A 61165-nucleotide genomic window follows, 5' to 3' on the forward strand; every position below is an offset into this window, starting at 1 on the left:
TGTAGACCTAACAGTGAAATGCTTACTTACAAGCCCTTAACCAACAATGCAGATTTAAGAAAAATAAGTTAAGTAAAAAATAGATAAGTAAAAAATTACAAAAATAACAAAAAAATATTTGAAAAATAACAAATAATTGAAGAGCAGCAGTAAAATAACAGTAGCGAGGCTATATACAGGGGGTACCGGTACAGATTCAATGTGCGGGGGCCCAGGTTAGTTGAGGTAATTGAGGTAATATGTACAAGTGGGAAGAGGTAAAGTGACTATGCATAGATAATAAACAGAGAGTAGCAGCAGCGTAAAAAGGGGGGGGGGGGGGACAATGCAAATAGTCCGGGTAGCCATTTGATTAGCTGTTCAAGAAGCTTATGGCTTGGGGTAGAAGCTGTTAAGAACCCTTTTGGACCTAGACTTGGCACTCCGGTACCGCTTGCCGTGCGGTAGCAGAGAGAACAGTCTATGACTAGGGTGGCTGGAGTCTTTGGCAATTTTCAGGGCCTTCCTCTGACACTGCCTGGTATAGAGGTCCTGGATGCCAGGAAGCTTGGCCTCAGTGATGTACTGGGCCGTACGCACTACCCTCTGTAGTGCCTTACGGTCGGAGGCCGAGCAGTTGCCATACCAGGCGGTGATGCAACCAGTCAGGATGCTCTCGTTGGTGCAGCTGTAGACATTTTTGAGGATCTGAGGACCCATGCCAAATCTTTTCAGTCTCCTGAGGGGGAATAGGCTTTGTAGTGCCCTCATCACGACTGTCTTGGTGTGTTTGGACCATGATAGTTTGTTGGTGATGTGGACACCAATGAACTTGAAGCTCTCAACCTGCTCCACTACAGCCCCGTCAATGAGAATGGGGGCGTGCTCGTTCCTCCTTTTCCTGTAGTTCACAATCATCTCCTTTGTCTTGATCACGTTGAAGGAGAGGTTGTTATCCTGGCACCACACGGCCAGGTCTCTGACCTCCTCCCTATAGGCTGTCTCATCGTTGTCGGTGATCAGGCCTACCACTGTTGTGTCGTCGGCAAACTTAATGATGGTGTTGAAGTCGTGCTTGGCCATATAGTCATGGGTGAACAGGGAGTACAGGAGGGGACTGAGCACGCACCCCTGAGGGGCCCCCGTATTGAGGATCAGCGTGGCAGATGTGTTGTTACCTACCCTTACCACCTGGGGGCGGCCCGTCATGAAGTCCAGTATCCAGTTGCAGAGAGAGGTGTTTAGTCCAAGGGTCCTTAGCTTAGTGATGAGCTTTGTGTGCACTATGGTGTTGAACGCTGAGCTGTAGTCAATGAATAGCATTCTCACGCAGGTGTTCCTTTTGTCCAGGTGGGAAAGGGCAGTGTGGAGTGCAATAGAGATTGCATCATCTCTGGATCTGTTGGTGCGGTATGCAAATTGAGTGGGTCTAGGGTTTCTGGGATAATGGTGTTGATGTGAGCCATGACCAGCCTTTCAAAGCACTTCATGGCTACAGACGTGAGTGCTACGTGTCAGTAGTCATTTAGGCAGTTTACCTTAGTGTTCTTGGGCACAGGGACTATGGTGGTCTGCTTGAAACATGTTGGTATTACAGACTCAGTCAGGGACAGGTTGAAAATGTCAGTGAAGATACTTTCCAGTTGTGGGTTCGATTCCCACGGGGGGTCAGTATGAAAAAATATAATGTATGCACTCTGGATAAGAGCGTCTGCTAAATGACTAAAATGTAAATGTGTTCAGCGCATGCTCGGAGTACATGTCCTGGTAATCCGTCTGGCCCTGCGGCCTTGTGAATGTTCACCTGTTTAAAGGTCTTCCTCACATCGGCTACGGAGAGCGTGATACCAGGGGCGTTGGCAGACACAATGTAAGTAACTTAATTTATGTCCCCCTAACTGCCCTGACTACCTCTATTGATCCTACAGCTATTGTATGCAGTAATCATGTGCCTATGAACCAGAGTTACACTGTAAAGCTTAGAGAGGATCTCATGTTAAATACTGTTGAAGTAATATGGCTACAGGTTCATCTGCCTCACCTAAAGCCCATTCTTGTGGGAAGTTGCTATAGACCACCAAGTGCTAACAGTCAGTATCTGGATAATATGTGTGAAATGCTTGTTAATTTTTCAACAGAGAAGTATAATTTCTGGGTGATTTAAATATTGACTGGCTTTCATCAAGCTGCCCTGTTACGGATACAGGTATCCTGTGTTTTTGTGTGTTTCTACTCCTTCTGCCCTAATCACAGGTGTCCTGTATGTTCCTGATTGGTGGTCGTTGAGGTGTCTGCTGATTGGACCAATCAGTGAACATTCCTGTGCATTGCACCACCTGTTACTCGTTTTTTCAATCACACATCCCATTATATAAAAACCAGTCACTTGTGTTTGTAGAGAGAGAGAGAATATTTCTGTATGTGAGTATGGACACTGTGGTGTCCTGTTTTTGGTTACGCACTAAGTTGCTGGTTACTATGATTGGTAATTTTGTTAGACCACTGTTTGGTATGTGAGTAATGGATACTGTGATGTCCTGTGTTTAGAGAGCTCATTAATTTGCTGGTTACTCTGTTTGGTAACTATTGTGTGTTTCTGGGAAAAGGGGAGTTTGAGCTAGCTGCCCTTGGGCATACATTTCCCGTAGAAAGAACTGTCTATAAACACTAGTTAGACCTGAGCGGACCACCCACTGTATTTTTGTATGGTAGCAGTAGCCTAGCGGTTCTTGAGGCAGGCAAGATCAGTTTAGGGGTGTTTTACACTATTGTTTCATTTCTTGGGTCCTGCTCAGCCCTTTTTCCCAAACCTTTACCGTGTGTTCAGAAATAAACCATTTGTGTTTGACGGTAGTTCATGGTTGTTGTGTCATATTTGTTCTCACTGTTCCATGCCACACTTATAATTTACATGAATTATGTTACGGGTCTCATGTCCATCACCCTAGACGTTCAAAGCCACGGGGTTCGTAACATAAAGTGGGGGCTCGTCCGGGATATATCCCATGCTACTCATGCAAATGTCTGGTCAAATGTCAATGCAAGTGTCTGGTTCAGTGTTGAGCTTGGCAGCTGTAACTACCTGTTTTTTTTTTGTGTTCAGTAGTCGACGGCTCGTGTTGCTAGTAGGATGGCTACTTTTGAGTTGGATGCATTTTTGGAAAACCCTACGTGGGAGGTTTTTGAGAATTGCCGTAGAGTGGATCTACAGGCTTTGGCTGACCACTTTTCTGTACCCATACCGAGGGGTTTAGTGAAAGCAGAAGTTAGGGAAGTAGTGCTAGCGATATTGTTGAGCGAACGAGTGCTTGAGTTACCGCCGCCTGAGTCTGCTGCTCCTGTAGGGGAGGTGGTGGCTGTTCCTGTAAGCCCATCAGTGTCTGAGGACGAGGCTAAGGCTCCGGCCACACTGCCCCGTTATGACCCACTCTCCCCACTGACTGACAGTGATGCCAGGATGGATGTCCGCTTGACACGGCTCCAAATGGAGGCGGAAGAGCGGGCACAAATCAGGCTAGACAAACTGGAGACGCGTAGGCTTGATCAAGAACTGGAGACGCGTAGGCTTGATCAAGAACTGGAGATGCGTAAGATGGAACTGGAGACGCGTAAGATGGAACTGGAGATGCGTAAAATGGAACTAGAGGCAGAAACAGCGAGGTTAGTCTCTGCTAATACTATGCCTGCTAGTGAGCCATCCTCACCAGCTGTGTCATCTGCTACGTTTGATATTAGTAGGCAGATCACCTTGGTACCTGTGTTCAGGGAGTCAGAGGTTGATTCCTATTTCAGTGTGTTTGAACGGATAGCGGTAGCATTGAAATGGCCCGAAGAGGTATGGTGCCTATTACTTCAGTGTAAACTAACAGGTAAAGCCCAAGAGGTTCTGGCAGCGCTACCTCTTGAAGACAGTTTGAATTATGAAGTGGTCAAAGCTACTGTTCTTCGTGCCTATGAGCTTGTTCCTGAGGCATATCGACAGAGATTTAGGTCTCATAAAAAGTCTCCTACTCAGACTTATGTGGAGTTTGCTAGAGACAAAGGAAATCTGTTTGACAAATGGCACAGTGCTAGTAAGGTAACTGATTTTAACTCTCTACGGGAGTTAATCTTGTTAGAAGAGTTTAAAAATTGCTTACCGGAAAGCATTGTAGTTTATCTGAACGAACAGAAAGTATCCTCACTGTCGGAAGCGTCTGTATTGGCCGACGAGTTTGTGTTGACGCATAAGAGCGTGTTTTCGGCTCGTACGGAGAGCAGGGCTGCGGAGTTGCTAACTTTTAGTCCTAGTCGACCAGCAGTACATCCAGCACGCCCAAAAGATGTGCGTCACTGTTTCTATTGTCATAAGGTGGGACATATGGTTAATGATTGCTTTCTGCTAAAACGCAAACCGGGGATGCCTCAGCACGCCAGGCCGCCAACGGGTGTTGGGCTGATTCGTAAGGCCGGAATCAAGACAGAGGCCTCATAGTGAATGTGGTTTGAAAGTCCCTGTCCCAGATCACAGTTATGAACCGTTCATTTTTGAGGGGTTTGTTTCTATATCCGATGACGAAGCGTCTCAGCGTCCAGTTAGAATCCTCAGAGATACTGGTGCGGCGCAGTCGTTCATACTAGCTGATGTGTTGCCCTTGTCTAATAATACATATTGTGGTTCCAGTGTGTTAGTACAAGGAATTGAAATGGGATTTGTCCCAGTGCCATTGCACTTTGTGAACGTACACTCTGAGTTAGTCAGTGGATTGTTCAGAGTTGGCGTACGTCCTATGTTGCCAGTAAAAGGTGTGACATTTATAATGGGCAACGATATTGCCGGAGGAAAGGTGATACCCGTATTGGAGGTATTGGATAAAAGTGACCAGTCTCTCTCCGAGGAGCTGGCACAGGGTTATCCAGATGTGTTCCCCGCTTGTGCTGTCACACGTGCTCAAGCACGACAAGTGGGTGAAGTGATAGATTTGTCGAACACGATTCTATTCAGAGAGTGTGACCCAGAGGATAGTTCGGGTGCTACCTCTGGTAAGCTGGTGCAGTCTGACCAACAGCCCAGAGAAAGGAAGAAGGATGTGGAACTTGTTGCTGAGGCAATACAGTTACCCGTTACTCGTGAGCAGCTGATCGCTAACCAACAGGTTGACATTAGCCTGGCTAAATGTTTTTTTAGTGTTGTCTCAGAGGAGGAGCTAAAGAAGAAAAACATGGCATACTTCATTGATGGTAATCTCCTTATGCGTAAATGGACATCCCATGTTGACGCGGGCGGAGATTGGAATGCTGTTTACCAAATAGTGATTCCTACAGCCTTTCGACAAAATGTTTTATCCCTCGCTCATGATCACCAGTGGTCCGGACATCTGGGAGTCACCAAGACTTATGATCGAGTTTTGCGACATTTCTTTTGGCCTGGTTTAAAACAAGATGTGGCTCAGTTCTGTCGGACTTGCCACACCTGTCAAGTAGTTGGGAAACCGAACCAGGTTATTTCCCCCGCGCCTCTTTGTCCCATACCGGCCATAGGTGAACCCTTCGAACATGTGATGGTTGATTGTGTTGGACCATTACCAAAAACAAAATCTGGTAACCAGTTTATGTTGACAATTATGTGTGTGGCCACCAGGTACCCAGAGGCCATTCCTCTGCGAAGGATTACTGCTCCAGTGGTGAGTAAAGCGTTGATTAAATTCTTCTCAACTTTTGGATTACCTAAGGTGATACAAACTGATCAGGGTACGAATTTCCTTTCTAAACTTTTCAAACAAGTGTTAAAATCCTTGTCAGTTACACACCGTGTGTCAAGCGCATATCACCCAGAGTCTCAGGGTGCGCTTGAACGTTGGCATCAGACCCTGAAGTCTATGCTCCGTAAATATTGCTTGGAATCTGAGAAAGATTGGGATGAGGGAGTTCCTCTAGTGTTGTTTGCTGTCCGTGAGACAGTACAGGAATCCCTAGGGTTCAGCCCAGCTGAACTGGTGTTTGGACACACCATGAGAGGACCTATGAAAGTCCTTAAGGATCAGTTTTTGTCACAAGAGTTGTGTGTGAAAGAAAATGTGTTGGACTACGTTAGTCGCTTTCGTGAGCGCCTACATGCTGCCTGTGCTCTAGCAAAGGAAGCGCTGTCTTCCTCACAGAAACGGATGAAACGACACTATGACACACAGGCTGTTTCTCGTTCACTGCAGCCAGGTGACCAAGTTCTTGTATTGTTGCCTGTGCCAGGAGCGTCATTGTCAGCACGTTTCTCTGGTCCTTATGTCATTGAAAAGAAACTAAGTGAAACTGACTACGTGATACAGACTCCTGATAGAAAACGCCAATCTCGTGTGTGCCACGTTAACATGTTGAAGACATACCACACCAGACCCGTCACTCAGGTAGACAGTCCAGAGAAACTGGCCGAGTCGGCTGTCTCTATTGCTGCTACGGCTGTAGTGGGAGGTCGTGTTAATGATGTGGACGGAGATGGTTTGGAGTTGCGCAATACTCAGCAGCAGTGTGCTAGATTGCCCAATTCGGAGATGCTGCTGTCTCTCCCGTCAAGCCTGATTCATTTAACGGACAGACAGTCAGATGATATTGTGAGACTATTACACAGCTAACCATGTCTTTTTAATGATGTTCCTACATATACAAATGTGTTAGAACATGACATTAATGTTGGAAACGCTGCACCTATCAAGCAACATGCTTATCGTGTTAACGTCGCTAAGAGAAAGATAATGAGGGGTGAGGTCGGTTATTTGCTGGAGAATAACCTGGCTATGCCAAGTTCAAGTCCTTGGAGTTCTCCGTGCATTCTGGTTCCTAAACCTGATGGGACATCCAGATTATGTACGGACTATCGGAAAGTCAATGCTGTCACAGTGCCCGACTCGTTCCCGTTACCCAGACTGGATGACTGTATTGATACTGTTGGTGCTGCTACTTATGTAACCAAACTAGATCTTCTAAAAGGTTACTGGCAGGTGCCATTAACCCCACGTGCCTCCGACATCTCTGCCTTTGTGACCCCAGATCACTTCCTACAATATGCTGTCATGGCATTTGGGATGCGGAACGCACCAGCCACTTTCCAACGCCTGGTTAACACAGTATTGGCTGGAGTTCCTAATTGTAGTGCTTACCTTGATGATCTGGTAATTTATTCAACTGAGTGGTCTGATCATGTTAAAACTCTAAGGGTAGTGTGTGAACGTCTAGCAACCGCTTCTCTAACCCTGAACTTAGCAAAGTGCGAGTTTGGGAAGGCCACTGTTACTTATCTTGGTAAACAGGTCGGCCATGGTCAGGTGCGCCCTGTAGATGCCAAGGTCTCAGCTATAAATGCATTTCCCGCACCTACCACCAGAAGAGAGCTCCGCCGTTTTTTAGGGATGGTTGGCTACTACCGTAGTTTCTGTAAAAATTTCTCTGCGGTAGTTGCTCCATTAACGGATTTGCTCAGTCCGGCGAGAAAATTTGTATGGTCTGAAGATTGTTGTACTGCTTTCAACACTGCTAAAGCACTCTTGTGTAGTACTCCTGTTCTTGCTGCGCCAGATTTTGAACGACCGTTTAAACTGGAGGTAGATGCAAGTGCCAGAGGTGCTGGTGCTGTTCTACTGCAGCAGGGCCAGAGTGGAGTGGACCATCCTGTCTGTTATTTTTCACGGAAATTTAACAAATGTCAGACAAACTATTCCACCATTGAACAAGAAGCTCTAGCTTTGTTGTTAGCTCTGCAGTACTTTGAAGTTTATGTTGGTTCCAGTGCATTACCAGTGATAGTGTATACTGACCATAACCCCTTAGTTTTTCTCCACCGGATGTACAACCAGAACCAACGCCTTATGCGTTGGGCACTTGTCGTGCAAAATTATAATTTGGAGATCCGCCACAAAAAGGGGTTGGATAATGTGTTGGCAGATGCTTTGTCTCGTGTGTAATGATCTAGGTTTTTTTTGTTATCCCGGCAGGATGATTATTGAATTTTGGGTGTTGTGATGGTACGTGTGTCGCAAACCATTGTGGTTTGCTCTTTTAAGGGTGGGAGTGTTACGGATACAGGTATCCTGTGTTTTTGTGTGTTTCTACTCCTTCTGCCCTAATCACAGGTGTCCTGTATGTTCCTGATTGGTGGTCGTTGAGGTGTCTGCTGATTGGACCAATCAGTGAACATTCCTGTGCATTGCACCACCTGTTACTCGTTTTTTCAATCACACATCCCATTATATAAAAACCAGTCACTTGTGTTTGTAGAGAGAGAGAGAATATTTCTGTATGTGAGTATGGACACTGTGGTGTCCTGTTTTTGGTTACTCACTAAGTTGCTGGTTACTATGATTGGTAATTTTGTTAGACCACTGTTTGGTATGTGAGTAATGGATACTGTGATGTCCTGTGTTTAGAGAGCTCATTAATTTGCTGGTTACTCTGTTTGGTAACTATTGTGTGTTTCTGGGAAAAGGGGAGTTTGAGCTAGCTGCCCTTGGGCATACATTTCCGGTAGAAAGAACTGTCTATAAACACTAGTTAGACCTGAGCGGACCACCCACTGTATTTTTGTATGGTAGCAGTAGCCTAGCGGTTCTTGAGGCAGGCAAGATCAGTTTAGGGGTGTTTTACACTATTGTTTCATTTCTTGGGTCCTGCTCAGCCCTTTTTCCCAAACCTTTACCGTGTGTTCAGAAATAAACCATTTGTGTTTGACGGTAGTTCATGGTTGTTGTGTCATATTTGTTCTCACTGTTCCATGCCACACTTATAATTTACATGAATTATGTTACGGGTCTCATGTCCATCACCCTAGACGTTCAAAGCCACGGGGTTCGTAACACTCTGGATAAGAGCGTCTGCTAAATGACTAAAATGTAAATGTGTTCAGCGCATGCTCGGAGTACATGTCCTGGTAATCCGTCTGGCCCTGCGGCCTTGTGAATGTTCACCTGTTTAAAGGTCTTCCTCACATCGGCTACGGAGAGCGTGATACCAGGGGCGTTGGCAGACACAATGTAAGTAACTTAATTTATGTCCCCCTAACTGCCCTGACTACCTCTATTGATCCTACAGCTATTGTATGCAGTAATCATGTGCCTATGAACCAGAGTTACACTGTAAAGCTTAGAGAGGATCTCATGTTAAATACTGTTGAAGTAATATGGCTACAGGTTCATCTGCCTCACCTAAAGCCCATTCTTGTGGGAAGTTGCTATAGACCACCAAGTGCTAACAGTCAGTATCTGGATAATATGTGTGAAATGCTTGTTAATTTTTCAACAGAGAAGTATAATTTCTGGGTGATTTAAATATTGACTGGCTTTCATCAAGCTGCCCACTGAAGAGAAAACTTCAAACTGTAACCAGTGCCTCCAACCTGGTTCAGGTTGTCAGTCAACCTACCAGGGTAGTTACAAATAGCACAGGAATGAAATCATCAACATGTATTGATCACATCTTTACTAATGCTGCCGAAATTTGCTTTAAAGCAGCATCCAAATCCAAAGGATGTAGTGATCACATTATAGTAGCCATATCTAGGAAAACAAAGTTCCAAAGGCTGGGCCTAATATAGTGTATAAGAGGTCATACAATACGTTTTGTAGTGATTCTTATGTTGATGATGTAAAGAATATTTGCTGGTCTATGGTGTGTAATGAGGACAACCACACGCTGCACTTGACACATTTATGAAATTGCTTATTCCAGTTACTACAAAGCATACACCCAATAAGAAAATGACTGTAGAAACTGTTAAATCCCATTGGATTGATGAGGAATTGAAAAATGGTATGGTTGAGAGGGATGAGGCAAAAGGTATGGCAAATAAGTCTGGCAGCCCAATTGATTGGCAAATGTACTGCAAATTAAGAAATCATGTGACTACACTAAATACAAATAAACTATACTATGAAACAAAAATAAATGAAATAAAGAATGATAGTAAAAAGCTTTGGAGCACCTTAAATGAAATGGCAGCAGCTAATTGGGATCCCTAATAAATACAAAATACAAATACTAAGGCTGTTACGGTGACCGTATTACCGGCAGTCACGAGTCATGACGGCAGTCAAATTCCTTGTGACCGTTTAGTCACAGTAATTAGGCTTCTCCAAACTCTGATGCTGCTGATGGTTATTAGTAGCTTACCAAACTTGCTAACTGCCTGGTCCTTAGCTCTCTATTGTCCCTCTAATCACTCTGACATCAATGCAAATGTCATCGAAAATCTAAATCAAACACTTCATGAGAGCCCAGGAGCTCATGTTGCACAACATTTCTATAGGCTATGCAACTGCGTGAGAAAACAGAGTGATGGCCTCTATTAAAAAGAGGAGGATCCCATCAGTTTTCTATAGGCTAGGCCTACTATATTTATTTCTCAACTTTCCTTATATGAAGCATATTGCTTCTCTTTACAACAGGAGTATAGCCTACCTGGCTGGCATGAAAATGAACCACGGGAAAAGAGTCCTCCGTTCGCTATTTATACTGAACAAAAATATAAACGCAACATGCAACAATTTCAAAGATTTGACTGAGTTACAGTTCATAGATGGAAATGCTGTGTGCACATTGGTGCGCTTATAATGTGAAGAAATAGCCTAGTAGTTTATCAACATTTTAAGCTACATGTTCTGATCTTTTGCGTCAACCTCATTGCTTAAAAAAATTTGTTTGATGCCAGTGGTTGCATTAATTTGGGATCTATTGCATCCCACAACTGTCCCAGACTATGTTTGGAATATTTATTTCTAGCACAGAATAGAATAGTTAAACGTTTGTACTATGGGGGATAGTAGATTGACATAGGCAGCCTATGTCAATCTACTATCCCCCATAGTATAAAAGTTGATAGGCTAGTGCTGTTGCTGTTAGTTAGGCCTTCTCATCTTGTTGTGTCTTCACTTGTAGCCTTTGAGAAAGATCATGTGACGGGCATTGGCTAATACGAATTGAGCTATCTGAGAGAGGCATGTGAGTGAGAGGTGCTTCGGCGCCCACAACCGGGAAAAGGGAATTATAATTTTTATATTCAGCTCAAGGGCACAACATCCACTTTGGCCGCAAAAGTTATGGCTTTTTTTAGGGGGCATTATGGCCACACAAAGGGGATGCCGCCGGGAAATTCGAGGCTTTATCAAGTGCTTGTCAAATTGTGAATGAGAGACTGATCAATCAATCAATCAAATCAAAAAAAAATTATAAAGCCCTTTTTACATCAGCAGATATCACAAAGTGCTATACAGAAACCCAGCCTAAAACCCCAAACAGCAAGCAATGCAGATGTAGAAGCACAGTGGCTAGGAAAAACTCCCTAGAAAGGCAGACACCTAGGAAGAACTAGAGAACTGGCTGTACCGGGTGGAGATTATAACAGTACATGGCCATTAAGGCCAGATTTTTCTCCAAGATGTTCAAACGTTCATAGATGACCAGCAGGGTCAAATAATAATCACAGTGGTTGTAGAGGTTGCAACAGGTCAGAACATCAGGAGTAAATGTCACTTCGCTTTTCATAGCCGGGCATTTAGAGGTTGAAATAGCAGGTGCTATTTGAAGTGTGTGCAGCCTATGCAAATTACAAAGTAGAGCTCATGCCATTCATGCGACTTTTTTTAAATCATCATTAGTCGCATCATGCAGCCTTAGAATGTATTAAAAATCAAAACATATAGCCCAAGGTTTGTATCACAACTAAAGTTGCATAAATAACTCTAAATTAAGCATAGCAGGAACTGTTTCTTTGTCAAACGCTGAACACAGAATAGCCGCATGTGCGCAGTCCCTGGAGGTGATTAGGGTGCGTTGGGTTTCCATTCCGGTGTTGCCGAGGTGGTGCGCTCAGACCGGTGACTCAGTAGACCGGCGAATCAGAGCGCCCGAGGGGAGTAACGGGAGGAGACATGACAGACATGGGCGGACAGCAGTGGATGCATAAATTCTGGCCAAATGACAATCACCAAAATGTCATTACACTTTGTGGTGTTTCGTGTAACAGATGTCTCTTTCCATTCACCACTGTTTGGAGGCTGGATATTTTTTGTGAGAGGATGAAAGTGCGTGGGTAGCCTAGTAAAGGAGCCCTTTGAAGTGATCGTTTGACAATCAGACGAAAACATCATGACTGGTTGTGTTTGTGCCACAATATAAGGTAATATATTTTAAAAGTTAAATACGACTAGGCCCACAGAGATCCTATTGAATTCCAACGTTTTGGTATTTATTTTCGATACAATTACTCCACCACATTCTTTAAAAAAGTATACTCGGTCATAACATAACATGGGCAAATAAAATTCACAGAATAAAAAGCTATGTTTTACATCTTCCTAAGTCTGAGGGTGGTTTTAACCTTCCAGACTTGGAATTGTATCAACTCGCTACCCAAGGCATTTACTAAAGAGGAACAATGGGTACATATCGAAGATGCGCATCATCATCCCCAAAATCTTTTTCAAAGGATAAAGCTAAGAACATTAACAACTTCATAATTAAGAACACTATAACAACATAAATGTATTCTACAAAAACCAATCCCTAAAAAAGGCATAGAAACTGTAAAGGACTTGGTAAAAGGAAATACATGTATTTCCATGACAGAATTAAAAAGTAATTTCTATTTTAACTCTTTTGGACATCAAAGCAACCTTGAGGGAATCTTATTTGAGTCAGAAAAAGATGTTCATATGATAGCTAAGATATACAAAACCTTGCAGAGAGCATATCCAACTGACAATCTCTTATAAAAAAATATACATATAAACTATTGGAACCAAGACTTAAAAATAACTGATGTTGGCACAAGATGTAGGGAAAGTTGGATCATAACTAACGAAATTACAGTTTACGAAAATGTCTGTTTAATCCAGTATAAACTAATGCATAGAATGTATTATCCAAGAGACAAAATTCACAAATTCTACAGCACAATGGCAGAGTCATGTCTTAAGTGTAAAACTAATAATGACTCAATAATCCATGCTTTCTGGGAATGCTGTAAAGTCCAAAAGTTACGGACAGAGCAAGAAAGTTGGCTGTCAGATGTATTACGGGATAGCCGCATGAAAACTTTCAATCCGTCTGTCTGCTTATTCAAGACATGGCATATGGGGGTGTAGTGAGATACCAAATGGGATGGATGATTCTCTTCTCACTCCTCTTGAAAGAATTTGTACTAAAAACTTGGAAATCAATGAATCCACCATTAATTAACACAATTGAAAAATCTAATAATTTATTATTGAAAATATTGAAATAGCATTGGCAACCGAAAAAAACGAATTGGTAAAATGTAAGGCCAAGTGGCAAACAAGAATGCAGGCACTAGGGATGGGGGTGTGAGCATTTGGGTCTGGGCAGATGAGATGTAGTGTGATAGAAGGAGTCAGGCGCAGGAGAGCAATACGCATCCAAAAAGTTTATTCCGTCGATAAACAGTTGCGCAAGCATGCAACAACAAAACTCAGGCACAGGGGAAATATCTACCCTGGCAGCAACAAGTTATGGGTAGCTCAACCGAGCTACACACAGTTCACAACAAACAATCACCCACACAGACAAGGAAGCAGAGGGAACACTTATACAATGACTAATTGGGGATAAGGACCAGGTGTGTGTGATTAATTAGACAAGACTAGTGGAGTGATGATAAATGGATCGGCAGCAGCTAGTAAGCCGGTGACGACAAACGCCGAAACCTGCCCGAACAAGGAGGGGTGGCAGCCTCGGTGGAAGTCGTGACATGTAGTAATTGTTTGTGTGTATACGTTTGTATTTGGAGTGAGAGAAAAAAATATTATAAAAAAATATATATATCAAATAAAAAATGAATTAATAGAGATTCTATATGTAAATATATGATTAAGCGCATGCACACATACAGTATGTGTGGAGTACAGAGATGAGGTAGTCATTCAAAAAACACTATTATTGCACACAGAGTAAGTTCATGTGTAGTGGGCGCAGGAGGTGTAAATCACAGAATAATGGTTTATTCGGCCAATACAGCGGTTCGCAGCAATGCGTAAAAAAACTACAGTGCGACTTAACGGCGCACTGGGGAAAACAAAACACACGGGTGAATATCCCGGCGATAAATTACATAATGCTCCACCGAGCTATCGACACCTCCACATGGAAACAATCACACAAAAAGACATGGGGGACAGAGGGAATACTTATACAGGGACTGATGAGGGGATATGAACCTGGTGTGTGTAAAAACAAGACAAAACAAATGGAATGATGAGAAGAGGATCTGCAGTGGCTAGAAGGCCAGTGACGACGAACGCCGAAGCCTGCCTGAACAAGGAGAGGAGGCAGCTTCGGAGGAAGTCGTGACAGCACCCCCCCTTGACGTGCAGCTCCAGCAGCGCGCCGACACCGGCCTCGGGGACGGCCAGGAGGATGCGGATCAGGGCGATACGGATGGCGACGGTGGAAAACCCACAACAGGGAGGGATCGAGGACATCCTTCACCGGGACCCAGCACCGCTCCTCCGGACCGTACCCCTCCCACTCCACAAGGTACTGAAGGCCCCCCCACCCGACGCCTCGAATCCAGGATGGAACGGACGGAGTACGCCGGGACCTCCCGCACCTCAGACTCCTGGAGCGGACCAGCCACCACCGGCCTGAGGAGAGATATGTGAAACGAGGGGTTAATACGGTAATAAGGAGGGAGCAGCAACCTATACGTAACCTCGTTAACTCTCCTCAGGACTTTGAACGGCCCCACAAACCGCAGGCTCAGCTTCCAGCAGGGCAGGCAGAGGGGCAGGTTCCGGGTCGAGAGCCAGACCAGATCACCCGGTACAAAGACCGGGGCCTCACTGCGGTGGCAGTCAGCATTGTCTTTCTGGTGACGCATGGCACGCTGGAGGTGGACGTGGGCAGCGTTCCACGTCTCCTCCGCGCGCCGAAACCAGTCGTCCACCGCAGGAGCTTCTAGTGTACACTGGGTATAAGAGGGCACTCAGGGGACTCGTGCATGTTCCCCACCACAATTCCAATATTCGTTGTCCTCTTCTATCTTAGCAAAATGATCACTCATATCCAGTTTCCTACAAACACTCGACACATGACCAAATGTTTTTGTCACGGTTTCGGCCGAGGCTGCCTCTCTTCCTTGCTCGGGCAGGCTTCGGCAGTCGTCGTCTCCGGAGTACTAGCTGCCACCGTTGTATGTTTCGATGTTCGTTTGGTTTTGTCTTGATGTTGTACACCTGTTTTCGTTTAGCGCTCATTAGTGTCCTATAAGTTCTCGTTGTGTTTGTCAGGTGTTGTGTGTGATTGTACTTGCTGTCGTGTTTGTGCGCTACTGTTGGTTGTCTGTGCTTCGTTGTTTTCCTCCTCTGTTAGGGAGGGTTCTCGCACATGTTAGTGCGCATTTAGTTTTACGCCTGTGTGCGTATTTTCTCGCCTCCGGGCTTTTTGGCTCGTGTTATGAGTGAGTGTTCACTAAAGTCTTTTGGACTAAGTTTCTGCGTCCTGCGCCTGATTCCTGCACCACACCCACCTACAGCACCCGCTGACAGTTTTGCAGTTTGTACATTGCAATACCCTGGGAACAAATGCTCTCACAAGATAATTCACATAACCCATTTTGGCGTGTGTAGGGAGACTTTCTCCTTCATTCCGGTGATGCCCAACGCGTGCTCTTTTTCTCTTCCAATTAAGAAAACACACAGAAAATGAAAACAATTCCACTTCTGGTCACCCTCACGGACTCCACAGTACCCAATGCTTTCTTTACCATCTTTGAAACATCAAACGGATCCCCCAGGTACATCTTATTATCAATTAACCACACTCCCACTACAAACTGAGAAGTAGTAGGCTTACTAATCGACTAGTTTTCCACTGTAATTTTAGCTCTTTTTATCTGACCTTTAGCGACAGTACTCTATCCAGTATTCTTATCAATTTCTTCACTCTCATCTTTGCTAGCGCAATCAAACTCAAATTTGACCTCCGCTTCCGCCAAGGTGGCATGGCTTTACCCAACTTTATGCAAATCACCAGCGGCGACCGCTGGGCGATGACCAATCATATCGAGTGGTTCCCATGACAAATTTGATGCTATGCGATCCAAGGCTGGAGACTTTCTTCAGTAAAGGTAAGTAATTATAATGTCATAACGAATCATGCATGTTAGTTAATGTAGAGACAAACGATTATGCATATTATTTTGTCATAAAGTTAATTTATGGAAATCGCTATTTAGCAAGCTAGCTGACCAGCTAACATTAGCCAGCTAGCTGGCTAGCTTTATTGGCGTTGTGACATGAGTATGAAATTGTAATTCTGGTTGTTTAATGTTTTAGGGACTCCTGAAACAAGCAGCAACCCAGGCTGTCATCTTGTGAAACAGTGGATGTAAAGAATGTAGCTAGCTAAAGCATTTACTACAAATTGAATGTACAATTTTGTAAGCTTGTCTTGCTAATATTTGCTATGCAATGCAGCTGAAGTAACATAGCTAGCTAACTATTTTCTTGCTTATTGTGCAGTGGAGGATAAAAATACCTGTATGCCTATGGATGTGTAGCTAGCTATGTAGCCGATTAGTTCAGAACCTAGCTATGAACCTCAGCTATCATAGCTGGTTGTATCAATTTCAAAAATGTCTGAATTATATTAATGAAGCTATGGATTGAGTAGAATATAATATAACTTTGTGCCAATGATGCAAGTCGTATATAGTTATTACCATGCATGAGATCCCCACATAGTAGCCTGTACATTTAATATATTAACTGATTATGTACTCTACCTTGGCAAGTTAAGATGCAGTTCAGGTATGAATGTCTGTGAGACATTCTTTTTCAGTCATATCCAATACCAGGAGTATCAAACTCGTCTTTTAAATAACAGGTATATACAGTTGTCTGCAGGTATATACAGTTGAAGTCGGAAGTTTATATACACTTAGGTTGGAGTCATTAAAACTCGTTTTTCAACCACTCCACAAATGTCTTGTTAACAAACTATAGTTTTGGTTAAGTCGGTTAAGGCATCTACTATGTGCATGACACAAGTAATTTTTCCAACAATTGTTTACAGACAGATTATTTCACTTATAATTCATTGTATCACAATTCCAGTGGTTCAGAAGTTTACATACACTAAGTTGACTGTGCCTTTAAACAGCTTGGAAAATTCCAGGAAATGATGTCATGGCTTTAGAAGCTTCTGATAGGCTAATTGACATAATTGGAGTTCATTGGAGGTGTACCTGTGGATGTATTTCAAGGCCTACCTTCAAACTCAGTTCCTCCTTGCTTGACATCATGGGAAAATCAAAAGAAATCAGCCAAGACCTCAGAAAAACATTGTAGACCTCCACAAGTCTGGTTCATCCTTGGGAGCAATTTCCAAATGCCTGAAGGTACCACGTTCATCTGTACAAACAATAGTACGCAAGTATAAACACCATGGGACCACGCAGCCGTCATACCGCTCAGGAAGGAGACGCGTTCTGTCTCCTAGAGATGAACGTACATTGGTGCGAAAAGTGCAAATCAATCCCAGAACAACAGCAAAGGACCTTGTGAAGATGCTGGAGGAAACAGGTACAAAAGTATCTATATCCACAGTAATACGAGTCCTATATCGACATAACCTGAAAAGCCGCTCAGCAAGGAAGAAGCCACTGCTCCAAAACCGCCATAAAAAAGCCAGACTACGGTTTGCAACTGCACATGGGGACAAAGATTGTACTTTTTGGAGAAATGTCCTCTGGTCTGATGAAACAAAAATATAACTTTTTGGCCATAATGACCATCGTTATGTTTGGAGGAAAAAGGGGGGGTTGCAAGCCGAAGAACACCATCCCAACCGTGAAAAACGGGGGTGGCAGCTTCATGCTGTGTGGGTGCTTTGCTGCAGGAGGAACTGGTTCACTTCACAAAATAGATGGCATAATGAGGAAGGAAAATTATGTGGATATATTGAAGCAACATCTCAAGACATCAGTAAGGAAGTTAAAGCTCGGTCGCAAATAGGTCTTCCAAATGGACAATGACCCCAAGCATACTTCCAAAGTTGTGGCAAAATGGCTTAAGGACAACAAAGTCAAGGTATTGGAGTGGCCATCACAAAGCTGTGACCTCACTCCTGTAGAAAATGTGTGGGCAGAACTGAAAAGTGTGTGTGAGCAAGGAGGCCTACAAACCTGACTCAGTTACACCAGCTTTGTCAGGAGGAATGGGCCAAAATTCACCCAGCTTATTGTGGGAAGCTTGTGGAAGGTTACCCAAAACGTTTGACCCAAGTTAAAGAATTTAAAGGCAATGCTACCAAATACTAATTGAGTGTATGTAAACTTCTGACCCACTGGGAATGTGATGAAAGAAATAAAAGCTGGAATAAATCATTCTCTCTACTATTATTCTGACATTTCACATTCTTAAAATAAAGTGGTGAACCTAACTGACCTAAAACAGGGAATTTTTACTAGGATTAAATGTCAGGAATTGTGAAAAACTGACTTTAAATATATTTGGCTATGGTGTATGTAAACTTCCGACTTCAACTGTATTACAATTATACACTTCAACAGTGTTTACCAATCCTGGTCCTGGGACATCAATGGTTACACATTGTAACTATGCAATCGACTACAAACATGATTTAACTAGTTAAAGGCTGATTTGTAATTCATATATACAGAAACAGAATTTAAAAAACAGTACACTACACTTCCTTTGCATCATGTAAATACTCTAAAGCCAGTTCATCTCACTACCTAATTTCCTTAATCTGCATTAATCTGAAGACACAGGATAGGTGTAGTGTATTTCATCAAATGAGAGACTTAATTTCAACCAGTACAGAATGTGAAACGCTTTATTGAAATAAGTTATTTATCCAAGTGTTATCAATACATGCATTATAAATATTATAATTGTAATATTATATTATAAATACAAGTTAATCTGTACTTCAATTAACATCTGGTGTAAATGATCAAAACAGAGGAAGAAAGAGGTGGTGTGTAGAGAGGTGTAAGAAAGAGTGTAAAAGACAGAAAGGGAAAGCGGTAAGAACAGAGGAGCAGGGAAGACAGCATATGATTAATGAATTACAGTGCTACCCTAATATTCTCTCAGTTCATCAAAATTACATAAGTGTCTTTAGCGGTCTCTCGTAACAGCCTTGGGCCCCCAGTTGGTCCGAAGGTTATCTTAAGAGCGGGTGAGATGGTGATGACGGGACTGGGGGTTGTCAGAGCGGGCGTAGGTGTGGTGTAGGAATCAGATGCAGGACACAGATGCTAGTCCAAAAATACTTTAGTAAAGTCCACAGAATGAACGGCTACAAACAGAGCCGGAGGCACGAGAAAAATAACGCACTCAGCGTATAAATGCAAAACACGCACAACAAGTGCAGACTCTCTATCCAATACAGAAATAGAGCACAAACTGACTGGAAACACCTGCTGACAAGGAACAACTACAGACAACCACAAGACAGAAACAACGAGAACTTAAAGGACACATAATCAAGACAAAATGAGAAACAGGTGTACCAAAACAGACCAAACCAAACAAACACAGAAACAACGAACGGTGGCAGCTAGTACTCCGGGGACGACGACCGCCGAAGCCTGCCCGAACAAGGAGAAGGAGCAGCCTCAGCAGAAACCGTGACAGTACCCCCCCCCCCCGGCTTCGGGGACGACCAGGAGGACGCGGAGCGGGGCGCGTGGGATGACCACGATGTTAACTCAGTCAGAAGGGACGGGTCTAAGATATCTCTCCTCGGCACCCAGCACCGCTCCTCCGGACCGTACCCCTCCCACTCCACGAGATATTGGAGACCCCCCATCCGGCGTCTCGAATCCAGGATGGACCGAACTGTGTACGCCGGAGCCCCCTCGATGTCCAGCGGGGGCGGAGGAGTCTCTGCTATCTCACAGTCCTGGAGTGGACCAGCTACCACCGGCCTGAGGAGAGACACATGGAACGAGGGGTTAATATTCTTATAATCAATAGGTAGTTGTAATCTGTAACACACCTCGTTCAACCTCATCAGGACTTTAAAAGGCCCCACAAACCGCCGACCCAGCTTCCGGCAGGGCAGGCGGAGGGGCAGGTTTCTGGTCGAGAGCCAGACTCGATCTCCCGGTGCGTACACCGGTCCCTCACTGCGGTGGAGATCGGCGCTCGCCTTGTGTCGACGGATGGCCCGCTGCAGATGTACGTGAGCAGCGTTCCACGTCTCCTCCGAGCGCCGCACCCACTCATCCACCGCAGGGGCCTCAATCTGGCTCTGATGCCAAGGTGCCAGAGCCAGCTGGTACCCTAATACACATTGGAAAGGAGTTAGTCTGGTGGAGGAGTGGCGAAGGGAGTTCTGGGCCATCTCGGCCCAGGGAACATACCTCGCCCACTCCTCCGGCCGGCCCTGGCAATACGACCTCAGAAACCTACCCACATCCTGGTTTACCCGTTCAACCTGCCCATTGCTCTCCGGGTGGTACCCCGAGGTAAGGCTCACCGAGACCCCCAAGCGCTCCATGAATGCTCTCCAGACTCGAGAGGTAAACTGAGGGCCTCGATCAGACACTATATCCTCGGGTACCCCGTAATGCCGGAAGACGTGAGTGAATAGTGCCTCAGCGGTCTGTAGGGCAGTGGGGAGACCCGGCATGGGAAGGAGACGACAGGCCTTCGAGAACCGATCCACAACGACCAGGATGGTGGTATTTCCCTGGGAGGGGGGAAGGTCAGTAACAAAATCCACCGAGAGGTGAGACCAGGGTCGTTGTGGAACGGGCAGGGGTTGTAGCTTACCCCGGGGCAGGTGTCTGGGTGCCTTACACTGGGCACACACCGAGCAGGAGGAAACATAAACCCTCACATCCCTGGCTAACGTTGGCCACCAGTATTTAGTGCTAAGGCAGTGCACCGTCCGGCCAATCCCTGGATGTCCAGAGGAGGGTGACGTGTGAGCCCAATATATAAGTCGATCCCGAACCTCGAGCGGAACGTACGTCCGACCCACAGGACACTGTGGAGGGCTAGGATCGGTACGCAACGCCCGCTCGATTTCGGAGTCGACCTCCCACACCACCGGTGCCACCAGGCAAGACGGCGGTAGTATGGGCTTGGGCTCAACGGACCTCTCCTCCGTGTCATACCGCCGGGACAGGGCATCTGCCTTACCGTTCTGGGACCCAGGGATGTACGTGATCTTAAAAACGAACCGGGCCAGAAACATGTTCCACCTAGCCTGGCGAGGGTTCAGTCTCCTAGCTGCCCGGATGTACTCCAGGTTTCGGTGGTCAGTCAAAATGAGGAAAGGGTGTTGAGCCCCCTCAAGCCAATGCCTCCACACCTTTAGGGCCTGGACCACGGCTAGCAGCTCCCTGTCCCCCACGTCATAATTTCGCTCCACCGGACTGAGCTTTTTAGAGTAAAAAGCACAGGGGCGGAGTTTCGGTGGCGTGCCAGACCGTTGCGAGAGCACGGCCCCTATACCGGCTTCAGACGCGTCTACCTCGACCTGGAATGGTAGCGCGGGATCCGGATGCGCCAGCACCGGCGCCGAGGTAAACAGGTCCTTCAGTCTCCCAAAAGCCCTATCAGCCTCAGCAGACCACTGCAAGCGCACCGGACCTCCCTTTAGAAGAGACGTTATGGGAGCTGCCACCTGTCCAAAACCCCGGATAAACCTCCTGTAGTAATTCGCAAAGCCCAAGAACCGCTGCACCTCTTTAACAGTGGTTGGAGTTTGCCAATTACGCACGGCCGACACACGGTCAACCTCCATCTTCACCCCTGACGCAGACAACTGATAACCCAAAAAGGAGACAGACTCCTGGAAAAACAGACATTTCTCTGCCTTGACATATAGGTCATGCTCCAACAATCTCCTCAACACTCGGCGCACCAGGGCTACATGCTCGGCTCGGGTAGAAGAATACACCAGAATGTCATCAATGTACACGACCACTCCTTGCCCCTGCATATCCCGGAAGATCTCATCTACGAAGGATTGGAAGACTGAAGGAGCATTCATTAACCCGTATGGCATGACGAGATACTCGTAATGACCCGAGGTGGTACTAAATGCTGTCTTCCATTCGTCTCCCTCCCTAATACGCACCAAGTTGTATGCGCTCCTGAGGTCCAATTTTGTGAAGAACCGCGCCCAGTGTAAAGACTCCGTCATAGTCGCAATCAGAGGGAGTGGATAACTGTATTTCACAGTAATCTGATTGAGACCGCGATAATCAATACACGGGCGCAAACCACCTTTTCTTCACAAAAAAGAAACTAGAGGACGCAGGGGAAGTGGAGGGCCGTATGTATCCCTGTCTCAGAGACTCGGCTATGTAAGTCTCCATAGCTCTCTTCTCCTCTTGAGACAAAGGATACACACGGCTCCGCGGAAGCGCAGCTCCTACCTGGAGGTCTATCGCACAATCCCCCCGTCTATGTGGTGGCAATTGCGTCGCCTTCGCCTTACTAAACACAAGTGCTAAATCCTCATACTCGGGGGGAATGTGCAATGCGGGCACTTGGTTTGGACTCTCCACCGAGGTCGCCCCTACGGAAACGCCCAGACATCGCCCTACACACTGGGCAGACCACTCCTTAAGAGCCCTCTGTTGCCACGAAATAGAGGGATTATGGGTAATCAACCAGGGAAGCCCCAGCACCACCGGAAACGCAGGAGAGTCAATAAGATATAGCTGAATAGTCTCCTCATGACCCTCCTGCGCCCCATCCTAAGTGGAGCTGTGACCTCCCTAATCAACCCCGATCCCAACGGACGGCTATCTAGAGCATGTACAGGGAAAGGATTGTTGACAGGAAGGAGGGGAATCCCTAACTCTACACAAAATCTCCGATCTATAAAATTCCCGGCTGCGCCTGAATCTACTAGCGCCTTATGCTGGGAACGAGGTGCAACCTGTGGGAAACAAACAGGTATGGTTAGGTGCACAACAGAGAGCTCTGGGTAAGTGGGGCGCCTACTCACCTGGAAGGACTCCCCAGTGCGTGGCCTGCCGTCTCGTCCCCTAGGAGACCGCCCCCAGCACCTAGCCGCAGTGTGTCCTCCACAGCCACAGTTGGTACAGGGGGTGGTCCCCTTGGGGCTCCTTCTCCTCTCCTCTCTAGCGCCAGCACCCCCGAGCTCCATAGGACTAGGCTCGGAGGTGCTGGAGGGTGGAATGGACGACCCCCACTCAGGACGTCCGCGGGTAGCCAGCAGGGTGTCTAGGCGAATGGCCATGTCCACCAACTGGTCAAACGTAAGGGTGGTGTCCCTGCAGGCCAACTCACGACGGACGTCCTCCCGTAGGCTGCAGCGGAAGTGGTCTATGAGGGCCCGCTCAATTCCACCCTGCGTCTGCCGCTAGAGTCCGGAACTCCAGTGCAAACTCCTGGGCGCTCCTCTTCCCCTGTCGGAGGTAGAATAGATGTTCTCCCGCCGCCTTCCCCTCAGGTGGATGGTCGAATACAGCCCTGAAGCGACGGGAGAACTCCGCATAGGTGATCGTCGCGGGGTCTATTCTCCTCCATTCGGCGTTGGCCCACTCCAACGCCTTGCCGGTGAGACAGGAGATGAGGGCGGAAACGCTCTCGTGTCCTGAGGGCACCGGGTGTACGGTGGCGAGGTAGAGTTCAACTTGTAGGAGGAAACCTTGACACCCGGCAGCGGTACCATCATACGCCCTCGGGAGCGAGAGCCTAATCCCACTGGGTTCCGGAGCGTGGACAAAGGGACTGACCGGTGCTGGTGGTAATGTGGGAGGAGGCGTAGGTGCCCAACTGGTCTCCAGGCGATGCAGGGTATTCATTACTCCCTGCAGAGCGTTGGTGATTTGGGCTATCCGCTCGTCCTGTCCATGGACGCGCTCCTCCCAAGACTCGGTCGCTGCTGCTGCTCCTGCTGATTCCATGAGTGGTGTGTAGTTCTGTCAGAGCGGGCGTAGGTGTGGTGTAGGAATCAGATGCAGGACACAGATGCTAGTCCAAAAATACTTTAGTAAAGTCCACAGAATGAACGGCTACAAACAGAGCCGGAGGCACGAGAAAAATTACGCACTCAGCGTATAAATGCAAAACACGCACAACAAGTGCAGACTCTCTATCTAAAACAGAAATAGAGCACAAACGGACTGGAAACACCTGCTGACAAGGAACAACTACACACAACCACAAGACAGAAACAACGAGAACTTAAAGGACACATAATCAAGACAAAATGAGAAACAGGTGTACCAAAACAGACCAAACCAAACAAACACAGAAACAACGAACGGTGGCAGCTAGTACTCCGGGGACGACGACCGCCGAAGCCTGCCCGAACAAGGAGAAGGAGCAGCCTCGGCAGAAACCGTGACAGGGGTTGGCACACTCTCTCACATCAAAACATACCTGCAGACGAGGGACAGATGGAGAGAGAGATAGAATAAAAAAAACACAAGGCTTAATCATGCTAACACTGTCAGTCATCATAATCATCAGGAGGTAAAATGCAAAACTGACCTTGTATCACTAACTCTGGGACTACTACATCTCTCTGTATTTCAATGTAAAGCATCTCTTTAATAATACTTCCTGTATTTCAATGTAAAGCATCTCTTTAATAATACTTCCTGTATACCCGACCAAGTGACCTCTCACCTCTGATCATGCTGTGCCCTCTGTGTCAGCCAGCTCAGATGCGCGAGGGGTTCACCGACACAGCTGATATAACCTAGGGGATTTAAGGAGAAGGGGGGAGAGGGATGAAGTGAAGGAGAGAGACTGTCTCTTTAACTACCTTATTTTCTCAATAACAATGTTCAACAGGAATCTGTGTGTGTGTGGTCTCACCTGGTGTCCACACCAAGTGGCTGCAGAGTACTTTATACTGAAAAACATGCACAGACACATGAGGACAAACAATATAGCGTAGTTATAGAAATATAAATAATGAAGTGTCTTACTATTCTCCATGGTTGGTCCTCTTGCCTATTCTTTGAAGGTGGAAGGAGCCACAGTTATACACCTGAGCCTGCTTACTGCACAACACAATCCATCAATCAGATTGATACACGAGTGTGTGGGTTATAGGGTGTCTAATTGTCCTATTTGTTTTCAATATGGGTGACTCTTAAAAGAGCCTGTTTTGTTTTTGTACAGACATCACCCTTACCTGAACAGCACCCTCACCTGAGAAGTAGAAATCAAAAGGAGAGAAACTGGGAATTGAATAACTGCAGTTGACGTAGCTAAGTAAATAGAAGAATACTCGTATTGCCATGTGGATGGCTCTTAAAAGAGCATTTGGTTGTGCATATGCCTTCACATGCCTGAATTCCTCCAGGGGCAGTCCCAGATGGCCCTGGTCACCCAACCTTGCAGTGTCCTACATGGTAACTGTAGGCAATCGTTTTGAAGGAATCTCCAGTTACAAGGTATCTGTAGGAATATGGAAGATAATGTCATTATTAGACTTTTCCATCACCAGGTCATTGTGGATTACTAAAGTATAATATCCCTTATAACAAATCATGAAAACATTGGATAGATGTGTAGCATGTGACAATAGCAGGATCATATAAAGGATAGCGTCACAAATGAATACATAAATATGACTTAAAGCTTGATGATGACTTGATCATTTGAATCAGCTGTGTAGTGGTAAGGCAAAAACAAAAATGTGCACCCCTTTGAGTCCCCAGGACCACGACTGAGATATGATCCTGCTATTGTCACATGCTACACATGCACATATCTATCCAATGTTATCACACACCTGCATTTTGGAGCTGCCTTAACAGACCATGTTTGTATGCGGCTTTATTAACTTAATTATTATTTTATTTTTTACATTGTTTGCAAACTGGTATGTGATACGTATTAATGCCAAAATAACATGCAAAACAGGCTAAAATGTGGGGCTCAAAACAGGGGCTCTGCCCCACTTGACCTGAATGACGGATCGCCACTGCTGTGGATGTCAGTCAGCTGAGAGATCCTGAAACACTAATTGTGAAAAAGGTTGATTTTGTTGCGTTTTTTTGCGAAGGTGATTAATTGTGCAGGTCAAACTAACAAAACAATCGAAGAAACTGGAAATCATTGTTAAAGCGGCTAAAAGGTTCTTGGATCTCCAGGATTTCACGGCTGAAACATTGCAGGGAATACTGTCTGAAGATGCTTCCCCCTCTCAGGCCCCAGAGCCTGTGTAGGGATCAGAGTAAGCTACATTTGACTGTGAAGGAGTACATTGACTTTTGTTTTGTTTTTTGAGAATAATATGAGTGTTTAATTTTTATCTTTATTTTTTGGTTAAAGTATCTCCGTTTTTACCCCACCCAGTAGATGGCGGCAATACACATTTTTGGATGTAGTCCACCAATAAAACCTTAAAGAAGAAGAAGCCAGACCGTTGAATAAAATTATATTTACACTTTTTCAATCTCTTCACGCATTGCACAATATTGCACAATATGTCAACAATAGCCGAACGAAGGTAGTCGACCGAAGCACGTTTCCAAATATGTTTTATATCTAAACCAAGAGATAGACCACAGCCCATCGTTTCCAATGGAACAAATTAGTCATAGTGGGCAGAACAAGCAATGAGATGGGCATAGCCAAGCACGAGCTAGCGAGATCCTATTGGCGCGTTGTAGCATCATCTGCATATTTCCGTTAGGGAACGCCTCCTCTGAAGTGCGCGTATGCCATAACTCAATTCGCCTTTGCACTCCTTCTAAACAACGCGATTTTAAAAAACTTTTGCAAAGGGAAAAGTCTACAAAACTTAGTCCACTCTGTTCATAACAGATTATAGTTTTGGGAACAGAAAACTGTATTGAGATCAAATGTTTCAAATCTGCAGAATGTCGGCCAAAATCCATCTCGTTCCATCTTCTCCCACTGCTGGCCAGTGTGCTTCCTCTCACTACCATATTTAGTAGTGAGCGGAAACGCTAGGCAGATGCTTCCTATTTATACATCCGGGGAAATATCTGTCTCCTCGCAATCAGCTGTGGTTCGGTTAGGCTCGGCGATATTGTGCTAGTGTATTATGTCACGTGCCAATGGCATCAGTATCAAAACAAATAAATAAAAAGGAAATACCAATAATGTACAGACCAGTTTACTGAAAATCGGGCTAATAACACTTCCCCGTGGATAGTTGGTCTCAGACCTCCTACATAAAGACAAAATCCGCAGACAACAGGTAATGTACGTTCAAAGGAAGTTTATTCAACAGTCTGATTTGTGAAGTGACATTCACAAAAAGTGAGCCTACATGAGAGAGAAGTCCTTCACTCGGATTACAGTTAACATATTATTTTACCCATTGGTCAAAAGTATAGATAAGACTCTTATTCTGAAGGATTCCAAAAATCCGTGACCCGGAAAGTACTTAGTTATTCTTGTCTGCTTCACAGCGGTAGTACTGAGAATATACCGGGGAGTGAAACACACATTTGCCGGCAGAACAACACCGAAAGAGCGGCAAACGGTTCACGTTTATGGTTCGAAGAACAAACGTCAAGTAATTGTTATTTGCGTGGCATCTGATGACGACGAGAAACTCGGAACGACTGAGGTAGCATTAAAACCGTTCAGGAATAGGAGCCGTCTGTCGAGTCTCCGAGAAATATTTTCAGAGACTTCAGTTTTTTTAAATAAATATTTTTGTCTGCTGGGAATATTTAGTGCTCCGACGAACATAAAGAGATACGTTGTTTAACTTGTGCGGGTTGACAACAACGGGGGCAATTTGGGAGGACCTCTGGTTAAGTGGATACCGCAAGCGGCCCGTGTCCACATCAGCGACAAAAGCCAGGGTGTCGGCTTGAGAGTCGTCGGGTGGAAAATCTCCAACACCGGAGCGTCAGCGCTGAATAAATAGCGTCGTATGAACAGGAGCTGCGCCGAGATTTGACCATTGGGAGCCGGGGAGTATCCGGACAGAGACCTCATGAATGGAAATCGGAACTTCAGGTATATTCTTACACCCGTCTGTCAACCCCCTTATTAAATTGTTATAATAATAATATGCCATTTAGCAGACGCTTTTATCGAAAGCGACTTAGTCATGCGTGCATACATTTTTGTGTATGGGTGGTCCCGGGGATCGAACCCACTACCTTGGCGTTACAAGCGCCGTGCTCTACCAGCTGATCTACAGAGGACCACTTTAAGGATCTCTTTAAATTTGGTGTTGAAGTTTTGTAGGCTGACTACCAGTTTAATTCCTTAAAGGATAGCGTACAATCAGGCCTACTGTACCAATCAGATTAATTTAAATATAAACTAATTCAGTCCTTTCACTGTACTGTCTGGGTTAGAAAACTCATTTGGGTGACCAGACATACCGTCTTTGGTAAGATTGTTTGCTGGTTGGTAGCCTCTGCCGAGTCCCCTTCAACCGAGGGGTCCAGCTGCGACATTATCTCTCAGAGCAGTTATCCCTCAGGGTCTCTATGCTGCCACCTATTGATATGTAATCTCTCAGGAAAAGTGGGGGTTTCGAAAGGAGTGGACGTTTTGAAAGGAACCATAGAGGGCTTGCAGTTGCGTCACAAATCACCTTGCAACCACACCAAGCGTAATGTTGGAAGACCAAACTCAGTCTGTTGAAGGCCCTCCAATCGTCCACATGACTGGCTGCGTTTTGCTACCACCATAAACTTCGGGAAGATTGCCCATTATTTCGTTTTACTAAGGACCCAGAAAACGGATGCAGTGGTAGAACCTATTCAAGTAAGTAAATATGTTTTGAAAATGATCAATGTATTATTAGCTAGCTAGCTAGCTAACTTGCTACAGAAACTTAGTTAGTGTGCAGTGCAGGCTAACTCAAATGAGCTGCTAACGTATGTTCTCTAGTTCGTTAGCTAGCTAACTGTACGTACTGTATAGGTAACTAGCTACGTGAAGTAAATATCACCAGCGTACTAACTTCATGTTAACTATCTTGATGTATTTTTCGTTGTAACTCCAAATGCATTTGTAGCTAGGTACTGTAGATGGCTAACTAACAGCCATGGAAGAGGGTGAATGGATTAGCTACCACTTCCAGCTGTCAGAGAAGCAAGGGAGAGTAGGCTACACTGGATAGGGCAGGTAACTTTGTGGGAGGACATTATGAAACTATTCTCCAGTTCCAGTCCCTAGCGAGAAACAGAGAGATATAGCAACATAATATTCAGGGATGTCTAACTTTAGTATAATGCAGCCTGTTTCTTTGTGTTTTCTGTCTTCAGATACAGAGAGCCGTCAAACCCTTGTCTGCAGATGAAGTGGACCCAATGAATGTCCCAAGAGGATAAGGGTACATGCTTGTATACCATAGATTATATGTTAGCACATTTTGTGAACAAAAACAGTTTAAAAGTCACACAATGTATAAACCTATTATAACTGGAGCAGGCCAACCCTGCTGGGTGTGCAGGCTTCTGTTCCAGCCCAGCACGAACGCACCTGATTCAATGCATTAAACCTAATTAGTTAATAATCAAGTGTGCTATTGCTGGGCTGGAGCAGAAGTCTGCACACCCAGTAGATCAGCGATCAGTGGAGCGAGGTTGGTCACCTCTGGTATTTTTTTATTTTGAACCTGAAATTGTTTTAGTAATAATAGCCTACTTGTTACTAAAATGTCTAACCTTTTACATATGAGTTAGCTTACTTATACACTTTGAAATGATATGAAAGTGTTGATTCTTTGAAGTGAAGTGTTTAAACTTGTTTTAATTGTTAACTTAACTATTATTCAGGATTAACTAGTGTCAATGTTGAGTAATCACAGATCACAATCCTGCAATAAACAGGGGAAGGGAATCTGTCTCTAATTTAATCTGTTTCTGTGTTGTATTCTCAAATGAACATCACCTTTTTGTTCAGTCATAAGCTCTCCAATTTGTTTTATTTGATTGTCACAATGTATTCAGGATATCAGCCATGTGAACCCATTTTGCAGCTGATAATGGCATGCAATGCCAATGCAGCCATAGGCCTACAGCAGTGGTCCCAATAGCACACACTTTTGTTGTAGCCCCTGACAATATACTTGATCCAACTCATTGAGGGCCTGATGATTAGTTGACAAGTTGAATCAGGTGTGTTTGTCTGCTGCCACAATAAAACTGTACTGTTGGGGGGTACTTGAGGACCGGAGTTGGGAACCACTGTCCTACAGTATGATGGCATTAAAGCCAATTTCAGCTTGATCCGAAATGTGGTCGGAGGCGCCTTATTGATGGTGTGATGCAATTGCGTAGCCTCTGGAGGCACACAGAGGCCAACTTGAGCTCTGTACCGCATCGCCGTGCGCCTCTCAAATTTTTAAATAATGAGGAGGGCTCCGTATATCTCCGCAATGACATGATTGGTTGACGGTAGGTGGGGGTGCGAAGTCCTGTATAAACAAACTCACTTCCTTGACAACTTCCTTCACAACAGCTCTGCGCTGCTCCGCGAAGCACAAGAAGTATGAATGCCATGACTTCTGCAGAGGCTGTGTCACCGTAAATGCTGCACGGCCAATGCAGACTTCGGATTGATCATGCAGCGCCTTTAAGCCTTATGGGGTTTTCAATCCACCCCTTGACATTGTGCATCTGAAGCAGAGAATAGCTTAACTCACACACTGTTTACATATTGTTCAGCTATACGTTCTCAATTAAAAACTATACCAGTAGACAATGTATATGAGGCTAATCATTATACTAGATTCTGTACATGTCGTGTGCTGACGTGACATTTTTTGGTTAAAATAATCCAACCCTTTTAATCTAGGTGGTGAAATGTCTGAAAGCAGGAGATAAGATCCTTAGCTTAAAACATACACCAAGTTCAATGCCAGATACTTTTCTCCAAGAAGGTCTGAGTGGTACTTGGAGGTGCCATTGTGATAACTACAACAATTACATTGTCTATGCTAAATGTGTTTTTAAATGGTAAAGAAAGAAAATAGTTGGGCTATAAGAAATACGTTTTATTCAATGGGGCTAGGCAAAGCAGAGATGACAAAATGCTTTTCATTTCACCCAACCAACAATATAGGCTAAGTACAGTATGTTTACAATATCATAAACTATAGTCTTTTACACGTTCCAAATTACATTTAAAGATATTCATATGGTTTAAGGGGGCACTTTTGTCATGACGACAAGGTGAAGATCCTCTACTCAAATGGCACAACCGACTTGTTCAGATTGACCAAAGCACAGCATATAACAACCATCTCGTGTAATTGAGGGATGTCTCCTTTCATATCTGGAAAAGGACAAAGTAGTAGAAGTAGAAACTGATGCTGCTGTACCATTGCTCATCTTCACAGTGGGAATCCAGTCGACATGGGTGTCTTGATAGAGGTCAGCTGGTGAACCTAGAGTCGTACATAAATGAAAGTACACCTGATGTTAGAATATCACTTCTTCAGGTCAACTATACCGTCAGGACGCTTAATTGTTTGGTTGTTTTAATTCATTCAGGTGTAGTGTCATAAAAATATTACATCTATTGTTGGGCTTGAACAACCAATAGTCAACACAGCAGGTTGTCCTATCCCATTGAGGCCTTTGTCCTATGCTATAATGACCATACATTTTCCCTCTTATGAATAAGGTTCTCAACAAATTATCATATGACTATAAGATAACCATATGTTTTTTTGGGACAATAATGTCCTCCAGGCTATATGGATGTCATATTGTACAATTTGTGTCTCCCCTTTTCATGGTAGTGGCTAGAAGGGATCCAGCTTTTGTCAAATTAACGTCATATTTGACACTTCGTAGCAGATTAGGAGAATTTAGGCAGCAGGTTAGGAAAAGGGTTAGGTTTAGCTACAATGCCCAAAAATTACTTTAGACAATTTTGACAAAAGCTGGATCCCTTCTAGCCAGAACCCCCTTTTTCATAGGCCTAGACTACATGGTTGCATTCAAGACGGTCATTTTTATTGATCTGTTGTCAGTAGAGTAGAGTAGGCCACCGTCATATTAAAAAGTGTAGTAGAATTGCATGAAATGTTTATCAAAGGCCACGTTTTTCCTGCGCAAAGGAAACGTCTCTGATATAGCATATAAACCTATGCTGCTACGCGCTTATTAATAGCCTAAATTATCACTATCAAATCTACTCATAACATTTGGAATAGTAGGCTTATATTTGTCTGCAAATGCGATGATGGAGGCATGCAATGCTTTGTTATAAAGGTAAATTTGTGGTGAAAAATAGCTTCCCCAAAACTTAGCTCACGCGACACGTTCTAATTGCTTGACTACAAGCGATCTACAGTAGCTAGCTAATTTTGACTTACTTAGTGTTGTTGTTAACACCTGCTTAGCATAACAGCCAAACTCGAAATCGATCAGACTTTACTTACCAGTGATGAAATTATCGTAGCAGACCCGTTACTGACAGCTGTCTGGGTTCAGGTCTTTACGGGCAAAAAGGTTTCTTCGCTTTTGTCAGTTCTTGAGTCATATCTTGGTGTCACCAATGGTTTTTCATGATTGCGGGGAATCTGTAAACATCTTTCTGTTTCGTTGTCTTTCCTGCCTTGTTAGAGCAGCCAAATACTCTACAGAAAATGACCGTGGTAATGAAACAACTAGTTTTAGGTACTGTTACTCGGCTGTTAATTAATGTGCTGCTCTTCCTACATGGCTGTCAACTGCAAGCCCTCTATATAAGGAGAAGTGGGGGTCTCAAAAGTTGCCACTCGACGTCGTTTGGGTTATCGGACGTAAGTCATAGTCTGCAGAAATGACAGTAAGGAATTTCAGTTATTCATAAAAATAAATATTCACTGTGAGCTGTCTTTGAACATTACCTACCGGTAGCCATGTATGTAACATTACGTTTTTCGTCAATGCTAGCTAACGTTAGCTACCTTAACTTATAAAAAATTCATGCATTTTACAATGTATTATTCAATATTTGAAATAATAATAATAATAACTGAAATGTCAAGTCATGGCGGTTCTAGTAGTTATGGAATTCCAGCGCTTCTAGTGTTAAAAGACTCCTTGAAAAACCCCACTTCTCCTTATATGGTTCCTTTCGACAACCCCACTTTTCCTGAGAGATCAATGCACTGAGAGATTACATATCAGTAGGTGGCAGCATAGAGACCTGAGGGATGACTGCTCTGAGAGATGAATATGCAGCTGGACCCTATTGCATCAACCGGATGTTCGGGTTTTCAGGGGAAATCCAAAAAGAGCCCGTGACGTGACTTCCGCTTTTGGACGTTAACAAGGCAACACTCCCATCTTAACTCCTCCACATTTACTCGATTGGTTGAACAGGGCAGAAGAGAACCTCCTCAGTCAGCTTTTTTAATTTTTCTCTTCTCGTCAAGACCAGTATGTAGGGGATGTACACTGAACAAAAATATAAACGCAACATGTAGTGTTGATCCCATGTTTCATGAGCTGAAAGAAAAATCCCAGAAATGTTCCATCCCTGTTAGTGAGCATTTCTCCTTTGCCAAGATAATCCATCCACCTGACAGGTGTGGCATATCAATAATCTGATTTAAACCGCATGATCATTACACAGGTGCACCTTGTCTGGGGACAATAAAAGGCCACTCTAAAATGTGCAGTTGTGTCACACAACACAATGACACAGATGTCTTAAGTTTTGAGGGAGCATGCAATTGGCATGCTGACTGCAGGAATGTCCACCAGAGCTGTTACCAGATAATTTAATGTTCATTTCTCTACCATAAGCTGCCTCCAACGTTGTTTTAGAGAATTTGGCAGTACGTCCAACCGGCCTTACAACCCTAGACCACGTGTAACCACGCTAGCCCAGGACCTCCACATCCGTCTTCTTCACCTGCAGGATCGTCTGAGGAGTATTTCTGTCTGTAATAAAGCCCTTTTGTGTGGAAAAACTATTTTGTGGGCCTGGCTCCCTAGTGGGTGGGCCTGGCTGCCAAGTGGGTGGGCTTTTGCCCTCCAAGGACCACCACATGGCTGCACCCCTGCCCAGTCATGTAAAATCCATAGATTAGGGCCTAATTTATTTATTTCAATTGACTGATTTCCTTAACTCAGTAAATTATTTGGAATTGTTGCATGTTGCGTTTTATATTTTTAAGTATAGTTTCAGGCGTTTCTTTTACGCCTGCTATGTTAGGGTAGCCGGTTGGTAAACGCCATGTGCAAACCAGTCTCACTCGTTTTGCAGACGGCTGTCATAGGCAGGTGGAAGCCCGTCAGGTGTGCCTCATCATCTGGAGCCTGTGAGAGACTGGCTGGTTGTGTGTGTATAGTTGGCTGTTTTGGAGGTTGCCTGCCTGCCTTCCACACCATCTGGTGTCAGAAGTTATTGAATGGTGCTCACTGTAGCCTCACTTAATTAACAATCAGTTCAGCCACAAAGTCTAACTATCACCTAGGGGCAGCTGCTTTGCGAGAAATGGTTGTTGGCATACTTTTGAGCTGTCAACATTGAAACCAACCATGATTGGAGATGGATGTGATTTGTGCTGTCTGCTTTCTTAACACTCATTCGACACAGTCTGGTGGATCGGCATGTTTTCCGAAGAACAGGATGACGGCTTACAAGACTATGGGAATCAGGAGGCCATGTCATGAGGTTAATAGGGTCCACCTTATTCTATCAGTTTAACATCAAATCTTAAAGCTGCAACGTTTTGGGCGACCTGACCAAATTCACATAGAAATATGAGTTATAGCTCTGTCATTCTCATCGAAAGCAAGTCTAAGAAGCGGTAGATCTGTTCTATGTGCGCTATTTCTATACTTCCCGTTAAGTTTAGTTTTTACGTCTTTCACTTACAGCTTCAAACAGCTGAAAAACTATTTTTGGTTATGGAAAATATACACTACCGTTCAAAAGTTTGGGGTCACTTCGAAATGTCCTTGTTTTTGAAAGAAAAGCAAAAAAAATTGTCCATTTAAAATAACATCAAATTGATCAGAAATACAGTGTAGACATTGTTAATGTTGTAAATGGCTATTGTAGCTGGAAACGGCTGATTTTTTAATGGAATATCTACATGGGCGTACAGAGGCCCATTATCAGCAACCATCAGTCCAGTGTTCCAATGGCACGTTGTGTTTGCTAATCCAAGTTTATCATTTTAAAAGGCAAATTGATCATTAGAAAACCCTTTTCCAATTATGTTAGCACAGCTGAAAACGGACTAGTTCTTGAGACTAGTTGAGTATCTGGAGCACTGCATCTCAGTGCTTGAGGCGTCACTACAGACCCCCTGGTTCGATTCCAGGTTGTATCACAACCGGCCGTGATTGGGAGTCCCATAGGGCGGCGCACAATTGGTCCAGCGTCGTCCGTGTTTGGCCGGTGTAGGCCGTCATTGTAAATAAGAATTTGTTCTTAACTGACTTGCCTAGTTAAATAAAGGTAAAATAAATAAAATAAAGTAAATCAGCAATTGTGGTTTCGATTACAGGATCAAAATGGCCAGAAACAAAGAACTTTCTTCTGAAACTCGTCAGTCTATTCTTGTTCTGAGAAATGAAGGCTATTCCATGCGAGAAATTGCCAAGAAACTGAAGATCTCGTACAACGCTGTGTATTACTCCCTTCACAGAACAGGGCAAACTGGCTCTAACCAGAATAGAAAGAGGAGTGGGAGGCCCCGGTGCACAACTGAGCAAGAGGACAAATTATATTAGTGTCTAGTTTGAGAAACCGATGCCTCACAGGTCCTCAACTGGCAGCTTCATTAAATAGTACCCACAAAACACCAGTCTCAACGTCAACAGTGAAGAGGCGACTCTGGGATGCTGACCTTCTAGGCAGAGTTGCAAAGAAAAAGCCATATCTCAGACTGGCTAATAAAAAGAAAAGATTAAGATGGGCAAAAGAACACAGACACTGGACAGAGGAAGATTGGAAAAAAGTGTTATGGACAGACGAATCGAAGTTTGAGGTGTTCGGATCACAAAGAAGAACATTTGTGAGACGCAGACCAAATGACAAGATGCTGGAGGAGTGCTTGATGCCATCTGTCAAGCATGGTGGAGGCAATGTGATGGTCTGGGGGTGCTTTGGTGGTGGTAAAGTGGGAGATTTGTACAGGGTAAAAGGGATCTTGAAGAAGGAAGGCTATCACGCCATTTTTGCAACGCCATGCCATACCCTGTGGACGGCGCTTGATTGGAGCTAATTTCCTCCTACAAAAGGACAATGACCCAAATCACAGCTCCAAACTATGCAATAACTATTTAGGGAAGAAGCAGTCAGCTGGTATTCTGTCTATAATGGAGTGGCCAGCACAGTCACCGGATCTCAACCCTATTGAGCTGTTGTGGGAGCAGCTTGACCGTATCCAACTTGTGGGAGTTGCTTCTGGAAGCATGGGGTGAAATCTCTTCAGATTACCTCAACAAAATGACAACTAGAATGCCAAAGGTCTGCAAGGCTGTAAAGGCCACAATTATTATTTATATTAAAAATCATTATTTGTAACCTTGTCAATGACTATATTTCCTATGCATTTTGCTATATTTCCTATTCAAACTCATTTCATGTATGTTTTCATGGAAAACAAGAACATTTCTAAGTGACCCCAAATTTTTGAATGGTAGTGTATTTCACAAATATACAGTGGGGGAAAAAAGTATTTAGTCAGCCACCAATTGTGCAAGTTCTCCCACTTAAAAAGATGAGAGGCCTGTAATTTTCATCATAGGTACACGTCAACTATGACAGACAAAATGAGAAAAAAATATCCAGAAAATCACATTGTAGGATTTTTAATGAATTTATTTGCAAATTATGGTGGAAAATAAGTATTTGGTCACCTACAAACAAGCAAGATTTCTGGCTCTCACAGACCTGTAACTTCTTCTTTAAGAGGCTCCTCTGTCCTCCACTCGTTACCTGTATTAATGGCACCTGTTTGAACTTGTTATCAGTATAAAAGACACCTGTCCACAACCTCAAACAGTCACACTCCAAACTCCACTATGGCCAAGACCAAAGAGCTGTCAAAGGACACCAGAAACAAAATTGTAGACCTGCACCAGGCTGGGAAGACTGAATCTGCAATAGGTAAGCAGCTTGGTTTGAAGAAATCAACTGTGGGAGCAATTATTAGGAAATGGAAGACATACAAGACCACTGATAATCTCCCTCGATCTGGGGCTCCACGCAAGATCTCACCCCGTGGGGTCAAAATGATCACAAGAACGGTGAGCAAAAATCCCAGAACCACACGGGGGGACCTAGTGAATGACCTGCAGAGAGCTGGGACCAAAGTAACAAAGCCTACCATCAGTAACACACTACGCCGCCAGGGACTCAAATCCTGCAGTGCAAGACGTGTCCCCCTGCTTAAGCCAGTACATGTCCAGGCCCATCTGAAGTTTGCTAGAGTGCATTTGGATGATCCAGAAGAGGATTGGGAGAATGTCATATGGTCAGATGAAACCAAAATATAACTTTTTGGTAAACTCAACTTGTCGTGTTTGGAGGACAAAGAATGCTGAGTTGCATCCAAAGAACACCATACCTACTGTGAAGCATGGGGGTGGAAACATCATGCTTTGGGGCTGTTTTTCTGCAAAGGGACCAGGACGACTGATCCGTGTAAAGGAAAGAATGAATGGGGCCATGTATCGTGAGATTTTGAGTGAAAACCTCCTTCCATCAGCAAGGGCATTGAAGATTAAATGTAGCTGGGTCTTTCAGCATGACAATGATCCCAAACACACCGCCAGGGCAACGAAGGAGTGGCTTCGTAACAAGCATTTCAAGGTCCTGGAGTGGCCTAGCCAGTCTCCAGATCTCAACCCCATAGAAAATCTTTGGAGGGAGTTGAAAGTCTGTGTTGCCCAGCGACAGCCCCAAAACATCACTGCTCTAGAGGAGATCTGCATGGAGGAATGGGCCAAAATACCAGCAACAGTGTATGAAAACCTTGTGAAGACTTACAGAAAACGTTTGACCTGTGTCATTGCCAACAAAGGGTATATAACAAAGTATTGAGAAACTTTTGATATTGACCAAATACTTATTCTCCACCATAATTTGCAAATAAATTAATTAAAATTCCTACAATGTGATTTTCTGGAGAAAAAAAATCTCAATTTGTCTGTCATAGTTGACGTGTACCTATGATGAAAATTACAGGCCTCTCATCTTTTTAAGTGGGAGAACTTGCACAATTGGTGGCTGACTAAATACTTTTTTCCCCCACTGTATTTCTCTACACTATAATTGCTTGTCTTGTAACATAAACTGAAATTAGGCGAACTATTACAATTTTAGCAACCAGGAAATGGCGGAGCGATTTCTGCTTAGTTCAGCGTTAATCTATATGTGGTGTCTTAAATTAGGCCTGGTAGATAAATGATGAATAGATAAATAAAGTTGCCTACTTCCTCCAAAGGACACTCTGTGCTGTATTTTAGGGAAATATATATACATACATACATACATACATACATACATACATACATACATACATACATACATACATACATACATACATACATACATACATACATACATACATACATACATACATACATACAGTAGGGAGAACAAGTATTTGCAGGTTTTCCTACTTACAAAGCATGTAGAGGTCTGTCATTTTTATCATAGGTACACTTCAACTGTGAGAGACGGAATCTAAAACAAAAATCCAGAAAATCACATTGAATGATTTTTAAGTAATTAATTTGCATTTTACTGCATGACATAAATATTTGATCACCTACCAACCAGTAAGAATTCCGGCTCTCACAGACCTGTTCGTTTTTCTTTAAGAAGCCCTCCTGTTCTCCACTCATTACCTGTATTAACTGCACCAGTTTGAACTCATTACCTGTATAAAAGACACCTGTCCACACACTCAATCAAACAGACTCCAACCTCTCCACAATGGCCAAGACCAGAGAGCTGTGTAAGGACATCAGGGATAAAATTGTAGACCTGCACAAGGCTGGGATGGGCTACAGGACAATAGGCAAGCAGCTTGGTGAGAAGGCAACAACTGTTGGTGCAATTATTAGAAAATGGAAGAAGTTCAAGATGACGGTCAATCACCCTCGGTCTGGGGCTCCATGCAAGATCTCACCTTGTGGGGCATCAATGATCATGAGGAAGGTGAGGGATCAGCCCAGAACTACACGGCAGGACCTGGTCAATGACCTGAAGAGAGCTGGGACCACAGTCTCAAAGAAAACCATTAGTAACACACTACGCCGTCATGGATTAAAATCCTGCAGCGCACGCAAGGTCCCCCTGCTCAAGCCAGCGCATGTCCAGGCCCGTCTGAAGTTTGCCAATGACCATCTGGATGATCCAGAGGAGGAATGGGAGAAGGTCATGTGGTCTGATGAGACAAAAATAGAGCTTTTTGGTCTAAACTCCACTCGCCGTGTTTGGAGGAAGAAGAAGGATGAGTACAACCCCAAGAACACCATCCCAACCGTGAAGCGTGGAGGTGGAAACATTCTTTGGGGATGCTTTTCTGCAAAGGGGACAGGACGACTGCACCGTATTGAGGGGAGGATGGATGGGGCCATGTATCGCGAGATCTTGGCCAACAACCTCCTTCCCTCAATAAGAGCATTGAAGATGGGTCGTGGCTGGGTCTTCAAGCATGACAACGACCCGAAACACACAACCAGGGCAACTAAGGAGTGGCTCCGTAAGAAGCATCTCAAGGTCCTGGAGTGGCCTAGCCAGTCTCCAGACCTGAACCCAATAGAAAAACTTTGGAGGGAGCTGAAAGTCCGTATTGCCCTTTGACAGCCCCGAAACCTGAAGGATCTGGAGAAGGTCTGTATGGAGGAGTGGGCCAAAATCCCTGCTGCAGTGTGTGCAAACCTGGTCAAGACCTACAGGAAACATATGATCTCTGTAATTGCAAACAAAGGTTTCTGTACCAAATATTAAGTTCTGCTTTTCTGATGTATCAAATACTTATGTCATGCAATAAAATGCAAATTAATTACTTAATCATACAATGTGATTTTCTGGACTTTTGTTTTAGATTCCATCTCTCACAGTTGAAGTGTACCTATGATAAAAATTACAGACCTCTACATGCTTTGTAAGTAGGAAAACCTGCAAAATCGGCAGTGTATCAAATACTTGTTCTCCCCACTGTATATACAGTTGAAGTCAGAAGTTTACATACACCTTATCCAAATATATTTAAACAGGAAACTTCACAATTCCTGACATTTAATCCTAGTAAAAATTCCCTGTCTTAGGTCAGTTAGGATCACCACTTTATTTTAAGAATGTGAAATGTCAGAATAATAGCAGAGTGATTTATTTCAGCTTTTATTTCTTAAATCACATTCCAAGTGGGTCAGAAGTTTACATACACTCAATTAGTATTTGGTAGCATTGCCTTTAAATTGTTTAACTTGGGTCAAACGTTTCAGGTAGCCTTCCACAAGCTTCCCACAATAAGTTGGGTGAATTTTGGCCCATTCCTCCTGACAGAGCTGGTGTAACTGAGTCAGATTTGTAGGCCTCGCACACGCTTTTTCAGTTCTGCCCACACATTTTCTATAGGATTGAGGTCAGGGCTTTGTGATGGCCACTCCAATACCTTGACTTTATTGTCCTTAAGCCATTTTGCCACAACTTTGGAAGTATGCTTGGGGTCATTGTCCATTTGGAAGACCAATTTGCGACCAAGCTTTAACTTCCTGACTGATGTCTTGAGATGTTGCTTCAATATATCCACATCATTTTCCTTCCTCATGATGCCATCTATTTTGTGAAGTGCACCAGTCCCTCCAGCAGCAAATCACCCCCACAGCATAATGCTGCTACCCCGTGCTTCACGGTTGGGATGGTGTTCTTCGGCTTGCAAGCAACACCCTTTTTCCTCCAAACATAACGATGGTCGTTATGGCCAAACAGTTCTATTTTTGTTTCATCAGACCAGAGGACATTTCTCCTAAAAGTACGATCTTTGTCCCCATGTGCAGTTGCAAACTGTAGTCTGGCATTTTTATGGTGGTTTTGGAGCAGTGGCTTCTTCCTTGCTGAGCGGCCTTTCAGGTTATGTCGATATAGGACTCGTTTTACAGTGGATATAGATACTTTTGTACCTGTTTCCTCCAGCATCTTCACAAGGTCCTTTGCTGTTGTTCTGGGATTGATTTGCACTTTTCGCACCAAATTACGTTCATCTCTAGGAGACAGAACGCGTCTCCTTCCTGAGTGGTATGACGGCTGCGTGGTCCCATGGTGTTTATACTTGCATACTATTGTTTGTACAGATGAACGTGGTACCTTCAGGCATTTGGAAATTGCTCCCAAGGATGAACCAGACTTGTGGAGGTCTACAATATTTTTTTCTGAGGTCTTGGCTGATTTCTTTTGATTTCCCCATGATGTCAAGCAAAGAGGCACTGAGTTTGAAGGTAGGCCTTGAAATACATCCACGGGTACACCTCCAATTGACTTAAATGATGTCAATTAGCCTAACAGAAGTTTCTAAAGCCATGACATTTTCTGGAATTTTCCAAGCTGTTTAAAGGCACAGTCAACTTAGTGTATGTAAACTTCTGACCCACTGGAATTGTGATACAGTGAATTATAAGTTAAATAATCTGTCTGTAAACAATTGTTGGAAAAAATTACTTGTGTCATGCACAAAGTAGATATCCTAACCGATTTGCTAAAACTCTAGTTTGTTAACAAGAAATGTGTGGAGTGGTTGAAAAACGAGTTTTAATGACTCCAACCTAAGTGTATGTAAACTTCTGACTTCAACTGTATATATCAATTTTACATGCACAGAATGACCCGTGTGTTAATGTGGCGGAGCCAGAGGTAGGATACAGCTGCCGATAGCCCTTGATCATGACTCAGTTCCATTATTTAACACACGAGCCATTGGACGAAGGCATCTCCTGTACAGGGGAGTTTTGTTAAGAGCCCCGACGCTCGGTCTAAACATTAACACGCATTGTTTGCGGTACGGTTTTGGATGCATAAGGACCTTTTTATCTTTTATATCAGCAATAATAAAATAACATAAAAAGCTTAACTTGATACACACCTTTTTATAGGGTTAGTGTTCCCACAGGGCCATATCTCCATGTTACAGCGTGTGTTTATGGAAGACAGAGGGACCACCTGTGCTAATTAGCTATCTAGCATGCTCCGAACACCTGTGTGTAATGGATGAAGGCTGCCAGAATGGTGTCACTGAAAAATACTGTCAGCTGCAACTGTGATCAAGCTGGTTAAAACAGTGTACAGTAAGTGAATATTTTGCATTTGTGAAATTCTTTTTTGATGTGATATGAAAGTAAAGGGCTTTATGTTTCTAGAACCATATTGCAATTGAGAATCGATTCACATTTAGATGTAGTATTTGGCTGTTTTGCCTGCCAGAGCCAGTCTACCAAAGTATTCACACCCCTTTATTTCCCCCCCACATTTTGTTGTGTTACAGTCTGAATTTAAAATGGATTAAATTAAGATTTTGTGTCACTGGCCTACACACAATACTCCATAATGTCAAAGTTGAATTATGTTTGTAGACATTTTAATAAAAAATGAAAAGCTAAAATGTCTTCAGTCAATAAATATTCAACCCCTTTGTTATGGAAAGCCTAAATAAGTTTAGGAGTAAACATTTGCTTAACGAGTCACATAATAAGTTGCATGGACTCACTCCGTGTGCAATAATAGTGTTTAACATGATTTTCGTACCCCACACATACAATTATCTGTAAGGTCCCTCAGCCGAGCAGTGAATTTCAAACACAAAGACCAGGGAGGTTTTCCAATGCCACGCAAAGAAGGGCACCTTGGTAGATGGGTAAAATTTTTTGCAGACATTGACTATTCCTTTGAGCATGGTAAAGTTATTAATTAAACTTTTGGATGGTGTATCAATGCACCCAATCACTACAAAGATACAGGTGTCCTTCCTAACACAGTTGCCGGAGAGGACGTAAACCGCTCAGGGATTTCAACATGAGGCCAAATGGTGACTTTAAAACAGTTACCGAGTTTAATGGCTGTGATAGGAGAACTGAGGATGAATCAACAGCATTGTCACTAACCGTAAGTCGCTCTGGATAAGAGCGTCTGCTAAATGACTAAAATGTAGTTATTCCACAATACTAACCTAAATGTCAGTGAAAAGAAGGAAGCCTGTACAGAAATTTTTTTTTCCAAAATATGCAATAAACTGCAAATCCAACACATCACTGAGTACCACTGTTCATATTTTCAAGCATGGTGGTGGCTGCATCATGTTATGGGTATGCTTGTCATCGGCAAGGACTAGAGTTTTTTAGGATAAAAGAAAAACGGAATAGAGCTAAGCACAGGCAAAATCCTTGAGGAAAACCTGGTTGTCTGCTTTCCAACAGACACTGGGAGACAAATTCACCTTTCAGCAGGACAATAACCTAAAACACAAAGCCAAATATACACTGGAGTTGCTTACCAAGACGACATTAAATGTTCCTGAGTGGCCTAGTTAGTTTTGACTTAAATCGGCTTCAAAATCTATGGTAAGACTTGAAAATGGCTGTCTAGCAATGATCAACAACCAACTTGACAGAGCTTGAAGAATCTTTAAAGAATAATGTGCAAATATTGTACAATCCAGGTGTGCAAAGCTCTTTAGACTTACCCAGAAAGACTCACAGCTGTAATCGTGATTCTAACATGTATTGGCTCAGGGGTGTGAATACTTATGTAAATGAGAGATTTCTGTATTTCATTTTCAATAAATTTTAACCAATTTCTAAAAACATGTTTTCACTTGTCATTATGGGGTATTGTGTGTAGATGGGTGACACCAAATGTGGAATAAGCCAAGGGGTATGAATACTTTCTGAAGGCACTGTAAGGTCCTTGGACCTAAAGGATTAACGGTAGGCTCCTTCGGAGAACATCTTGGGCAAAGCTGCCGAGTGCCTGTACCTGGCTGAACACAACTGTCAGAGTCACTATGATAAAAGCCTACAACTTTCACATGATATTTATTGTGTGCGTTCTGTATGTGTAAGCCAAGAGAGCCCAGGATCCAGAGCTCTGTGTGGGTAGACTTGTGGCCTAACTATACATGGAAGGGGAGGAGAAAGAAGAAGAGGCAGTTAGTTAGCCATCTACACCTCCATTGCTGCCTACTCTTGCACACTTGGTTGTTTCTTGGTAGGTTTAGGTTCAGTAGTTGTTCAGTAGTGCAGTCAGTGTATAAGTTAAGGTTTGAGCATATAGGCTATTTCTGTTCCTGGCTGACAATATTAATTGTCCAACTCACTATTAGACCATCTTCCTTTGATCTTTCCACAGGTAAGCTAAGCTGGACCCTTGATGAGATCAGTGCTTGTTTGTGTCTGTTTTTCCTCCTCTTGTCAGCATGGTCTGCGTTACCATGGAGAAGTGGCAACAACATGGGTGATGTTGGCATGGCTACGACACATGGGTTCGAGTGATAGACACTGGGGGACGCGCCATCACAGACGCTCTCACTTTACTACACCACGTTTCTGGGAGTAGGGTGAAGTTGCCCATAAATGCTGATCTCGGGTCATTTCCCCCATGAGGCCTAATGGTTAAGTTTAGGATTGGGGGGAGGAAAGCTGATCCTAGATCTGTACCTAGGGGAAACTTTATCCCCGAACACTTTACTGCAGGGTCATTCCCTGACCCTGACACAGTGCTATGAACCAGGACAGCCTCACCTTTAGCTTCCCCTTTAGACCTAGTAATATTTTTTCAATTTGAGGTCATAGAGATCCTATAATAAATGTTCTAGATGTCATTCTATGTTTTGAGGTCTACAATATGTGAAGAACACATCCTATTTAACTCGTATGCCTATAATACTCTTTCTTATATTCTTCTTTACACATGATTTTGATTTGAAGTTTTCTGAGTGATGACTCATGTCACTGTATGAGTGGGTGTCATGTATTTTGTGTGGGTGTCAGAGTAGGTAGTTTACAGCTCATCTGAGTCATAAGTGGGGTAGTGTTTGTGTGGTTTTGTGACGTCATGATTACCGGAGTAGTTTCCGACGAGGCTGTCATGAAAGCGCTTTGGTAGAGTATTGGCATAGTGTGGCTGGCACAGCCCTACTCTACTGTCATCCAAAGCTTGTGTTTGTCAGTTAGGAGAATTCAGTGCCTTAACATGGTAAATGTCACCACAAAACGCTGCAGCCTTTAGTGTCAATAGCTCTGGGGAGGAAGAAAAACTAGGCGACTCATGACTCTCCTATTTGATCTCCTCCTTATGTGGGACAATACCCTCACAGGATTTTTATATCCCCCTTGAGCCCCCTGCCTTTCGCCACAATATCTACCACTTCCTATCTACAGTTTGATGTTGCTCTTCCTCTCACTCCCCTGTCTCTCTCTCTCTCTTACTCTTTCTCTTGATCCCTTTCTTTTCCTCTCCTCCCCCACAACCTCTATTTCAGAAGTGTTTTATATTGAGTACTGGCGCCCTCTCTCTCTCCCTCTAGGAGATGTTGGGGCCCAGGCCCTATTCTCAGTGCCTCGGCGGCCTGGCTTTGGCACCATGGGGAAGCCTATCAAGCTACTGGCCAACTGCTTCCAGGTGGATATCCCCAAGATGGACGTCTACCTCTATGAAGTAGACATCAAGCCTGAGAAGTGCCCGCGTCGCGTCAATAGGTATACAGCTGCCCGACGTGCTGGATCAAACCCACAAACCTATCATGTGTCAGCATCAACATTCTCAAACCAACACAAACTGGCTGCAGATCTTTCATGTGATCACACGAACTGTACTCTGCATCTCTTTACCCACTTAAAAGACCAGGGTTATGGAGCAATGTTGGAGTGTTGATATATTTGTCTCTCTTGTGCCCCTAATAGAGAGGTGGTGGACTCCATGGTGAAGCACTTCAAGGTGACCATCTTTGGGGACCGAAGGCCAGTCTACGATGGGAAGAGGAGCCTCTACACAGCCAACCCCCTACCAGTCGCCACAGCGGGGGTGAGTTGTGCGCACACACACAAGATACACATGATAACATTTCTAGTGTAATTTACAATGTTGAATGTCAGATGGGTGTGCTGGTGATACATTGAGTTGCCATAGCTTGAGCTCCCGTCTATTTTCTCCTCAGGTGGATCTGGACGTCACCCTGCCAGGGGAGGGGGGTAAGGATCGCCCCTTCAAAGTGTCTATCAAGTTTGTGTCGCTAGTCAGCTGGCACATGCTGCACGAGGTCCTGATGGGGCGCACCATGCCTGAGCCCTTGGAGCTGGACAAGCCCATCAGCACCAACCCTGTACACGCTGTGGACGTGGTGCTGCGACACCTGCCTTCCATGAAGTGAGTCACTTCTGTGTGGACAGCACTGGTATTGCATATGTATCTATGGTCTGAGGGCCTAGGAGTGTCCATGTACTGTAGAACTGCTATCAAAAGCTCTATGCTGTATTTTTTTAGATGTGGAACAAGCTATTCTGTTCGGTGCGCAGTTTAAGAGTATATATGTATTTATCTACCCTTATAGTCCTGAATATACTAGTAGTATATAGTATCCTATAGTATAGATTATTTCGAAGAAGATATATAACCTAATGAAGCTATGTCTTGAATGAAACATGATGAGTAGAGTAATTCAATTAATTTTCTGGCTGTGAAAGGTGACCCTCTTTCTTCTCCCCCAGGTACACCCCAGTGGGGCGCTCCTTCTTCTCCTCCCCAGAGGGTTACGACCACCCCCTGGGCGGGGGCAGGGAGGTGTGGTTCGGCTTCCACCAGTCGGTGCGGCCCGCCATGTGGAAGATGATGCTCAACATTGACGGTGAGGGCCTTTTCTCTTGACTGTAAGGAACATGGATAATGATTAAAAAAATATATTATTCACTGGTGGCAGGGACTTGTTTCCTTCCATGTTGTCTGGATGATGATGTAGCATCTCAGTCAGTCTGTGATTTCTCAATCAATGAAATGTATTTATAAAGCCATTTTTACATCAGCAGCTGTCACAAAGTGCTTATACAGAAACCGAGCCTAAAACCCCAGAGAGCAAGCAATGCAGATGTAGAAGCGCGGTTAGGAAAAACTCCCTAGAAAGGCAGGAACCTAGGAAGAAACCTAGAGAGGAAGCAGGCTGTGAGGGGTGGAGATTATAGGAGTACATGGCCATGTCTCTTGGCTTTTCATAGCTGAGCATTCAGAGGTTGAGACAGCAGGACAACAGGTCAGGGTTCCATAGCCGCAGGCAGAACAGCATAAACTATCAACAGCACGACCAGGTGGACTGGAGACGGGAACAGCCAGGAGTCATCAGGCCAGGTAGTCCTGAGGCATGGTCCTAGGGCTCAGATCCTCTGGGAGGGGAGAGACACGGACACGATGGGGAAAACTGAGCTGACTACACTGACTGTGCTAGGGGCAGACTCCACTAAGTTGGCAGGCTGGCTAACAGCCTGCTGCCTGCACCGTATCTCATTGTGGAGGTAGAGCCCTGTCTATGTTGATAGATAAGATGAGAGCACCCCTCCAGCTAGGATGGAGTCTGTCACTCTTCAGCAGGCCAGCCTTGGTCCTGTTTGTGGGTGAGTCCCAGAAAGAGGGACAATTATCTACAAATTCAATCTTTTGGGAGGGGCAATAAACAGTTTTCAACCAGCGATTGAGTTGTGCGAATCTGCTGTAGAGCTCATCACTCCCCCTAACTGGGAGGGGGCCAGAGACAATTACTCGATGCCGACATATCTTTCGGGCTAAGTTACACGCTGAAGCTATGTTGCACTAGGTGACCTCTGACTGTTTCATCCTAACGTTGTTGGTGCCGACATGGATAACAATATCCCTATACCTTCTACACTCGCCAATTTTAGCCTCAGCCAGAACCATCTTCAGATGAGCCTTTACGTCGGTAGCCCTGCGCCCTGGTAAACTATGTATGATCGCTGGATGATTCTTTTTAAGTCTAATATTGCAGGTAATGGAGTCGCCAATGACTAGCGTTTTAAATTTGTCCGAGCTAATGATGGGAGGCTTCGGCGGCTCAGACCCCGTAACGGGTGGAGGACAGACCTGAGAATGCTCGGGCTCTGACTCTGACTCGTTGCTTAGTGGGGAAAACAGGTTGAAAGTTGCTGTCGGCTGAATGAGCGACACCGGTTAAGCATGCCGACAGCATTTCTTTCCAGAAGCCGTGAGAAAATTGTCCGGCTGCGGGAACTGTGTGGGGGGATTTAACACTACTACCTGTACTTACTGGTGGCACAGAATTGCCCTTGCCTAACGATTGCGTCTGAAGCTGGGCTTGCAACTCGGCTATCCTCACCATAAGGTGATAGTTCTCCTGCATATTATGAGTAGGCCTACAGCGACTGCAATTAGAAGGCATCATTTTACTTAGCTTTTTCGGCTGGTGGAGGTCGTGCAGATAAAGTGTCCGGGGTGGAAAAATTGGATGAAAGAAGTTGAGTGAGGACAAAACTAAGACGTTGGTAAATTTGTTAAATACAGAGTTTGATTTAATAGTTGTTAAAAGTACAAAGTTTGGCACCTGCCAAGTAGCAACAAACAGCACAGCAGCATGGAGACAACGCGGAAGTGTATGTTGCGTTGCATCGTGTTTAGTCAGTCCTGTCTTTGATTAGTCCAAATGGTATAGAATTCAGCCTATACCTAACATTTTTACTCAGAATTTGGTTGTAAGCTATCAGAATTGGGTTCCTTAGCTACATTAAAGTCCCTGATTTCGAATTGACCTATTCTAACTCTTACTATTTGAATTTGGTTGTAGACTATCATAACTTGGATCCTTCTGCATTGAAGTAACTTATTTGAATTTGACCACTTCTCATCTATAGTATCGGCTACGGCGTTCTACAAGGCCCAGCCGGTGATCCAGTTCATGTGTGAGGTCCTGGACATCCACAACATAGACGAGCAGCCCCGGCCCCTCACTGACTCCCACAGGGTCAAGTTCACCAAAGAGATCAAAGGTATGCAGAGTGCCGTCACCACCACCCCAGGCACAGGAATGCTAACACTGCAGTGGAACATGCTGCTGGACTCCTTGCATCACTGTTGACCTCCAGGGCTAATGTTTTTGTCATTCTAACTTTGTTTTGGTTGTAGGGATATTGGTATTGTGACTCACTGCTATTTCTGTATTGCTGAATCGTTTTGCTACCTGCCAAATTGTACATAGATGACTGTCTGTATTCTATGATTTCTGTCATCCATGATGACTTTCAATTGAACATACCACATGAAAATGTGTTTGCATTGGGCATTAGAAGCCCCTTAAAACGATATAATTAAATTGTTGGATAGTTCTTCTCAGACATATTCCTCTCCTTCCTTTGCTGTGTCCAGGTCTGAAGGTGGAAGTGACCCACTGTGGGACGATGCGGAGGAAGTACAGAGTGTGTAACGTGACCCGCCGCCCTGCCAGCCACCAGACGTGAGTACCTACTCAGAGAGACAGGGATATGTGTAGTTGAACTCTGACACAGCCTGGAACGATGCCTTGAATTGGCTCTATATTGGACTAAGGGGCAGCTTCCTGGACACAGATTAAGTCTAGTCCTGGAATAAAAAGCAATCTCAATGGAGAATCTCCATTGAAAATGCTTTTTGGTCCAGGACTAGGCTTAATCTGTGTCCCAGAAACCGCCCCTAAGAGTTAAACATGAAAACTAGATGAGTACAAAGTCACAAAAACATATCAACTCCATGTTTCTCCTCCCCGAACCCCCAGGTTCCCCCTGCAGCTGGAGAATGGTCAGACAGTGGAGCGCACGGTGGCCCAGTACTTCAGAGAGAAGTACAGCCTGCAGCTGAAGTACCCCCACCTCCCCTGCCTACAGGTGGGCCAGGAGCAGAAACACACCTACCTGCCACTGGAGGTGAGTACCACTGGCTCTTTGTACTTTTGACCAATTCTCAACCTCTCTTTGATTATGTGCGATGGGAGTTTGCTCTCAGCAGCAGTGATCTTAGTCAGCATAAGTAGAGCCCTGAGTTATTGTATTTCATGTGGTCAGGATGAACTCAGGGCCCTCAGCATAAAACTGTACCAATACTGCTCTCTCTACTGTATTAAATTACTTTTAACTCATATTCCTATGTGTGTCTCCGTGCAGGTGTGCAACATAGTAGCTGGCCAGCGCTGTATAAAAAAACTCACTGATAACCAGACGTCCACCATGATCAAAGCCACGGCCCGCTCTGCCCCAGACAGACAGGAGGAGATCAGCAGGCTGGTGAGTACTGTCTATAGCGCCCTCCAATGACTGGGAGGTATTACGACTACTGAGTGTCTTTTTATAATTAATCATAGTAATTGATATAGCACTTTTCCAGATGCTCAAAGCGCTTACATACTGTAGTAAGGGGGAAACTTGTCTCATCCACCTGCTTAAGTTATTATCTCCTCCAAACTAATGATTTCCTGTTTTGCTACTACCCCTCCCTCCGTCCTACACCTCTATCCTCCTCTTCTCTCATTCACTCCCTCCCTGTGTCCAGGTGCGGAGTGCGAACTATGAGGCGGACCCGTTCGTCCAGGAGTTTCAGTTCCGCGTGCGTGACGAGATGGCTCAGGTGACTGGTCGTGTGCTGCCGGCCCCCGGGCTGCAGTACGGTGGCAGGGCAAGCTTGGAACACTTCATGGTACATACCCTTTAAATCATCCTTCATCCGCATGTCTCTGTGATTTAGCTTCCCCATCTCTCTCTCTCTCTCTTTCTTGCCCCTGGCTCTTTCATTTTGTCACTTGACATTTACGTAATTTAGCAGACGCTCTTATCCAGAGCGACTAACAGGAGCAATTAGGGTTAAGTGCCTTGCTCAGATTTTTCACCTAGTCAGCTCGGGGATTCGAACCAGCAACCTTTTGGTTACTGGTCCAACGCTCTTAACCGCTAGGCTACCTGCCGCCAACTGTCAACCTCTACCACCCTCTCTCTTTCACCCACCTCTATTTTTCTATCTCTGAAAATAATGATTACTACTTTGCTTGTGTGAAGGCTATGACGAATGGCATGACAATGTTTTTAGATGCATTAAATGACAATTTCGAAGAAAATACAAACAAAAGTTCCTCAATCTTTTCGAACCAATTGGTCTTTCCACCTTTCTGTCCATGTCCGTACTGTCTGTATTTATGTATGTGTGTGTGTGTGTGTGTGTGTGTGTGTGGGTGGCAGCCCCAGCAGATGAACCCTGCGGTGTCGTTGCAGAACCGCACGGTGGCCACGCCCAGCCACGGTGTGTGGGACATGAGGGGCAAACAGTTCCACACCGGGGTGGAGATCAAGATGTGGGCCATCGCCTGCTTCGCCACGCAGAGGCAGTGTCGCGAGGAGATCCTCAAGTGAGTGCTGTCTGTCTTATACATACATCAGAAACACACACACAGGTCTCTGTTTCAACAGGTAAATACTCAGCCCAATGCAATAACATTATAATCAACATAAAATTAGCATTATTAGCATATCTATTATGTTATATCAAATTTGTTCGTTTCTTTTGGTTGGTTTCTGCAACACTTACGTCTCTCTGTGTCTGTCCATAACATCTCTTTGGGTCTCCTCATCCCCCCCCCCTTCTCATTCTCTTTCTCATCCTCTCTCTCTCCTTCCCATCCTCTCCTTCCCATCCTCTCTCTCTCCTTCCCTCCATCTCTACAGGGGTTTTACTGACCAGCTGCGTAAGATCTCTAAGGATGCTGGGATGCCAATCCAGGGCCAGCCATGTTTCTGTAAGTACGCTCAGGGATCAGACAGCGTGGAGCCCATGTTCAGGCACCTGAAGAACACCTATGCTGGCCTGCAGCTCATCATCGTCATCCTGCCTGGGAAGACCCCAGTCTATGGTACGGTCACAGACTAGACACTTTCATTTTCTTTCACATTTGATATTTTTTAAAACTCTGTTCATATACTATTTATATATTTATTTGTATGTTATTTCCATAGCCTGAGTGTATATATACCATGTACAAGATAGTATCAGGTGTAAAATGGTTACCTGTGTCCTACAATATTGCAATGGGTGTAAATACACTGCTCAAAAACAACAACACAATGTAACTCCAAGTCAATCACACTTCTGTGAAATCAAACTGTCCACTTAGGAAGCAACACTGATTGACAATACATTTCACATGCTGTTGTGCAAATGGAATAGACAACAGGTGGAAATTATAGGCAATTAGCAAGACACCCCCAATAAAGGAGTGGTTCTGCAGATGGTGACCACAGACCACTTCAGTTCCTATGCTTCCTGGCTGATGTTTTGGTCACTTTTGAATGCTGGCGGTGCTTTCACTCTAGTGGTATCATGAGACGGAGTCTACAACCCACACAAGTGGCTCAGGTAGTGCAGCTCATCCAGGATGGCACATCAATGCGAGCTCTGGCAAGGTTTGCTGTGTCTGTCAGCGTAGTGTCCAGAGCATGGAGGCGCTACCAGGACACAGGCCAGTACATCAGGAGACGTGGAGGAGGCCGTAGCAGGGCAACAACCCAGCAGCAGGACTGCTACCTCCACCTTTGTGCAAGGAGGAGCAGGAGGAGCACTGCCAGAGCCCTGCAAAATGACCTCCAGCAGGCCACAAATGTGCATGTGTCTGCTCAAACGGTCAGAAACAGACTCCATGAGGGTGGTATGAGGGCCCGACGTCCAGAGGTGGGGGTTGTGCTTACAGCCCAACACCGTGCAGGACGTTTGGCATTTGCCAGAGAACACCAAGATTGGCAAATTCGCCACTGGCGCCCTGTGCTCTTCACAGATGAAAGCAGGTTCACACTGAGCACATGTGACAGACGTGACAGAGTCTGGAGACGCCGTGGAGAACGTTCTGCTGCCTGCAACATCCTCCAGCATGACCGGTATGGCGGTGGGTCAGTCATGGTGTGGGGTGGCATTTCTTTGGGGGGCCGCACAGCCCTCCATGTGCTCGCCAGAGGTAGCCTGACTGCCATTACGTACCGAGATGAGATCCTCAGACCCCTTGTGAGACCATATGCTGGTGCGGTTGGCCCTGGGTTCCTCCTAATGCAAGACAATGCTAGACCTCATGTGGCTGGAGTGTGTCAGCAGTTCCTGCAAGAGGAAGGCATTGATGCTATGGACTGGCCCGCCCGTTCCCCAGACCGGAATCCAATTGAGCACATCTGGGACATCATGTCTCGCTCCATCCACCAACGCCACGTTGCACCACAGACTGTCCAGGAGTTGGCGGATGCTTTAGTCCAGGTCTGGGAGGAGATCCCTCAGGAGACCATCCACCACCTCATCAGGAGCATGCCCAGGCGTTGTAGGGAGGTCATACAGGCACGTGGAGGCCACACACACTACTGAGCCTCATTTTGACTTGTTTTAAGGACATTACATCAAAGTTGGATCAGCCTGTAGTGTGGTTTTCCACTTTTAATTTTGAGTGTGACTCCAAATCCAGACCTCCATGGGTTAATAAATGTGATTTCCATTGATAATTTTTGTGTGATTTTGTTGTCAGCACATTCAACTATGTAAAGAAAAAAGTATTTAATAAGATTATTTAATTCATTCAGATCTAGGATGTGTTATTTTAATGTTCCCTTTATTTTTTTGAGCAGTGTACATAGTTACGTGTGTCCTACAATATGGCAGCAGGTGTAAAATGGTGCCCTCTGTCTCTCCCACAGCTGAGGTGAAGCGGGTTGGAGACACCCTCCTCGGCATGGCCACTCAGTGTGTCCAGGTGAAGAACGTGGTGAAGACATCCCCTCAGACCCTCTCCAACCTCTGCCTCAAGATCAACGTCAAACTGGGGGGCATCAACAACATCCTGGTGCCACACCAACGGTAACGCACAGAGTGAAAGAGTGTGTGTGGCCACAGGCAGAAAACCCCTATTTGGGTAATAGAAAACACTTGTGTTAATGTACTATTTAGCAGAAACACATACTCTGAGTGTACAAAACATTAAGGACACCTTCCTAATATTGAGTTTCACCCCCCTCCCTCCCTTTTTGCCCTCAGAACAGCCTCAATTTGTTGGGCATGGACTCTACAAGGTCAAATGTAAAAGTGTATTGTCAAAAGCATTCCACAGGGATGCTGGCCCATGTTGACTCCAAAGCTTCCCACAGTTGTGTCAAATTGGCTGGATGTCCTTTGGGTGGTGGACCATTCTTGATACACATGGGAAACTGTTGAGCCATACCCCGTTCAAAGGCACTTAAATCTTTTACATTTACATTTTAGTCATTTAGCAGACGCTCTTATCCAGAGCGACTTACAGTTAGTGAATGCATACATTTTTATTTTTATTTTATTTTTTATACTGGCCCCCCGTGGGAAACGAACCCACATTCCTGCCGGCCAAACCCTCCCCTACCTTGGACAACGCTGGACCAATTGTGCGCCGCCCATGGATCTCCCGGTCGCGGCCGGCTGCGACAGAGCCTGGACTCGAACCAGGATCTCTAGTGGCACAGCTAGCACTGTGATGCAGTGCCTTAGACCACTGCGCCACTGGTCAGTCTATATCATGGAAAGAGCAGGTGTCCTTAATGTTTTGTACACTCAGTGTATATACTTTATGATGGAAAGCACCTATGTCGTGTATGGCAAACAGCTATTTGGACTGTAGGATATATGTGCCTTATGTTTGTCTGTCTCGCCACCCAGTCCCTCAGTGTTCCAGCAGCCTGTTATCTTCCTGGGGGCCGACGTCACTCATCCTCCAGCCGGAGATGGAAAGAAGCCATCCATTGCAGCGGTCAGTTTCTTCCTGTCATTCTAGTTTCAATTGCCACTTTCCTCACAAACACTGCCTTGTCTGTCTATCTAGTTGTCATGGGGTGTGATGTATCTAGTACATTGGTAATCTACTAGTTTGTTTTGTTACCCAGACCCCTACAATAGCATTCTGAAACATGGTGTCAGAAGTGATGTTTCTGACCATTTCCCTCTCTCTGGCCCTGTCCAGGTGGTGGGCAGTATGGATGCCCACCCCAGCAGGTACTGTGCCACAGTGAGGGTCCAGAGACCCAGACAGGAGGTGATCCAGGACCTGGCCTCCATGGTGCGGGAGCTCCTCATCCAGTTCTACAAGTCCACCCGCTACAAACCCACCAGAATCATATTTTACAGGGATGGAGTGTCAGAGGGACAGTTCAGACAGGTTAGTTCAAATACTTACGTCCCCCTTCAATCTCTCATTTCAAGTTTACAGCCAAGTCAAATTATGTCCCTATGTTGAGAAATACATTTATTACAAATAGCAATGTTCTTCATAGATTATTAACCTTAAACTTGAGTCTTAAACTTCATCTTGAGCTATTAGCCATCAACCTTAAATTCTTCACCGCTCGCCACTCTTTGCTGATGTGTCGACTTCTCTCTGTGTGGCAGGTGCTGTACTATGAGCTGCTGGCCATTAGAGAGGCCTGTATCATGTTGGAGAAGGAGTACCAGCCGGGCATCACCTACATCGTGGTGCAGAAGCGCCACCACACGCGCCTCTTCTGTGCCGACCGCAACGAGCGGGTAAGTGGTGCTATCCTTGTACATTAATGATTTACTTTGTGCTAGGTATAGATTTGGTTGTTGAACTGCTTTTAATTGGGGTGTTGTTTATTTGGCAGGTTGGACGGAGTGGTAACATTCCTGCAGGCACCACTGTGGACACAGACATCACCCACCCCTATGAGTTTGACTTTTACCTCTGCAGCCATGCAGGAATACAGGTGTGTGTCAAGACTCATACTAGGGTTGTGTTCAATAGGCATAAGATGGGGAAATGTTATAAAACTAAAGTCAGCATTCTTATTGGACAAGTTCAGGTAGTATCTCCTGCTTATTTCTCCCTAATGTCGACTCTTGCCGTCATTGATATTTTCTGAGCTTCATCAGCTTCTATTACTTTCCACTAAACTTTAATTGTCAGTGTTGAATCAATGCTGGTATTCTCTCCATAGAACCTGCATTGTCCCTGTGGTATTACTGACTTAGCCTTCTCCCTCCAGGGTACGAGCCGACCTTCCCACTACCACGTCCTGTGGGACGACAACTGCTTCACGGCTGACGAGTTCCAGCTGCTCACCTACCAGCTGTGCCACACCTACGTGCGCTGCACCCGCTCAGTCTCCATCCCCGCGCCAGCCTACTACGCCCACCTGGTGGCCTTCCGTGCCCGCTACCACCTGGTGGACAAAGAACATGACAGGTGAGGGGGGGGGGGGGAAGGGATTCATTTTAGTGTGATCAGTATACTTTTCTGTAGGGCTAAAATCAATGTCTCTTGCTGTTTATCAGGTAAAAAGAAACTGGAGGCCGATGTCATGTATTGATTGTAAAATGTTCATGTTCATTCAAGATAAAGGTTCTCTCCCTCCCTTTCTGTCCTTTTCCCTTTCTCGTTTCCTCACTTCCTTCTCTTGGAACACACGCAGTGCGGAGGGCAGCCATGTCTCAGGGCAGAGTAATGGCCGAGACCCCACGGCCCTCGCCAAGGCTGTCCAGATTCATCACGACACACTGAGGACCATGTACTTCGCCTGAGAGCTAGAATACCCCTATCAGCCTCTGTGTCCTCGTGGGAGTCAGCCTTGTCGGTCTCACATTGGACCCTGGGCTGGTGCAGCTCTGGTCCTGACAAGGGGATGCCAAGCTGCTAAGGATAACAACAACAGCCAGAGGGGAGTACAGAAACGTTATGCAATACGAAACCAGCCAATCCTCTCCCGGCCCGTTCTCCTCTGCTGTGTTTTTAATTCATTATGGACGGTCTCTGATATTGTCATGTCCTCGCCTTACAGGTTTGACAGCAGCTCAACTTTTGCTTTGTGTTACTTTCAAAATGCCAGAGTCTAGAAGACAAGACAGGGGAATTGATAAGGATGGTTTCAGTGGGTGGGTGCGTGGGGGCATAGCAGGTCCAGTGAGGATCAGTCTTGTTCCTCAACCCAGTGATGAATGATATGATGACTTGTCTATCCATGGGGTTCAATCATATGTTGTCCTCTTTACATGTCTCTGTCAGCTTGTCGTAGAAGTCTGATTGCCATGACGATGCCTGTTAGTCAAGAATGCTCGTGATTCACAGCTATGCCATTTTTCATACGGCAAGCTGCTCGCCCACTTACTCTACTCTCTCTTTAAGCCAATGGTGACTTACTTGCAGTCATTGCGCCAGTCAAAGTTTAACACTGCATTCTCTATCAATATCAACAGAGTTATTGTTTTTTTTACATACAGCCACAGTCATTGTTTTAGGGATTACCTGTCAAGTACTGTTAGAATATCAACCCTGGCCACATCATGGACCTACTCAGAACCTTTACAGAGTTCACTGTGGTAGCTACAGATTTCAATTTTCCTTTGTTTTATTCCTGCTATTTATGAGATTTATGAGATTAGTCTTATTTAACATTCATTTTCAGCAATAGAACACTGTTAGTTTCTTTGTCTGTCAATGACCGTAGAGGTTTTTCCAATTTTTAGCTAAGGAACTGATGATGTCATGCAATCCTAAAGTGCAATAAGTCGTTAATGCAGAAAACAGGTCCTATGGTTAACATACCAATTTGATATTTTTGGGCCATTATGATCGGACATGGGCAGGTTATAACTGATAAAGAATGTAAACTGCGCCAAGGATTGATGCCACAAAATAGTTATGTGGGGGTGACAAATGACAAAAAAAAGTTGTCTTTTGTAAATGGGGTGAATTATGACAAAGTGCCTGTTTTGGGTGTAAAGAAGAAGAATTTGAAAGACAAAGGGTGTATTTATTTTATATGGAGCTCCTGTGAGATCAGTTAGTTCGTTTTGTTATACAGTCAAATAATGTAATCCAAGCATTACTGTAAGCATGATATGTTGTCCAGGACTGTCTGGGGTTATAGAATGGCTGCATTGATTCAGTTTCATGATTTAGCTTTTAATGTGAATTATTATTGAGTATGTAGACTGACCAGTTGAAGGTGGGGACAGTTAGCTAATGGATCTGTCTCATTCATTTTAACACTCTGGTGGTAGGACTCATTTTGCACTGTTAAAAGTAAGCCTTCCTATTTCAATGTTTTATCAAGCCATTTTGTCGCATTTTATTTGAAGGGCATTGTCTCTCCATTTGCCTTGCTGTGAAGTATCCTCCAGGTGAGGCCTTTGAGTTTCGTCTCGTTCCACTTGGACCAAACCAACGTGCCTGGGGTCATCTGCTTGGGGCATGGATGGTATGGGCCTTGTCTGACTGGGATACAGTTGATCCCTTCTCTCACTGCCTTTGCAAAAGAAGCAGCAGCGTTGTAGCATGGCCAACGTTCTGCCACACTCATTGTCCTATAGCCACGTGTTACCAGAACCAAACTAGCTGCTATACTACATTTTATTTTGTTCATATATATTCGTAGAAAGAGACTATAAGAATGACTATTTACTGCACTTAAAGATGCATGTGTTTCAGGTGAGACACATGCCCTGGTGCTGAGAGGTGCAGTTTGTTGTGGGGTGGTGGGGTTAGTAGACAGACCACCTCTGTTGTAGTCAGAGATTGAGCTTCATTGGGTGTTTTTAAAGGATCAGAAGTAACAATAGAGAGGACTCTCCCACTATGTAACAGGGGACATACTTTAATTTCCAGAGGGTACGATATTTTAGTAACATGGTTTACACCGGTTTGTGGACATCAATACAGCTCCGGTTTGTGTGAATTAAGTCACAGCTAAAATTGTTACTTTCCTGCAAGGTGTCAGACATTACCAGCATTTGATTTTACTTGAAGAACAGCGTAGGTAGGATCTGATCAACTGCAACTGTGGGCTAATGTGTAACTGCCCTGCTTGTGTGAATAATTTTTTAAGTCTGTACAGCGGTAGTACAGGAAGGAATTCTCTCTACACTCTAGAGCCAGTGGGCAGGGTTTTGCATTTAGGAGGCGGGACATTGGGAGCTAATGCTGCGTTCGTAACCAAGTGGGAGATGGGAATTTGGATGCATTCACGCACTTTGAACTCATTGAGAAATGCCGATTGGCTAATGGCCAACAAGCTGCGTAAACCATAAACTAAAAGTACAGCTACACTACATGACCAAAAGTACTGCTCGTCGAACATCTCATTCCAAAATCATGGGCATTAATATGGAGTTGGTCCCCCCTTTGCTGCCATAACAGCCTCCACTCTTATGGGAAGGCTTTCCACTAGATGTTGGAACATTGCTGAGGGGACTTGCTTCGATTCAGCCATGAGCATTAGTGAGGTCGGGCACTGATGTTGGGCGATTAGGCCTGGCTCGCAGTTGGCGTTCCAAGTCATCCCAACGGTGTTCGATGGGGTTGAGGTCAGGGCTCTGTGCAGGCCAGTCAAGTTCTTCCACACCGATCTCGACAAACCATTTCTGTATGGACCTCACTTTGTGCACGGGGGCATTGTCATGCTGAAACAGGAAAGGGCCTTCCCCAAACTGTTTCCACAAAGTTCAAAGCATAGAATCGTCTAGAATATCAGTGTATGCTGTAGTGTTAAGATTTCCCTTCACTGGTTCGGGGCCTGTCCCGAACCATGAAAAACAGCCCCAGACCATTATTCCTCCTCCACCAAACTTTACAGTTAGCACTATGCATTCAGGCAGGTAGCATTCTCCTGGCATCCGCCAGACCCAGATTTGTCTGTCAGACTGCCAGATGGTGAAGCGTGATTCATCACTCCAGAGAACGCGTTTCCACTGCTCCAGAGTCCAATAGCAGCAAGCTTTACACCACTCCAGCCAACGCTTGGCATTGCCCATGGTGATCTTAGGGTTGTGTGCGGCTACTCTGCCATGGAAACCCATTTCATGAAGCTCCTGACAAACAGTTATTGTGCTGACATTGCTTCCAGAGGCAGTTTGGAACTCGGAAGTGAGTGTTGCAACCGAGGACATACTATTTTTACACGCAACGCGCTTCAGCAATCAGCGGTCCCGTTCTGTGAGCTTGTGTGGCATACCACTTTGTGGCTGAGCTGTTGTTGCTCCTAGGCATTTCCACTTCACAATAATAGCACTGACAGTTCACCGGGGCAGCTCTAGCAGGGCAGAAATTGTATAAACTGACTTGTTAAGGTGGCATCCTATGACTGTGCCACATTTGAAAGTCACGGAGTTCTTCAGTAAGGCCATTCTACTGCCAATGTTTGTCTGTGGAGATTGCATGGTTGTGTGCTCGATTTTATACACCCGTCAGCAACGGGTGTGGCTGAAATAGCCAAATCCACTAATTTGAAGGGGTGTCCACATACTTTTGTATATATGGTGTATCATGCTTACAAACAAATTATAGTGTTCAAAAACCATATTATTAGATTAATTTTTTTAATAATGTTTTGTTGCATTTAACTACCGAAAATGCTGTAATCAAGGTAATTTCCTTAGTAGGTTATGCAAGAGGTCACCATGTGGGAGAAGTGGGAGCTCAGGATGATAGACAAGTTTCCCACTAGTAATTACTAGTTGGAGGGCTATTCCAGTGGATTTTTCCCAGTCATGTGGTAAATTCCCACTTGGTTACGAACACAGCATTATTCTGAGGCAGGGGGGTAATACAGGGCTTGCGTTTCAAATGGCACCGTATTCCCGATATAATGCACTAGTTTTGACCATAGGGCTCTCTGCAAAAGTAGTGCACTATGTAGGGAATAGGGTTGCATTTGAGGCTGAACCAGGCTCCTTCATGTGAGGCCCTCCCCTCTCTAAAAGCTGGACATCAGAGGCCTTCTTTCGCGTTATTCTAAAGCATTTTTAATTCCGAAATGGAGATACAGTGCCTTCGGAAAGTATTCAGACCCCTTGACTTTTTCTACTTTTTGTTACGTTACAGCCTTATTCTAAAATTGATTAAATAAATAAAAATCCTCAGCAATCTACACACAATACCCCATAATGACAAAGTGAAAACTGTTTTGGGAAATTTTTGCAAATGTATAAAAAAAATTAACCTAACAGTAACCTTATTTACATAAGTATTCAGACCCTTTCCTATGAGACTCGAAATTGAGCTCAGGTGCATCCTGTTTCCATTGAGCTTCCTTGAGATGTTTCAACAACTTGATTGGAGTCCACCTGTGGTAAATTCAATTGATTGGACAGGATTTGGAAAGGCACACACCTGTCTATATAAGTGCAATGGTGGAACAAGCTCCCTCACGACGCCAGGACAGCGGAGTCACTCACCACCTTCCGGAGACACTTGAAACCCCACCTCTTTAAGGAATACCTGGGATAGGATA

At 44.6% G+C, this 61165-nt stretch overlaps 1 protein-coding gene across 1 annotated transcript; it reads left to right on the plus strand.

Annotated features, from left to right (window-relative positions):
* Positions 1-26987: 26987 nt before the first annotated feature.
* Positions 26988-56459, plus strand: LOC311133066 (protein argonaute-3-like; the record flags this gene model as incomplete). The annotated part of the gene is made up of 19 exons (XM_084166499.1): positions 26988-27935; positions 45424-45595; positions 45800-45920; positions 46054-46262; positions 46604-46740; positions 48767-48901; positions 49278-49365; positions 49663-49810; positions 50048-50167; positions 50433-50576; positions 51113-51279; positions 51596-51780; positions 53597-53756; positions 54585-54675; positions 54886-55080; positions 55311-55445; positions 55544-55645; positions 55925-56124; positions 56351-56459. Exons 1-19 carry the CDS (start codon positions 27917-27919, stop codon positions 56457-56459), a joined length of 2637 nt encoding a protein of 878 aa, XP_084022625.1. The 5' UTR covers positions 26988-27916.
* Between the last annotated feature and the right edge of the window lie 4706 nt (positions 56460-61165).

Source organism: Coregonus lavaretus, assembly GCF_964263955.1.
Source record: "Coregonus lavaretus genome assembly, chromosome: 7".
Lineage (NCBI taxonomy): Eukaryota > Metazoa > Chordata > Actinopteri > Salmoniformes > Salmonidae > Coregonus > Coregonus lavaretus.